General features: G+C 38.3%; 1 protein-coding gene and 1 pseudogene across 1 annotated transcript; both read right to left on the bottom strand.

The window, feature by feature from the left end:
• Positions 1 to 12,902: 12,902 nt before the first annotated feature.
• On the bottom strand, positions 12,903 to 20,364 carry LOC110754403 (tropinone reductase homolog At2g29170-like; annotated as a pseudogene).
• Positions 20,365 to 24,920: 4,556 nt separating this feature from the next.
• LOC110754406 (tropinone reductase homolog At1g07440-like) lies at positions 24,921 to 27,347 on the bottom strand. The gene is made up of 5 exons (XM_021955465.2): positions 27,253 to 27,347; positions 26,608 to 26,818; positions 25,503 to 25,722; positions 25,273 to 25,379; positions 24,921 to 25,106 (listed from the first exon to the last, which is right to left on the bottom strand). The coding sequence occupies exons 1-5, from the start codon at positions 27,330 to 27,332 to the stop codon at positions 24,921 to 24,923; spliced, it is 804 nt and encodes a 267-aa protein (XP_021811157.2). The 5' UTR covers positions 27,333 to 27,347.
• Positions 27,348 to 72,089: the final 44,742 nt, after the last annotated feature.

Genomic DNA, 72,089 nt, shown 5'->3' with positions numbered 1-72,089 from the left:
TCGAACCCAGTATGTTTCTCGGGGAGCAATTACTCCAAACCACTACACTAGTGGATCCTTTCTCCGCCCCCAAAGTGCTTATTTAACCAAGTTTGCAGCGTAAATCCCATTGACCAGGCGAACTTTTTCGAAACGGCCAAGTTAGGAACGGATGTAGGAGCCTCAGAAGACAAACCAAAACTCGGAGAGGGAGAAATCTCAACAGAGCCAACAGGGGAAGATGAGGGAGGAGAAGGCGGAGAGTCAGCTTCGAGTGCAGTAGGAGCAGCCTTTGGTGGAGCGCTCGATGGAGAAGGGGAAGGTGAAGCCGTAGATGGAGCGCTCAATTGAGAAGGTGCATGAGACTTGGCAGGTGATGATGCATGGGATTTTTCCATTGTTGAGGCCAGCAAGAGGGAAGCCATTAGCACCAAAATGACATTACTGAATCGACCCATTGGAGAGAGAGAGAGAGAGAGAGAGAGAGAGAGAGAGAGAGAGTTATGGGGTTTTAGGGGTGTTTAAGAGGCAAATGAAGAAGCCAGGGATGGGTTTATTGAGAGAAGATGTTGGGTTTTATAGAGGGACGCTGAGGAGGCTTGGCTTGTAGAACACTGGTCCGTTGGATTGTGAGAAACTAGTTTGAACGGTGGAGATTTCTCCAGGGTGGATTTGGTTGGAGCCAAACGCAGTTTGTTTGTATATTGGCCTGCTTTTCCTAGCTGTTGTATGTAAAGTTGAAGTTGATAATGTAACAGTTAGTTTCCATAAGTCCTAACAAGTTCCTCCTAATTTATTTGTCATTCTTGTTCATCGTTTCTAAATTTAAAATCATTCATCATTTACGAAAACAAGATCCATTACTGACAATAAAAAACAATTCATTATTGTTACACCATCTAAAATAGAGTGATGCTATTTTCACCCCTTATCCTATTTCTCCACTCACCTTATCTTCAAACTTTTAAAGACAAATTTATCCCTTTATAAAATGACTTCTAAAAATTTAGGAAAAAAACATAACTCACCTATTATTTAAAAATAATTTAACTTTGAAATTTTTAAAACCAAAAATAAAAACCTCGTAGCCCCTCTCTCCCTCTGTCGACGCAATAGCCATATGTAGATGCAATAAAGCAAATCCTACGTGCTTACGTGGGAATTACACTACTACCTCAAAGCACAGGAGCAGGAGGTAAAGAAATTTTCTCAAATACATTGGAACACTGCAGAATCCATACATCCATCCATTCATAGTTATTTAGTTATTGTATTCATCATCTGTGGTGTAGTGTAAATTCATGGACTAAACGACCACAACCAGAGCAGCATTACCCAACAATCATTCCCAACATCAAGATTATTCATCATAACCTCAACGCCTTTGTGGAAGCATATATTTTGATAATCAATGGGTGGGTGACATGTGGAAATGGGAAATTCCTTTGGTCAATTAATTATCCTAATTAAATTCTATTTAATTAAGGGAATTATAATTGATTTAAGATAAGAATATTGCCCTAAATCAAGGATGAGATTTCCATCGAATCTCCTTGATTAATTTCAATCTCCTATTTTTGGGTAAGAATAATCCTAATTTAATAAGGATTATTCTTCAAACCTTAGTTGATAAGGAGCACTATAAATACATGGTTACATCACACCTATGAGGTAATCCTAAATCCTTAGCCGAAACTCTCTCTCTCTCACGCCACCACCACACACAGATCTGGCCACCCGGTTCTCTCGTACCATAGAAAAAACTCCGACCACTTTAGCTATTGTCGTATCTTTTTCAAGGTTCAATTGAACTAACTTAGGCATTAAAGGGCCTTTGGCCAACATCACTCAAGTGTGGTCTATTTACTCCAACCTTTTTCACAAGGATCGAGAGAGAAAAAAGAGAAGGAAGAATGAATTTGCTCAAACATTTTGGTCAAGTGTGGTCTATTTACTCCAATCCTCGGATTTACGTAACCTTGGGTTAAGACATCATTCACACCTTAATTATAAAATTTAATAAAAACTATAACTAAAATGTGAAGAAACATTTAAATAAATATTTTACATAGAATATTCAGTGGAAACGACAACATCTGAAATCTTAAAAAAAATTCATTATTTTACAAGTTAGAACTACTCGAGAATTCACTAAAAGAGTAGCTCATTATTCATCCACAAGCTATGTACACAATACACTCTATAGATATGCCAAAATCATCACAAGCTCTAGATTTCAGGTTCGGTACCTGCAAAATCTATTAAGGGGTGTGCGAAATCATAGCTCAGTAGGGACATAAACCTTTTTACAGGAAATTGATATAACTAAATTAAGTGACATACAATCACACAGCCAAATATCACATTATTCATAATAATACATGAATGCTCTTCATCTAATCTCGTTAATTCATATAACTAGACAAGCATACCTGCACGTCCCATACCATGCTTATACCACTTGTTCCTGAATGCCCATTTATATGGACTAACCCCCATCTAAATCGTCCCATAAATCCCCTTTTGTTAGTCATCTTGTCTAACTCCCTGTCGCCAGTCCCGTATCACCCAATAAAAACCATGTGCACTGTGGGATCCCTGAGATCTAGTACCTGCCAAGAGTTAGACTCAACTACACAAAAGATTATTTCCATTACCCTCTTTTCCACCATTATTTTCTCAAACCAAGAATTCTAGCCAGATTCCATGACATGATATAATTATGCCATTCACAATAATGTAGCCATTTAAAACATCACCAATGCATATATATAATTATGCCAACAATTTTCAGATAATTCAGAGTATGTAAACATCCAATACAAGGAACGTTAATCAAACAGTACCACGCATAATATAATGCTCATGAAATTTAATTAAATCAATCTCTGTATAAGGCCCCCAAGAAACCCCTACCTTGACACCAAAGCTTTTGCCATAAATGTAATGTGTTTTCCAATTTTCTACTGCATTCACAAACTCAGTCTCCCACTCTATCTTCTTTTCTCTCTCACTTTCTCCTCTTTCGTTTTCTTTCTCTCTTCTCATGCACAACTATGCATGAAATCAAGTAATGAAGGTCCTATTTATAGTAAGAAGAGGCAGCAACTATCCTATGCTTTCATTAGTTGCATGTTGATTTACTTCAAGTATGGATAACTATTTCTACAATTACCATAGCTCATGGTAATATTGCTTAGTCACAATGATGCATGTGAGCCTTAGTGTGCTGCAAGTAAGTGTAAATATCTTCCACGTTGATTATTTAGTATGCAAGGAAATGTAACGTTGCCAACTACAACAATTAAAGTCAAGAGGTGTTGCATGCAAGAGATGAAGTGATTAAATTTCCTAGTGCCCTGATCGGTGCATATTTACATATCATTTTGTACCCTTCTAGCTTATGATTTGGTTATGTTTTTGAGTTAAACTTGTGCTTTTAATCCTTTTTGTGTTTATCTTTCAGTTCATTGAGCTTTAGGTAATAATGAGGGCTTTGGATAGTAAATGATGCAATCCATGCATGTTAAAGCCTGATTTGGATAAAGGGAAGAAGTGCTTAAAGACAAACTCATTTTGGCTACAGCCCCCTGCCAGTCCAGTTTCGTAGGTCATATTGCAAGCTTTGTTTCAGCAATCTACATAGCTCGGATGAGGCCACATTCTTCATGAAAGTTGTTCCAATGGGTGTGTAATATAACATATCCAAAATTCAGCCCCATTGGATAAATATGGAGTCTGTTACCTAGCAAACACAGAGCCATACTCAGGATGGATTTTATCAGCGCGCAAAATGAGTTAGCAATTTGTTTTGGCCTTAACTTCCTCCTCCGACCTTGGATTGGCCCAAATGATATATGGCTGGAAAGAAGACATTCTGAACTTCAAGTTTGAGTGCTTAAAGTCTTAATTTGCTTAAGGGAAGCCCAATTCGTAAGCCCTTGAAGTTGCTGGTCATGCTGACCTCAGGATGAGCTATTGTTTCTGGTTGGAAGCTTGGTCATGGTGAGCTAGGCATGAGCTATTGTAGCTGGTTGGAAGCTTGGTCATGGTGACATGAAGATGAGCTAGGGCTGCTGGTGGGATTTATTGGTCAAGTGCATCAACCAATTCATATTTTCTAATACAAGTGTTGTATGCATTAGCCATATCAAATTCAGATTTTCACTTCCCCTAGGCCTATAAATAGAGAAGTTCTCTAAGCTTGTAAACACACCCCAAGGGGGGGAGCTCTCAAACACTTCTCTAGAGCTCCCTTCCCTTCTCTTCCTCAAATTCTCTTAGTTTCTCTTTCTAGTTTTCAATTGTTATAATGAGATCTTTGTGCTGAAATTTTCCTTTAAGTCTTTCCAAGTTCTACTTTAATTTTCATTTTTATGTAAATTCTTTTCTTTAGTTTCAAGTTTGATTAGTTTCCAAGTTTCAATTATGATTTTTGTTCTTATTCATTATGCTTATAAGTTAATATGCTAGTTTGAATGATTGATCACCATTTAGGCTTGCATGTTAGCTATCTTGGTTTGAATTAAGAGTAGACACCATACTTTAATTCGAATTGAACTATGAATAGGAAGAGTATGTATGGACATTCGACAACAGGGATTAGATACATGCTTGGTTGTTTAAATTGTTCTTCTATGCTTAATGGGTTCCTAATGCTTAATTTTAGGTTAGACAACAAATGATCAAATTAGGGAATTAGGAACACAAGGTTATGACCACACACCATGGCTTAATCATACATTAGCTAGAATCAATCCGTTAATCTAATTGAACTTGGGAACTTATCTACTTGAGTTAGTTATTTTCTTTCTTCCTTGTTTTATTTATTTCCTTTCTTTTTCATTTCTGTTTTGTGTAGGAGAAATGAATTGGATCATTCAATCACCAATCCTCGTGGGATCGACCTCGCACTTACATACGCTATACTACCGAACGGCTCGTGCACTTGCGAGTATCACAAGTTGAGGATGCAACTGAATCCATTTTGGTGCAGCTGTATCTACACAACAAGTTTTTGGCGCCGTTGCCGGGGATCGGTAACATTGTTTGATTCTATTTGGTTTTCCTACTTTATTTTTTTTTTCTTAACTGGACAAGTTCAAGTTTTAAAGTTAATGACGTTAATGGACAAGTTGTGTTTGTAGTCCAACAGAAAAGGACAATTGCCCAACAAGCAAGAGAACTGGGTTTAAGTCCCAGCTTACACAACCCATTGGTGCTTGTTGCTTTGAAGCATGAAATTGGACGTGTGTTGATTTTCCTTTTCATTTTAGTTTTTATTTCCTAATCCTTTAATTTTGTTTCAAAGTTTTCTGTGCTTGTTTTAGCAATTTATGATAGCTTAATAAAAATGGAAAGAGATGGCAACCTCAATCATAAGAATGGGAAGTGTGGAGTAGTGGGAGAAGTCGCGACCTCCAAATGCATCACGCTCGACCTAATCGCTTCAAGGGGGAACTTTTCAATCCTTTCTCTTCTTTGAATTCTGTTTATTTCCGTAGTTGTTTTTGCCTTTTGGTTCGCGCTGAGTTCTTTGTTTTTCTATGCTGAATCCAACCATATAAAGAACGTAAAATTTGGACTTACGGTTGGAAAGTTATAGCCTAAAAACTGAACAGAGGTCGAAGCTGAAAAACATAGAAACGAATCTGTCCAAATGGTGATAAAAGGGTGATAGAAAGTGCTGTTTGTTTTTTTTCTTTGGTTTCTTGGTTTGTTTCTTTTAGTGCAACAATTTATGTTGTTTGTTTGAATTTGTTTACAGTACTTAGTTCATTTTCGTGTATGGTTTGTTGTTTCATTTTATCTTAATTTGTTTTTGTTTCTTATCTTAAAATTTTTAAAATAAAATAAAATAAAATTTTCATATGAGCCGACTTATGGTAACCCCAGTGAGCACTTCCGTTAATACAGTGTCTAGGAGTTCTTTAGGCGACACCTTCGGTGTCTAAGAAGTTTGGGTTCTAAGCGGGACCATTGTGACCCCTCAAACCTTCCCGGATCCCCTGGCTGTGTTTTCTGAGGCCCTTAACTGGTCATCCGTGAGTTGCTTGTATATTATGTGTTTTTAAATTAAGTTTTTTTTATTTTATTTTATTTTCTTTGTTTTCTTTTCTGTTGAGTCTTTGTTTTTGTTTTGTTTCTGTTTTTGTGTTGTTATGTTAGTTTATTTATTTATTTACGTGGTATGGTTAGTTAGTTTATTTCTGAGTGTTAAAACACATTTTTATTTCAAACATTGCATAAAAACAAAAAACAAAAAACAAAACAAAAAAAAAAAAACAAAAACAAAAATAAAAACATTAAAAAAAAAAAAAAAAAAAACATCATCATCATCATCTTCATCATCATCTTCTTCATCATCTTCTTCATCTTCTTCATCTCCATCATCATCATGGCTTGCCTCTATTTTCTCACACTTGTAGAATCTGCAGCAGCTCCACATGGTCCTCATTTTTTCTCTGCAGTGCTTCCACGTGCTGATTGGCACAGTAGAGCCGCTTCTGCAAGTCCGCCACCATAGCCTTCAAGGAAGCTATTTCCTCGCTTATCGCGGCACACTCTCTTGTCCTCGCCAGTAATCGCATGCCCAAATTGGTAGCGGAGACCGCGTGGAGCACAGTTAAATTGTGGGACTCCTCTACCGCTGCCTTATCAGACCTCTGTGCCACATGCAGATGATCTGTCGGAGTGAGCTTGTTGCTAATCATGCCTCCTAGCAGCACTGCTCTGTTCGACAGTGCCTCAGAAAAGTTCGGTATTGCCTCAGCAAAGTTTGAGGCCGTGCCGTGATGATATGAAGAGTTTGGAAAGACAGTGTTTGGAGGAGCCCTTGTCTGGGCATTCGGTGGTGCAAGTGAGAGCTCAAGGTTGAGATCATCAAGGTGAGTGCATGAGGATGCCATTTGTTTTGCTTCTGAATTTTTTGATGTTTTTCCTTGAGTTTGCAGGAAGAAATGCTGGGTATCATCCGCTTGCAGAAGTGTGGTTTAAATAGACATATGCTGATGAGAGAGAGCCAACACCATTTCGGATTTCCCGGGCATGCTCGACCTAATCGCTTCAAGGGGGAGCACCTTTACTTTACTTTTCTTTTTTTCCTCCGTGTTTTCTGGTGTTTAATATTTTTGCCCGTTACTTTCATTTTCTAGAGCTTTGTGTTTTTGCTTTTCCCTTTCGGCTATCATCTTTAGTTTATTTTAGTTAGGGAAATGTGTTTTCTTTTCCGTTTGTCGTCTTTGTTTTATTTTAGTTGGGAAGTGTGTTTTCTTTTTCTTTTTCTTTTTCTTTCTGCAACCTTACTCTTTTATTTCCGAAACAAAATAACGAAAATACAAAAACAACAAAATAAAATAAAAACAACAATAATGCAGTAGGAAATCATTTCTTCTCGGTGCTTGGTGTCTCGACCATTGGAGCTTTGAGTTTGGCCCTCTGGCTGTCCTCTTCCGGGGCTTCACGCACAGCTTCTTGGGGCTCATCACTTGAGCTCCCAAAGATCGCAATCTTAGCTTGAGCGTAACTACTCTCGCGATCTGCTTGTTTGCGTTTACCCGGTCTGTCTAGGTCTTCCAGCTGTTTTCGCATGTCGCGAGAGTACAACTCTACCATCTTTGATAGGTTTCTATTCTCGTCCCGCAATACTTCTAGCTGGTGTCGATTCACCTCCACTATCCTTGACCTTTCCCTTTTCAAGCTTTTTATAGCACTCTGACAATCTTCAACCATACTTCGCTCCGCCGCCAACTGAGCTTTGAGCACCTCCACCTCATGGGACTTCGCAAGTAGGCGATGACCCAAACTTGCGACTGTTGCTGTACTCTGCACGCTCAGTGCCAGGGCATCGCTCACGACCCGGTTGTCATCCCTTGTCCCCAGCACACGTATATCTTTAGGAGTCACTAAATTTCTAGCCACTCCAATGGCAACATCGTTGTCCAGGAGTATTGAGTCAGTTACTGTCACAGGCCCCCGTGCGGAAGCAAAGTAGGGCATCCATACTGGTGCCGCTGCTTGGCCTCGTGTCTGAGTCGGTGGAGCTAGGTTGAGATCCAACGAAAATGGGTAGTTAGAGGCCATTTGATTTCTCACTCTCTTTTCTTCTTTCTTTCTTTTCTCTTTTGTGTGTTTCTGAGTTTGCATTTTTTTTCACCCTTTCTTATAGACTTAGTCTTTGACAAACCCTAGCCATTACAGCATCTGAGCATTTTCTGAATCTCCAGCATTCCTTGAGTCCCACAACCTTCTCGCCTTCCAACCATACCCAACTCATTTATAACGACGTGTCTTTTCTGAACGAACGCGTTCAGTAAAGTCTTCGCGCCTTTCCATGAGCTCGTAAATTTTGCTTGTGGAGTCTGCGGCGCCTTTCCATGACACGTGTCTCGCCCTGTCTGTTGGTCCCTTACACTGAACCGAGACATCATGACCCATGTTAAAATCCCGCTCTTTGTGTTGCTAATCACGGTTCGATAGTTTGTTTTTACAAAACTAAATAATAATAAAAAGCCGGAAATGAAAACAAATTGTGGGTCGGGTTTCACTTTAGTTTGGGTTTCAAAGTGGGTTAAATTCACCGTGGTTTGTGTTTCGAAATTGTGGGCTTTGGGCTTCAAAATTTTTTTTTGGGTTTCAGAATTGTGTGATTAGGGTTTACTGTTTCTTTTTTTTGTTTGTTTGTGTTGTAATTTTTATTTTATAATTATTTTGTTTTTGTTTTCTTTTGTGATTTTGTGATTTTTTTATATTTTATTTGCTTTAATACCTTTCATTTGTTGTTATGACATTGTTTGTGGCTAATTTTTAAACATTGAGGACAATGCTCATTTCTAGGTTTGGGGGTATTGGAGTTTAGCAAGTAAACTTGGTTTTTCTTAAAATTTAAAAAAAAAAAAAATTTAAATTTCTTTCTTGTTTTGAATCTTGTTTTGTTTAGTCACTTTCCGAACACATTTGATGAGATTGTGATAAATGTTGCATGACTTAAATAAAAAATTGAATTTTATTTATTATTTATTTTTGCCTTGTAAATTTTTATTGTAAAAAATATTAATTAATTAATTAATTAATTTGGCATCGTTCTAGCATGACATGTTCGAAACCTTCTTTGCACTTGCCATTTGTTTCATAATTTTCCAATTAAAGGATTTGCATGATCTAAAGAATTGTATGAATCATAAATTAGACTTATTTAACCAACTATATAAAGTGAGCTTTTGAGCCTTGTACTTCAATTCATGAGTGTTATATACATACTCTTATTTTCTTGTCATCAAAGTTGTTGTTTGATCTCATTATTCATTGATTTGGTTGAACATTTAAAAGTCATTCATTCTTATGCAATTTGATTTCATGACATTTAAGAAGTGATATTAAGGCCCTCTTTGGATCGTTTGTGCCTTTCAAGCTAACCTTATGCATGCTTAGGCATGATTTTCCATTGTTAACCATTTTGAGCCTACATGTAAACCTTTTCTTTCATTTTACCAATTATATTTCCTCGCCTTAGCCCGAAAAACAAGAATTTACCTTTCTAAGGAACTCATGAGCTCTAATTCGGATGTGTTTTTCATGCTAAGTTTGGGAAGGGATATTACATAAAAAAAAAAAAAAAAAAATCACTCAATTGGTGAAAGAAAAGAAAAGAAAAGAGAAAAATTGTGATTAAATGGTGGTTGAATGAAATTTCATTTTTGGGTTTCATTTTTGGGCCTTCTAAATAAATTGGTGTTTGTTCAATTCAAGGAAAGGAGTATGAATAATTGTAAATGAAGGTATAAGGAGTTTTGATCATGTAAAAGAAAAATAAATTCTCATTGTGATGATTCGAAGTCTTGTAAACAATTGTTTTATGCTCTTATATTTTGAGTTCCTTGGACTTTGTTTTATCCATACCTTTCATTTCTTACTCACCTTACACCCTTGGCCCCATTACAACCTATGTTAAAGACCTAAATTGATCTTAAATGTCATGTGGTTGAATTGCATTCATTTTTCTACTTTTAAGTGTTTGGCATCCTTCTTGAGATCATATTAATGCAAGTTCTTCATCTTTCTATTGCGAGTTAAGTCCCTTATGGTTTAACTCTAATCTCATGTTTATAACTGAGTGTTGCATTGTAGCCCTCTTCCGAGTGATTCATTTGTGAGAGGACAATTTTGGTGAGATTTGAAGTTGAATTTGTGCTTTGTATGATTTTTGAAATTGTGTGAAAACTAAGATTGGGGAATTTGTTGCATTTGGCTATCACACTACCACACTTTGAGCATATTATGTTTTGAACTTTGCCGCTTTGTGAATAATGTCCAAAATTGAGCTTTTATTGTTAAAAACTTTTGAGTCATGTGCATGAGTCATTTCTCTTCAGAAAATGTTCGGAAAGATTGTTTTGAGTTCTTTTTATTTTTTTAATTGTTTTTCTTTTTGTTTTATTTTTTTGTTTTTGTTAATGTATTTATGTTTGTTTTTATTTTTGGTTTTGCTTAAGGACTAACAAATCTTTTAAGTTTTCTAATTACCTTGTTTTACAGAGTCAGTAAAACGTTTGTGGGTATCGTATCTGTTAAACCCTCAGGAGACACAACTCCTCCTACTAGGGATGCCTAGAGGTTTAAAGGCTTGTTGCATATGCTCAATGCAATCGAGTTACCTACGAAAGTGGTCTAGTTAATTAACCATGTGAGCATATTAGGATTCCCTTCCATCTAGAAAACCCACAACCCAAAATCACTTTCCAAATCTCTCGAAGATTTCTTCAGTTCATATTTAAGTGTTGATGGGTTAGTCTTGAAGATATATTTTATGAGGTAATATTTCTTGTGGCTTTTACAGGTTATTATTTCTCACTTTTATTTATCATTATTATTTCTCACTTTTATATTTTGGGATTTCTTATTCTACTTAGATGAATAAGTATGTATATTTAATTACATTATACTGATTATTATGCGTCAATAATAATTAGTAAATTTATAAAAAAAATTCTAGTCTTTTAGTCTTTTAAATATTGCCCATTCTCTGAAAAATTTCTGAGTCCGTCATTGACTACAACTAGGGGTGGGCATCTAAAACCGAAATACCAAAACCGTACACTAACCATATCGTACCATACCGATTTCATACCGTTTCATTTAGGATGGGAAGATATTCGGTACCGTACCATACCATACCAATAGAGTATGGTATGGTAGCAGTATCAAGTATTTGGTACCGGTCAATACCGTACCGTACCGAATACTGAAATATAATTTTTTTTTCATATTGAAATATAAGTATTTGTGTTGTGTTGTTGATTCTGGATTAGGCCATTTGTGATGTCTTGTTGATTTCTTGCTTTTTCTATATTTTGATAGCCTTTGTGTGTATGTTCATAGAGCCTTTTTCTTTGATTCATTTGATAATTAAAAGTTGTTTCAAATAGAAACATATCAATGCCTTTCTGTAACCAGGACCTGAATTCCATTAACTTTTTTCTGTGGGATACAAACAAGAACCTCCTGTATTAAATTTCAAAACAGTATTATTCTCCCCTAGAATAGTTTTCAGAGTGGCCTCTGGGTTCTGTTAGTTTGAAGATCAATATCTTCATTATTTTATTTTTAAATTTCCATGTATGCATCATCTATATGGTTTCTTTCATTGACTAGTCATACGTGACGGTTTTGGCACCATCACTGTATTAGCATATAAAAAACAATAATAATATAGAGAATCTTTTGTTAAAAATTGACTGAGCTTTGTTATTGGGTATGTAAGGCATAATTTTAACTGTTTTGGTGTGTAAGCCATAAGGCATGAGTTTTAACCATTTGGATTTGATGAATCTGTTGATGGATATTGATTTGGTTGATTTGGATATTGAATATGTTGATTAGGATTTGGATATTGAGTATATTGAATCTTTGAATCTGTAACTTAGGCATCACTTATTTTGGTGAATGAATATATTGAATATTGAATTGGTTCATTTTTTAGTTGTGTCATTTTGGTACCGATACCCATTTGGCACGGTATGGTACAGTACCAACTTTGGCAAACGATAATCTCATACCGTACCATACCGATTTTAATTTCCGGTATAGGTAGCGGTACAAGCTCAATACCGTACCGTGCCCACCCCTAACTACAACTGCGTGAAGACAAATGGCCAGGGAATGGTTGGGTTGGGGAAGATCTTACTGGGAGATGGTCGAGAGTTAGGGATTGTTCTTGAGAGCGAGAGAGAGAGAAGGGTAAGGGTGGGGTGGGTGGATAGTTCAGAGGTGGCTGTGGCTTGGGGCTTTTGGGTGTGGGTGGGGAAAGTAGCTGGGAAGAAAAGGGAGAAGAGAGGGGTGTTGCGGTTGACATATCCCTTGGTTTTTAATTTCTTTTAGCTTTTAAATTTTATTATTATTTCTTTTTGCAATTGAATTCAAATATTTATAATTTTTTTTATTAATATCTTAATAATAGTTTAACGAATTGGATTACACTGGCTAACCATGCTGAACACAGGGACTAAACTTGCCAATGAGCTAAAACACAAAACCATTTTAACATTTAAGCCTTATATATATATATATATATATATATTATTATTATTATTATTTTTTTTGTTTCTAATTGTCCATCTTTGCCAAGCAAAATATAGATGAAAAATCGAGTAGAATTTGTCTTCCAGAGTTGACAAAAGATCTATGGCCTCCAATTATGAAAGAAAAGAGAGGCTGCAGGAAACTTTATTATATCTAGTAATTTTACAAGGCTACAACTTCTCTTCTCAATAAGTGAAGAAATAAAAGGTCCTCCATATAAAACCACAAACAAGAGCATATTATTAGATGGATCAGAGGAGCTTCCGAATTCAAAAGACAAGGAAACCAGAGAGATCTCTAGCTTCTCCTACTACTAGCAAGCACACAAATCACATATATAATTTTTTTCATGGTCCTTGGAAGAGGAGGACATTGACAGTGAACCCTCCATCAACGCAAATAGTTTGGCCGGTTATGTAAGACGCTGCAGGGAAGCATATAGAAATGCCACCAAGGCGGACACCTCTTTTGGCTCTCCAATCCGTCCTAAAGGGCATCGAGAGTTGACAGCCTCCAAAAAATTTTGGTTACTCAGAAGCTGCAAGTAATGAAGAGACCATAGAGAAGATGAATGCGCATGTTATGCATGGGGAAAGTTCGAGTTTAAATGTGCAGTTACTGATTAACAGTTTAACAACATAACATAACATGTTAGAAAATTTTAAAGACACGATCATATGGAAATTTTTGAAAGGATCTTACAAGCTCAGTGAGGGGAGTTTTGATGAACCAAGGTGCAACACTGTTGGTCCTTATGTTGTCTTTTGCCCACTCACATGCTAAGTTTTTTGCCAACTGGTCCATTGCTCCTGAAATAGAGGTGTTAAAATGGACCGGGTTAGCCCTAACACAGCATAAGTCCGGCCCGATTAAATAAGGGTGGTATTTGTTTCCCAATTATGAATATAAAACCTTCATTTTATGTTTTAAACTACTCTTGGACTTTGGCTGTAGATAAACGTGGGAACTACCGAACTAAAACCAGCAATCTAGAGCACAACTGAAGATTACTCATCTATTATGAGTACCAATCTTGACTCTGCTTACCATTTTTCCCAACTTGTGAATCCTCTTTTGAAAGCTTCAAGAGCTGGTAACATTATTTTTTTGTCTTATGTTACTCATAATAAATGAGTAATCTTCTGCAGAAAATTTTCAGTTGTGAAAAATGGTAAGCAAATTCAAGATTGGCACTCATAATAAATGAGTAATCTTCAGTTTGTAAGAATACACCTCTAGCGGCATATCAACATCACAAAGGATTACAACATAAGACTTATGCAATATTAATAACAGATTCACTATTGATACATAATTGTCAAGGAATACATAGATGAAACAAGAACGATCTTCTACTCTCTGCAAGTCTCAATATGTTCTAGCTATCAATAGGTCAAGCCCAAAATAGAACTTGGCGACTTGTGAGTGCAGGGATCAGGTCCTTTTATATTGATCAAACCTTAACCATATCTCTCCTATTATAGATAGAGTTAGTGTTTAAACAAACTGATAAATGTAAGCAATTGAGTCCTTATCAATATAATATAGCTACCAAGTCTGTCAAAACTAGGAGTCTTAGTACAACTGATAAATACAAACCCTATTATCTTGTTCTAATATGATAAACACAACATGTGATTATGCCAACTCACATAAGTCATCTTACATTCTCCCACATGAGTGTAGCATAATTACATTTTACCATATCAAAACAAGACAACAGTGATCACTGGGTTCATCAACCATCAGTGTTACTCCCAAAACAGTTGTCGAAACTGATGCATATGCAGAATCTTAGAAAACTTGACACAAATTCAGCTGTACCAGCGCTCCAAGATCACATACACATACACCAGAAACACATTACTGTATAAGTGAAGAGTTAGGTACCAAAATAACTCCCACATTTCTGATCCAAATAATAGAGTTCCCAAGAAACTCCTAACATTGTTTCCAGTATGGAAATTCAAGCTTGAACAACAACATAACTTAAAATAAACTTGCAAAGTTCAATAAAGAAAATAATAATCACGAGGAAAAAGCATTGCATTAAAGAAATAAGCTAGGTATGTAGAAATTACCTTGCTCTTCCACATTTAAATTGAGTCAAAAGACTCATGTAGACCCATGTGCGTCACAAAATTCTTAAGGGAAAAAAAAAAACTTCACAACCAAAACCTCAGTCAAACAATCTTAATACCTTCTTAGCTAAAACCCAGTATGGCTCATCACGATTTGCTTGAAAACTAACAAATAAGCTGAGTGCAAATGACAAGTCTTGATATATATATATATATATATAGAATACAATGAAGTGCTGAAGTGTGGCCATTGAATTCTGTCCAAATTATGGAGAGACAACCAAACACCCTTATTTTTTATTTTTATTTTTTCGTAAAATAAACAGTAAAACCAACGTAGTTTGTCCAAACTACAGAGAAAATTTGAAAAAACAGCAAATTGACAAAATAATATTGAACAAATTTCCTGCAAATTGGGGATGCAAAAAGCAACTGCATTTTCTCTTGTGTATGAAACAAAACTCTGAATATTAACAACTTATTACTTCCTAGCACTCCAATTTAAAATCTTAATCATGAGAACTAGTTAGGTTATTTTATTTTATAAGACAGAAACTTACAAAATGAGTGTCTCTGATGAAATGCTTGATAGTAGGCCTAGTAATGAGGTGAAGCGCTCCTCGTCCTTCACACTTGTGTTGTACTACTCATCTTTGTACCATGCAACCGACTCGCAAAACAAACACATACCATAATATGATATATTCTGAAATCTCATAAAGTAGTGGCTGCATCTTTGGTAACCTTAATTTCCTGTCAAAAAACAGCTATATATTGCACAACCTCTTTAGTTCCCTTCACCTCATCAACCTTTAGATGCTACTGTCTTTAAACCTGTTTAAGACCATGAAGAAACTTATAATTTGCACTCATAACTTTCTTTCCCATTTTCAACAAATCCTGGAGGCTGCTGCTACATATATCTTCCGTGAGATCCCTTTTCCAACTTCTGATATGTTTATGAAATTCAGGAAATTGACGCCAAACACTGAAGACTTATTAGATTTCATAGAACCGTTACAACAGAAAACTATGACATAAGGTTGTCTGTTGTATTCAAAATATAGAATACGGTTTCACCTTTGGGCAAGAAACTATTCTAAGAAGTTTTGCATAGCCTAGCATAAATTCACAAGAACCAAAACTACAAATTCCAACACCTTTAGGCAAGATGAAATTTATACCTTTCAAGGTCTCCATGACTCACTATACATTAGTTTATAGTAGAACCCAGTAGATAATTTCTTTGGAAATCAATCTACTAGTCATATTCCATAAACTACAAATCTGAGTTTTCTAAATAATCCTCTCAGAACAACATCAAATAAGCTACTTTGGTAGATTATTAAGTTGGTCCAAAATAATTTTAAACAGATATCGAGTTTTTGAATAACAAACTAAATTTCTTTTAATACTTTAAAAGAACATAAAGCCACCAGCCAAAACAATTGAATGAGTCAATTGAATCCTGGTGTTTGTTAATGCATTAAAAAACACAGCAATCATCACTTAATTGAATCAAACTCAATAAACAATTTTGTGATGATTTTGACAACAGCTGCTTTTCCAATCATAAACAACATGAAATATATATATATATATATATATATATAATTCAATTTGATACCTATCACCAAAAGGATGCATATATATACACATATATTTTTAAATGAAAAATAAATAAATAAATGAATAACTCTTCGATTTTAATTGTGATACATAATCAAGAGATGGGTTTTCTTTTATATTACAAAAACTATTATAGATTTACTGAAACCAGAAGGTAAATGTTGCTCTATATGTGTCAAAACAAAATGTATAAGGACACACAAAAGTATATAATCACATCACAATTTTGGTTTATGAGAATTATTAAATCACTTTGGCGAGGAACGAAAATCCTGCTATTAAACTTTAGCCAAAACATATCTGCTATTTGAAGGGAATCAAACCCTTTTGATCAAACTTAGGAAAGCTAACAATAATCATGCATTAACCAAACATAATCCAACCAGAAAACATAATTTGGTATTACTTTCTGCATAAAACAAAAAACAAAACAACAACAAAAATTGGTCCTACAATATAAAGAATCGACAGTAAGGCACTCTTGATAATGTGAAAACTTTCAATACATACTGCAACCTTGCAGGTTATTTCCATGTTAATGTCAAAAGTGGAAAAGTTGCAGAAAATACCAAAATAATAATAATAATAATAATAATAATAATCTGATTATTGTTCAGAATTTTCCTGAATGCAGCAATCGAAAAACATGAATAACTATAACTCAATCCAATCTTTATTCAAATTATATAAAATTATTGAATTGAGTGTTCGTAAGGAAGAATCAAATTAGTCCTTTTTCTCCCAATACAGAGCTTCGTGGCTCTGTCTTGCTTGTTGCAATTTATATTAAATAATTTTAGCAACCGTAACTGATGAATTCTAAGAATCTAAACATTAATTTATGAAAAACTTGACTAGGACAAGCAATTGAAAACAACAACATTGCCTTTCGTGCCTCTATGTACCATGATAATTGGACTAGGAGTTCAACAATATGGGGAAGCGAAATATCCAATTCAATCGATTTCAGAACGAGGAGGATAGATAAACCAAATCAATTGAAAAAACCTGTCGTTTGATACTAATTGAAAAAACGACGCAAGCAAGTACAGATAAATTCAGTAGCATCTCAATCACATCAATAGAATGGGCAAAACTCAAACTAAACAAAATTATACCTTATGTCATGCCCTGACAATATTCATCGATGCCGTTAGTCACAAATATAACATAATAGTTGGTTTGATACTTAATAAGCCAACATCAAAAGTTGATTTGTGTCATAGAATGACAGATTCATCATTAGCGTTATTGATGAATATAGTTGATTTTATTCATTAGGAAACCAACATCAAAATGGAAATGTGTCAATACTAGATATATTGACTCAAATCATGAAAAAAGACTCTTGCAAAATTAGTTCATTATAGAAAAGAACTAATGCATACATAGAAACAAAAATGTAAAAGAAGAAAACAATTGAACTATAACATAAGCTTTAAGCAAATACAAAATTTTCAATAACTGCAACTTTTCAGTGCGAATCTTAAAGTGATCCAAATAGAGCACAAGGACAAGGGAGAGTGCCCATGAATTTGGTGAGTCTTTGTACGAGGCTTAAGTACATTAATTGAAAAAACTCATGGTACAAAAATTCTGACTTGTGCCAAGAAACAAATTAACTCAAAAGTAAGCAAAATAGTAACATGTTCATCAAAAGAATCATATATCAAAAGTGTCTATGCTCGTTGATGACAAAAAGAAGTTAAATTGTCAAAATATACAACAGAAAAGATCTAAACAACAAAAACAACAGATTTGAAGTATTAAGTAATCATTTCAAGTCAAATCCACATCCAATAAAATTTTACAAAATGAGCAACCCTAAATTTACAGCCAAAACCCATCAAGATCCAAACTTTTGAATCAGAAAATTGAAACCAAAATTCAAAGTAATCTCAACCCAGAGGTCGAGTTGTGGAAATAGTACTACACGATAAGCCAAAACAAAAAATTGGTGAATGAAATGATAAATAATTTGCGGAAGCAAAACCAGAATCATAAATAAATAAATAAATAAATAAAAAGACGATATGTTAATATCAAAAACAAAACCCATGCCATTTTATCCATCTCATTTGAGTTTCATTGAAGGATATTAAAAATTGAACCCTAAGGATGTTGAGTTGGCTCTGATACCACATGTAAGAATACACCTCTAGCGGCATATCAACATCACAAAGGATTACAACATAAGACTTATGCAATATTAATAACAGATTCACTATTGATACATAATTGTCAAGGAATACATAGATGAAACAAGAACGATCTTCTACTCTCTGCAAGTCTCAATATGTTCTAGCTATCAATAGGTCAAGCCCAAAATAGAACTTGGCGACTTGTGAGTGCAGGGATCAGGTCCTTTTATATTGATCAAACCTTAACCATATCTCTCCTATTATAGATAGAGTTAGTGTTTAAACAAACTGATAAACGTAAGCAATTGAGTCCTTATCAATATAATATAGCTACCAAGTCTGTCAAAACTAGGAGTTTTAGTACAACTGATAAATACAAACCCTATTATCTTGTTCTAATATGATAAACACAACATGTGATTATGCCAACTCACATAAGTCATCTTACACAGTTGTGCTCTCGATTGATGGTTTTAGTTCGGCAGTTCCCACGTTGTTTATCTACAGCCAAAGTCCAAGAGTAGTTTAAAACATAAAATGAAGGTTTTATATTCATAATTGGGAAACAAATACCACCCTTATTTAATTTGGCCGCACTTGTGCCGTGTTATGGCTGACCCGGTCCATTTAACACCTCTACTTCCAACATTAGAAGGACAAATAACACTAAATATTGAGTTAGCTAGTATAGTTAAATATATATAATTATTTCATATCCCTGGAAATTTTTTACAGACAATATATTTTGACCATGCCATAAATTATACAAAAATGCAAGGCTCAATCAGTTTAACGGATTAGTGGAGCTCACTTACAAGGATGTTAAGTTTGCCGTAAAATAGTGATGAGGCCTTGTTTATAAGCTCTTTTGGTTGAGCTTTTGAGACCACATCACATACCGAACCAGTGACCAGGGACGGTCCCATGAACATGTTAACTTGGGCTATAGCCCAGGGAACTTCTCTTTTTTGGGACTAAATTAGTTCTCTAGCCTAGGCAATCAGCCGGCTGACAAGAAGAAAGAACAGAGGAAGAAGAAAGAAAGAAAAAGGAAGAGAGGAAGAAGAAGGGAAAAGAATAAAAAAACAGAGGGGGAGATGATAAACAATCGGAAAGAGAGAGAGAGAGAGAGAGAGAGAGAGAGAAGAAATAGAATAAAAAAAGGGAAAGGAGGAAATATAATATAAAAAAAGGATGTGTGTGTTGGGATGAGATATGTGTTTTTATTTTACTTTTACTTCAATTCCTCCTAAATATTTCCCAGTACATGTGTAGCTTTCCTCTTTTTTTTTTTTTTTTTTTCTTTGTTTCCCTTCAATCCCTTCCAAATATTTCAACAATATTATCAATAATTCCAAGATTTTTGTCTGTTTTAAATGTCAGTAGAATAGAAAAAAAGCTCTAAATATGATAAAGAATATATATATATATATATTGGAAAAAGAGGGCTTATAATTTTTTTTGGTAACAAACAAGAGCTTATAATTTACCCCCAAAAAAAGGTATCCATTAAACACAGTCTAAAAAAATATATCAATCATTGGATTCGTTTCAACATTTAGCCTACTCCTACAAATATTCCTAACTTCGCCCTTGAATTTAGCCCATGTTATTTTCAAATCCTGGATCCGTCCCTGCCAGTGACTTGATCAAAACCCTTCATTTTCCATTGACTCAAGCAGTCGTTAAGCTGAACTTCATTACGAGAACAAGTATGTATAGTTGCACCTAGCCTCGCCAATTCCTCCACAATAGTGTACCTAAAAACAACACATATATGTAGTACTACTTAAAAAAAAAAAACACTTTCAGACTGCAAGCATAAACGAAGAAAGCGCTAACCCAATTCCTTTGGTTCCACCAGTGACAAGAGCAGTCATTCCATGAAGAGACCATCTACTATCTTTGCCAGTGCTATTTGCCTGCGCCATCTATTGAGGCTGCTACTGATATTTCAAATTGGTTATATATATATATATATTTATTTATGCAGAAATTTGAAGAGAATATTGAAGATATACATAGTAGAAACTAGAGGAGACTTATTAGTCTTGCACTGCTTTACACTTTTTTAATAGGTCTGAAGAAGCACACAGCTTCTCTTGTACACATCAAACCTATCAGCCACACGCTCTGATATTTGTGAGAAGTCGTGTGTCGTGTGTCGTGTGTCGTGACTCGTATTGTTTGTGCAAATAATCTCACGGGAGAATATTCGCTTCTGGATCCTTCGACCTTAGATCTTCCTTCTCTCTCCTTCTCGATTCCTGTAAAAAAGATTGGAGTAAATAGACCACACCCAGGGGGGGTGTTGGCCAAAGGCCCTCCGATGCCTAAGTTAGTTCGAGTGTTTGTAGGAAAACAGTAGCTAAGCAAAGGGTACAGAGTTGTATGTATGGTGTGAACCGGGCGGCCGGAGCCGTGTGTGGTGGCCGGAGCCGTGTGGAGAAAATATGGAGAGTGGAGAGTGGAGAGGTTGAGAGAGCTTCGGGTATTTTCTCGGGTTTTAGATGTACCTTGAATGATGACTGAAGTCATCTATTTATAGGAGCCTCGGGGCTAGGGTTTCGTAGAGATCGAGTCGGGCTTAATAATATCTGAATTATCTTGTTAATTATAAGATAATATCCTATAATTAGGATATTATCCCTTTGATAAGATAATACCCGAATTATTGATATTATCTCATTAATTATAAGATAATATCCCTTTATTATGATAATATCCCAATTAATGATATTATCCTTATTAATTATGAGATAATACCATATAATTAAGATATTATCCAGATTAATTAATTATCCCAATAAATGGTTTAATTAATTAATTTAAGGGATAATCTTCTTTTCCACGTGGCGTGCTCTAACTGGAGACGAAAATATTTGCTCCCACACGTATAATTCGAATTCGATTTGATCAAGCCTAGCAGCCAAATGAATACAAAACAAAAGCAATAAGTTTTTTTTTTTAGAATCTTTCCTATCTCTTCCCTATTGAGAAGAATATAATATACTAACTCACAGTCAATACACAAATGCTAGGACTCGAATTCTGGATCTTACCTGAATGAGCAATTACTCTAAATCACTACACTAGTGAGTCCTTTGCAAAATAAAAGCAATAATAAAGAAGAAGAAAGCTAAGCAAAAATAGAGGAACCACTTGTGTACTAGATCTCTTAGTTCTACTTCTATTCAAACTTCTCACTTTACACGTTTTGCACACTTAAGACTTCTATAGAGACTTGCTCTGTTACACAAAACACTACCACAACATGGCTCTCTCTCACCACCAACTCCACTTCGATAGATTAAGAGGCTAACTTGTTTTCATTTCTCTAGGTAGTGTGTTACCTTACCATGTATACGAGTAATGCTAGATAGATCACATTTATATACCATCTCTCTAACAGAATCTTATCTTATCTTTATCAAGAGACGAATTATGAGTCTGTATATTGGGCCACATGAAACTCACAAATAATGGATGCCCCAATCGTCCAACCAATTATTTATATATGTAAGCGACGAGATTTAGTTTTTCTAAATCAAATGGCCTCCTCTGAAAGATGGTAATAATGGCTGGTCTTTACTGACCAGCCGTCACCAGCCATTGTCATAACAGCTGGTTAAGATTGGACAATGGACCTGACAGCAGCTAATGGGATTTGGAAATTGGGCTGTGAAATTGCAATTTGTATATCACGAGATAGCATTGTTTTACTATCCTCTATTAATGGGAGCATTTTTGCTCACTATTTTAACCTAAGGTATACTCTCATTACCCTTTTAAAAACTTGACACATGTCCATAATATAACTATGGTTAATTATTTATTTTTAAATGTTTTAATGTATTCAAAACCAAAAAATAAAATAAAATAAAAACTAAAAAATATCTCTCCCCTTCTCTCTGTCCTTTCCCGACCCCACCCCACCCCAGACTCCATGCTCTCTACAGCCACCACCCACCCAACACGATGAATCTTTCTTAAACCTATCATAAGTGTTTTTGTAAGATCACCTCAAATCCCCTACAATAATACACTAGTACTATTCTTGAGTTGAAATTCATTAGTTAAAGTTGAGACTCTTGAAAATAAGATCTCAATGAAAGCAAGTTTTTGGAAAATCCCAGCCTCCAGTGAGAAATGAGTAGAAAAAGCAGCGCTAAGTGGAGACTTTACAAATTCCAAGCACTTCAACGGCTCAAATATAAATGAGATTCCATATCCGAAGTCGGAAAGGCAACGAATAGAGGCGAAGATGAAGCCACAACGTCTGACGGCAACACTAGGGTTAGGGTTTCTGGGGACGGAGAGATCATAGACGACTTGTTGCATAATAGCCACAATGGCGGCAACACCTTCGAATGGTGGATGGGGTTGTGATGGGTATATTTTATATTATATATTTAACCCCATTCTTGGTACATTTTGGTTCATATTTTGGAAGAATTTTGATACTTTGAATTGTTTTCTCAATATAGGACTTTCGACTTTCTCTGGAGCAAAACATAATCAAATGGACGAATTTTGGAGTAATTCCAGTTGGAGGATGTTCGTGAGTCACTTGGCTTGATCGTATCAAAATTTCAGACTTTTCTACCAAGCGGTTTTTTTCTGGCGATAAAATAAAGGAGCAGTGTGCAGTGCTGGAAAGTGACGTGTTGGGCTTTTATGGCGTTTTTGGAGCCCGAGATGACCTCTGATGGATTCGTGGCCTTCTGGAGAAGTGTTCAGAACGTTTTTATCTTTAAAATGAGCTGTATTGGGCCAGATTTGGATCAGATTTGAGGTCAAAACGTGGCTGGGCAGATTGGGGGCAGATTCTCCTAGTCCAATTTGGATTTTATGTCATGTCATTATTTTATTTTATTTAGTTTCCTTGTGGGGATAGAAAAGCAGGTTCTTGGCAGCTAGGTTTTAGGGAGTATTTAAGTTCTATTTCACAGAATTTTGGGACTTCTCTTTTGGCTTTTGAACGCTACTTTGCTAGGATTTGTGAAGAATTTCTACTTCAAGGTGTTTTCGATCTTTATTATTGGAATGAAGAACTTGATTATTTTTATTATGAACATGCGTAACTAACTCTCTTTTGCTAGGGTGAGGCCACGAGCCTTAGCAAGAATATGTAGTTTCTATCCAATTTTCTTATGATTATATGCATGCAGGTTTTCGAATTATTCATCACTGGGTTAAACTATCTAAGTGTCTTGATGCTTGATCACCATTAGGATGTTTAGAAAAGTAATTTGATGCAGTTTTGGTCGGAGGTCGGTCCCTGAAATTGACGAAGGCTTCTTGTGATTAATATGTGCAAGTTCACTTAGGATGAATACCACGTCTTAAGGGTTGCATGGTTTTTCAAAAGGTTTCACAGAACTTAATGAGTCATGTATGTTTAGATTTGATCTGAATACCACAGACGGATTGCATGTGTGATATACGCTCTATGTTGGGGGTCCAAGTAGGCATATATTAGGAATACCGAACCTTCGAAATATGCATGTATAGGTTCATAAGTAATTGGGAGAACTATATAGAATTGTTAAGGTGACGGCGGATCCCTAGTGCTTTCTTAATTTGATTTCTAAAAACACAACTGTTTCTCTTGCTCTTAGCTTTAATTTTGCATATTGCCTTATTTTTATTAGTTAAATTCGTTTTAATTTAAGGTTTTCAAATCAAACATCTCAATTTTCTCTTTTACAATAATTAATTAGAATTTGGTTGCTACGAGTTATTTAATAATCCCTGCGGAGAACGACCTTGCGAGAATCATTTATACTACAATAACCTTGTCATTCTTGCAAGTTTTATAGGAGTTTTAACCTTGTTTGCGCAGGTACAAAAAAGCCTATCAGGTTGCTAAGGGGGTGGCTGTAGAGAATAGGGATTTTCGGGTGGGGTGGGAAAGGAGAGAGAGAAGGAGAGAGATTTTTTTTAGTTTTTATTTTGTTTTTTGTTTTTGAATACTTTAAAAGATTTAAAAGTAAATAATTAACCATAGTTATACCATGGACATGTGTCAAGTTTTTAAAAGGTGAGGGTACATCTTAGGTTAAAGTGGTGAGAAAAAATGCTCCCCTAATCAATTACATTCCACTAGTGTTCCACATGACGGCACGACATGACAATGACATGCAAGTTTTTCTCCGGAAATTGATGTCTTGGGGCCACAAAGAAAATAAAATAATTTACTGGGAAGAAAATCATGTCTAGATAATGTGAGAAAAATATGTTTACTAGAATAATACGAGCACCAAACTCAGCAAGAAACATGGGAACAACCATTAACACACTCTTAAGCAATTGGGATACTCCCCAAGAATAAGTGAAAAAAAAAAAAAAAAACCTAACCTCCTATATAATAGGATTTCAACAACTTATTCTGAAGATGTAAAGACAACAATAATTCTTAACATAGAAAGCATTTTGAACACAGTAGCAATAGTGTCTCCCACTAGAAATTGGGAAAGTGACATCGATTTGTGCTCAACTTTAATTGCAATCATTATCCTTGGAAGAGGAAGCCATTGACGGTCATACCCCCGTCAGCGCAAATAGTCTGGCCAGTTATGTAAGAAGCAGCAGGGAGGCATAGAAATGACACCAGGGCTGCCACCTCTTTCGGCTCTCCCGGCCGTCCTAACGGGGTTCGAGAGTTGACAGCATTCGAAAATTGTTCATTACTTAGAAACTGCATGTACAAAGTAGAGAGAATGATAAGTTTTATGTACCTATATACAGACGCATGTACGTCATTAGAAGAATAACAAAAAACAAAAACTAATGTCTAGAGTGGACTCAAATTTGAATAAATAATATATCGATACACGTGAATACTCGAAAACTAAGGATCTTACATTTGCAGAAAGGGGAGTCCTGATGAACCAAGGTGCAACGCTATTGACCCTTATGTTATCTTTTCCCCACTCACAAGCAAAGGATCTTGCCAATTGGTTTACTGCACCTGAAACATAATTAACAAAAGAACAGTCACAATTTTACATAATTAACACAAAAAATTTGAATGGAAAGTTCAAAAGATCATTTGAAAAAAAAAAAAAAAAAGGTAAGGTGTTCAAATTGATACCTTTAGTGGCAGCATATATACTTCCAATCCCTACAACTGAGACCGATCCAGCAACAGAAGAGATAAAAACAATGTTACCAGCTCCTGAAGCTTTCAAAAGAGGATGTGCGAGTTGGGACAAATGGTAAGAGGATTCAAGATTGGTACTCGTAACAAATGCGAAATCTTCTGCTGTGCAATCGAGTGTTGCTTTTGCTTCTGCTGTTCCCACATTGTTTATCTACAGCCACATATTTTTGGAAGAGGGTGTTCATTTTAGAACAACTCTAGAATATCATGAGTTTCCATTTTAGGTGTAGTTTCTAATAAAAATATATTTAAGAAAATTATTAAAAAAAAGCCTTTTATAATAATATATTTTTCCTTACTCGCATTTTTTCTTAAAGTAATGGTATACTTGCCACATTTTTATCCCACATTTCTATACCACATGATGTGGCATGCTCATATCATATGCCACATCAATTAAATTAATTAAGTATATTTTAACAAAATAAATAAAAAGGTCTTAGTTGAGGTTCTATCCCAAAATCAATTGGCAATGGTGGGAGCAGCCAAACTCCTTATAAGTCCCCCCACATGTGTGGTGACATTTCAAGTCTAACATATGGTCAACACATATTGGGAGACGCGGAGCACATGTGGCTGTTGGGCTTTCACACCTGGGCAACCCGCTTTGATACCAGGAAGGAAGTTGAGGTTTCACCCCAAAATCAATTGGCAATGGGGGGAGTAGACCAACTCCGTATAAACCCAGGCTAGATCTCTTAACTTTTCAATGTGGGACAAACACTCTCAACATGCCCTACATGTGCGTTAAACTTTCTAGCTAGCACTTGGCCATAAATGCTTCCTAAAAAAGCAGTTTCAAATGAGTGTATATATATATATATATATATATATATATATATATATATATATACACTAAATTACATTTTTGGTTTGAAAAATTAAAAGATTTGTAGATACACTTTATGGTCTCCCACAAATATTAGCAGTACACAATCAATTAAGTACTTTTGAACATCAGAACATGCTATATATATAGTCTATAAATTGTTTGTTGGCTCAACAAATACAACTTATATATAAATGGAGTACTTACAAGGATATTAAGTTTCCCGTTAAACTGTGATGAGACTTCGTTTATTAGCTCCTGTCGTTGGGCTCTTGATGACAGATCACAAACGGAACCAGTGACTTGATGAAAACCCTTGGTCTTCCATTGATTCAAGCAGTCATTGAGCTGGTTTTGGTTCCGAGCACAAGTATGTACAGATGCACCTAGCCCCGACAATTCCTCCATAATAGCATACCTAATTAGAACAACATATGGAACTAGTAAATTGCCAAACATCAGTGAATATACAAAAACTATATCATATATATCAATACATTTTATAATATAAAAAAGGTGAGCAAGAGAAAAATTAGTGTTCCCTTAGATTGTCGGACAACATTAGATGCTTATGTTTAAAAAAAGTCAAACTTTAACGTCTTAGTACGTTATGTTTAAAAAAAGTCAAACTTTAACGTCTTAATACGTAAGAAATTAGTGTTCGTTTAATACTGTTCAACAGCATTAGATGCTTATGCTTAACATAAACCCGAGCCTTAACCTCTTAGTACTACATAATATGCATTAGATGCATCATTCATGCATGTTACAAAATTGTCTTTTTGATGAGAAAACACTCACGGATTAGATTAAAAACATAAGTTAGCTAAGAAATTGAAAGAGAAGACTAACCCTATTCCTTTGGTTCCTCCAGTGACAAGAGCAGTCATTCCTTGAAGAGACCATCTACGACTGATATCTGCCCTAGCCATCTCTCTCTCTCACTCTTTCACTCACTCCCATCCATCCATCCATCCACTTCTTATATAACAAACAAAGTCTGCATTCAATATTTTATTTTGATCTGCGTGACAATATTGACTGCTTCGATGTGCACATGTATTGACAGAAATAAGATAAAATAAAATAATATTAGTACAGGTTAAAAAAACAAACCAAAATATAAAAAGCATGGACATTTAATTGAAATAATTAGGTTTGAATATACAATTTAGAATGATTACAGCGCAAATTGTCGACGCTACATTCTGACATCTAGGGCACCGGCTAGTATTTTAAATTATAATAATGCAATAGATTATTGAGATTAAAGGACACAAGAAAAGAAAATACGGTTCCGCTCCACCGCAGGCAATGCATCAGTTCAGTGTCAGGCGTAAAGACCATTGGGACAATAAACACATTTCAAAAGTATTAATTTAGAGATGGAGAGATATTTTTGGTTACTCTGTACAAAATAGTGTGATTTGTGAGGTGTACAAAATCAATGTGATTCATGCCTTAACAGGTGCTTTTGGCATGACAATAGTTTGGTACCTTCTTGAGCATGATTAATTTAAAAATAATAATACTTTGTGTTAGTTCCCACATTGTTTATCTACATCCACAATATATTGATAGACATAACATTAACTTTAATAAATAAGAACATAATAGTTTTTTCGGTGTGACTATCATATTGCTACGTGTTTCTAACAATAAAAAGATTACTTACAAATTACAATGATGTTAAGTTTTTCCATTAAATATTGATGAGACCTTATATATAAGCTCTTTTCTTTGGTTTTTTTTAACACCAAATCACAGATTGAATTGAATCAGTGACTTGGAGAAACCTGTTCTTCTCCCATTGGCTCAAGTAGTTATTAAGTTAATGTGTTCCTTAAAAAAAAAAAAATTAAGGTTAAGGACAACAATGAACACTCCCAGTTGATAGTGCTTGCTTCAATTATAAAAGTAGGGATATTGGGATCAACTTCACTATCATCCAAATGACTGGAATTCGGATCTTCTGCTTGAATTTAATTTTCTCGGTTATGATCTGCTTGACTTTTGCTTTCCACGTGCCACCTCATTTAAATTTCATCCAAGGGACTTGAGAGTTAACACATCACTAATTTTTTAGTAGAAGAAAAAAAAAACAATTTGGTTAAAACTTAAAATAAAAAAGTAATTAAAAATAAAACTAAAACCCTAAACCAGGTAACATTACCTATCTTCTGCAAACTCTCTTATGTTTTCTTCTTCATATTTTTTTCTTTTCATTTTTGGCTTTTCAACGTCTTCTTTCTGTCCAATAACTTATTCTACCCCATCGATTATATATATATATTTTTCTTTTTTATATTAAACTAACTCCAAGTAGTTGTAACATTGGATATTGGCAAGAATTGATTATGATAATGAATGAAAAGAGACAGTGAGGTGGTGCTTACATAGAGACGATTCCCTCTGGTTGTAAGATTGGATTTTTCTTCTTCTTTTAACTGAGAGACTTGGTTGTTCTCTCTGGTTATTCTTATCTCGTCTTGTGGTTTGCTTGATGCGTTTGTTCTTGTTGGTGGTTTTATTATCTTTGTCTTTCAATCAAGTTTCACTTATTAACAAACAAAAAAACTAGATTTTGTGGAGATGGGAGATGATTCTTGTGGAGCCCTGAAAAGAAAGGGAAGTTTCAGGCTTGACATCGAACTCTTTAGAGTTAGTAATTATTGTTGATTATTAAGGAGTGTCAACTATTGTTGAGACAATTATTTTTGTTCTTTTTTTCAATGTGATGCGTCAACTTTTAAGCATTTGGATAAAATTTAAATGAGGTGGCGTGTATAGAGTGCAGATCATAACAGAGAAAATCCAAACAGGGGATCCAGATCCAAATGACTGAGTGTGAAAAATGAATGTTGACAAAACTGTTAAATATAGCGGGAAAACCAAGTGAAGTAGCCACATGCCACATGCCACATACTTGGTTGCAAAAAGAATTATGCTACTTTGATTTCACTTGATTTGGCCCTCCCAGAGTCCAAGGCCAATTAATTTCTTCCACGTGCTGAGGGCATATGAGTGTCTGAATTATTTGCCAAGAGATCCAATATATATCACAGCAAACTAGATCCCATTTGTCTTAAATTTGATTTAGTGAGCATTTCATTTCATTAATTATGTCATCAAAAAACTTAATACAAAAGTACCACATATAGCTATGAAATTGATACTTAGGTGATGAGGGGTAAATTTAACTAAACAAACAAGACACAACAACTCAACAATCAAGAGGACACACAGAGCATGCCACAAAGTACCTGCAGTCCTAGAAGATTACTAGTGACAACCTAGGCACTCAGAAGGACCCATCAATCTAGGCATCCCCTGTGCTAGCAACAACTATGGTGAAAGTGTGTGAAGTCATCATTATCAAGTAAACAGCAAACAACATATATAGATGACTAGTCAACCACCAAGAACACAAACCCAGAAAAATTTACAGATATGCAAAACAGATTTTGTTTACCCAGAAACCCACCATTGGGAAAAACTGGGAGTCATCAACCGACTAGGCAATCCACTAAGTAGAAAAAGATTCTTACAAAGGAATACAAGCAAGCTCAAGCAAAACCTAGATCTATTTAGGAAGATGAGCTTTACCTCCTTTGTGCATTCTTCTTCTCCAACTTAGCAAAGCTTGAAGCTTAGTTCTTCATGGCAATGGCAGCTCCTTCTCCAGCTCGATTATCCCATGGCACTAGCTTGCAAGCTCCAACTCAAACCGAAACCAAACTTTGGATTCAAGGGAGAATGACCAATTTCTTCAAGAAACCATACTCTTGAAGAAATTAGTCTTGAATCTGACATAGATCTATATGAGAGAATGATTTAAATAGCTAGATGCAGATTCATATTTCAAAAGCAGTTTTTCAAAAAGAAATCAATTAGAAAAACTCATAGATGAAATATGTGGTTCACTCTTTAGGAAGAAGAAGAGAAAGATGGCAAGCCAATCTTTCCAAAACTTCCACACAAAAGAGACGGCTTCCAAAATGAGGAATTCACTTGCCTTTACAGACAAAAGAATCCCTTAGGTCAGACTGACACATGGCAGCAGAGAGAGAAAAGAGAACAGGACAAAACAGATGGTTAACCAGCTGGAAATCCTACAGAGCAAGGATGACTAGTCATCATTTATGAAAACAGTTTTAATGCATAATATGCAATGCATGATTTACCTTTGTCAAATTGCTTGAACCTCCATAGGATAGATGAGAGTTAAGAACACTTAGAGATGCTATTCTTAATCTTACCTTGAGCTTGATAAATACATATAAAAGTCCTATTACAAAATTGTCAAGGGAAGCCAAAAGAATTAATCAAAATTCATACATTAACAATTGTTCGGTTCATTTTTACACATGATTTTTCATGTTATTCACCCACTATTTTGAGTTAGTTCTTGACATTTTATAGCTTTTTACTTCTTTTTTGTGTTTTAATAGGTTTTACCTTGGTTTGTATGAAAATGAGCTAAAAGTGCATTATTTGATATAAATTCTGTTTTTGTTCATTTTCGTAGGTCAACTTCGTGGCCTTGGATCAGCATGTTCCGGTCCTTGGATGAGGTGATGATCTTCATAAGACTTGTTCCAATGGATGTTAACTACAACATATCCAAATTTGAGCTCCATTGGGCAAGTGTAGCCTATCCAGCTGATCGGACAATTGACGCTGGCTCTGGATGTTTGTTTTGGCCCAGTTTTCACCCCCACTTAATAGCATTTTATTTCTACTTGTTACCACACCTTTTGGTAACAATGGATTGCATTTGAGTGGCATTTCCTGAGTCAATTGGAGCCTTGGATTATACCTTAAAACAAGGTTTCATCATTTGCAAGGGGACAATGGGCAATAGCTTTAGAGAAAGAATAAGTTTTATACTAAAAGAAAAGCTGGAAAGGAGGAGAGAGAGAAGTCAAAAGGGATTGCAATCAGATTTGGGGGAGTTTTTGCAACGGGAGAGAGGGTATTCCACCATTCTACACAATTGAGAGCAGATTTTGGAGCTTGGAGCTAGGAGAAAGACAAGGTGCAGTCAAGAAAAGTGGAGAAGAAGACTTCCACCATTGATGATCTTGAAGCTTTCATCATTTTCTGAAAATCTGTAAACTCTTTCTAATTTCATTTTGAATTTGTGTTTGAAATGATTATGAGGAACTAAACTCCATAGCTAGGGCTTAGGTTGAAGCCCTAAACATGATTACCTTATTGTTTTGATGCTTGAGTGTATGAATTTCTAGATGTTGTTGATGAACCCCATTCACTAATTGAATTTTATGATATGTGTTTGCTTCCTTTGCTTAATCACCTTAGGTTGTATGCATGTAGCTAAAGTTGAGAAGTTGTGTAAGATAACCAAGAACACAATTTCTAATTAGCAACAAATGATTGAACTTGTTTAAGTGAGCATCATGTGAATTGGTTTCTTGACAACAATTGATGAATTCCAATTCACCAAATTAATCTATCCTTGATGTGTGTTTTCCTTGATTGATTACCTTTGAAAGCATGCTTCTTGAGGTTGTTGGGATTATGTGTATCTTCATGTTTTCCTAAGCAATAGATGGATGGAGTAAGAACCATCCATGTGAATTGGTTTCTTGAATACCTAATGTAAACACCATGCTATTAGGGTTCTTGTGATGTTCATATTCTCTTTGAACTTAATGGGTTTTCCTTGCAATCGAATCGAAGTACGAACCATACCTAGGTTCGGTTATGAGGAGGGCACAAGTATTGTAGCACGAACCATGCACTTTACGTATATTAGAGAGAATCAATGCGTCTTGAGCCACGACCCATGGTCTTGATTGCGAACATCTTCATCAATACATTTAGAGTTCATCACTTGAGTATCCATGAACATGGGTAGAATTGTTTAGGGTGGATTCCGAAACCCTAGTGTTTGTTACATTTTAATTTCACATTTTGATAATTCATCTCTGCCATTCACATTTAAATTCAAAGTCCATTTACTTTCATGCAATAGAAATAGGTCACTTGAACCAAATCAAAAAACCCCCCCAATGTGTGTGTGAGTTGCGTGTTTGACACGTTTTGTGTCTTTGTCACTGAATTTTGTTTGTTTCGTAATTGTTTTGGACTTTTGGTCCGCGTTGTGTTCTTGCATTTTCTGTGCTGATTCCAACCGTATAAAGAACGTGAATTTTGGATAAACGGTTGGAAAGTTATAGGTCAAAAACTGGACAGAGGTCGAAACTGAAAAACAGAGAAACGAATCTGTCCAAATGGTGATAAACGGGTGATAGAAAGTGCTGTTTGTGTTTTTCTTTATTTTCTTGTGTTGTTTCATTTCTTTTATCTTCCTTACTTCATTTTTAGTTTCCAATTTGTATTGTGTTTGTGTGTTGTGTAAAATTAGTGTTCTTTACGTACTCAAATTAGAACTTATAGGAAACCGACAAGTTCTTCGTGGGATCGACCCCGTACTTACATAATCTATACTTCATTAGATTCGTGCACTTGCGGGTATTTTTAATTGGTTGTTTGCACATTAATTTGTGTCCTTTTAGGAATGCAACAATTTTTGGCGCCGTTGCCGGGGAACTGGCACGGTTGCTTATTTGTTTTGTTTGAGTATGTTTAGAGTACTTAGTTTTATTTTTGTTTATTGATTGTTGTTTCATTTTATCTTGATTTATTTTTGTTTCTTTTTCTTACAGGAACATCCGAGGAGTCACCTCCACCATCTCCAATGGCAGCCGCAACTGAAATTGTGGAACTTACTATGTAAGAATACTCCAATAAATTTGTGATGGAAGAAGCAAATGTTTTTGGCTCATTTCATAATGAATTGCCTATGAATGAATATTTCCGACAAACATACAATTCGGAGTGGAGAAATAATTCAAACTTCTGGTGGACCGACAATCCAAATTTTCAACAAGGGTCATATCAACCATATCAAGGCCAACATAATACTTGTCCACCTTATGGTCAACCCCAATATTATAATCCACCACCACTTAGTCAATCTCACCAACCACCTCAAGGACCAACTTTGGAAGAAATTGTTGCTTCAATGGTTAGACACACAGATAGTTTCATCATGCAGAGGAATGACACCCATATGCAGAGGAATGATACCCACATGCAGAAAATGGTTAAGGCCATTGCCAATCTAGAAAATCAAGTGGGGCAAATTGTCACATCTTTGAGTCAAAGGGAAGCTAGGATAATGTCTAGCCAAACAGTGATACAAAATGGGCGTGAGCATGTTCAAGCAGTTACCTTGAGAACTGGTAAGGTAATTGGTGAAATTGATGGTTCTAAAAATTTGATTCACAATGTTGATGAAATGCAGGTTGAGCAAGTGATTGGGCCTAAGGAAAATGATGAAATCAACAAGGGGGAAGATAAACAAGCAGCATCTTCACCTGAGTGGATCCCAAAGCATGAACTTGCAAGAAGGGCAAGAAAGGAGAAGGTAAGTCGTGAACCTACTGATGAAGATATCTTACATGCTCCTTTTCCTCACAGGTTGATGAGTTCTAGGAAAAATCAACATGCCAAGGACATATTGGAAACTTTCAAGCAAGTGCAAGTCAATATTCCTTCCTTGGATGCAAACAAGCTCAAGGAATGCGAAACTGTTGCATTAACGGAAGAGGTTTCTGCTGTTTTGCAAAGGAAGCTTCCTCCCAATTTGCAAGATCCAGGAAGTTTCACAATTCCTTGTATAGTTGGTGATAAATTATTTGAGGAACCTTTAATTGATTTCGGTGCTTCAATTAATCTAATGCCATATTCTGTTTTTGAAGTACTAAAGGAAGACAAGCTGAACATCCATGTTCCAAGCACCAATCATATGTTCAATGTCACTCCTTCTACTCAAATGAGAAGGCCACCCGACCCTAAATTTGTGCCTCCTCCATCTAATCCACGTATTGAAGAGCGCTTAAAATTGCTTTTGAAACCTACTCATGTGCATAAAAAGAAAAGAATACGAAATGGGTTGATTAGATGGCAAAGGGATTTGAAGAAACTTCATGTTCGGCACAAGGAGGCGATTGAGCCAAAACCCCCCAAGTGACCCAAGTATGTTGGAAGTCCGGCAAAAGACTTTAAACTTAGCGCTTCTTGGGAGGCAACCCAAGGTGAATAGAAGAAGTTTGTTGTCGTCCTAATCGCTTCAAAGTGGAGTTTCTCTAGACTCAAACTTACTTTTATTTTACTTTATTTATTTATTTTCCTTTTGAGTTAGGATTTTAATCTCCAACCAAGGTAATTTCGATTTTCTTGTTGTTTCTCTTTGTTTTTCTTACTTTTACTTTCCTTTACTTGTTTGTGTTTCTATTTTGTTGTTAAGTTTGGGAAGTAAATTGCTTCATGATTGCACACACTGAACTTTGGCTCAAATGTTTATTTCATTCCATACATGTGATTCCAAACACAAACTTGAAAAAAAAAAAAAAAAAAAAAAAAAAAACATAAATTTCTCAATCACATGTTCATTGTTGCATTTTGCACCACCTGAGGCTTCTGCTAATTGCCTCTGTCTGTTCTTGCTTGTAGAACCTGCAAAAGCTCTACATGATCTTCATTCCTCTTTTGCAGCATCTCTACATGCTGGCTGGCACTGTAGAGCCGCTTCTGCAGGTCCGCCACCAGAGCTTTCAGGGCCGCCACCTCCTCACTCAGTGCCCCGCACTCTCGTGTTCTCGCCAGTAGGCGCATGCCCAAATTTGTGGCCGAGACCGCGTTGAGCACGGTTAGATTGTGGGACTCGTCCACTGCCATCTGGTCAGACCTCTGCGCCACATGCAGGTGATCTGCAACTGTCAGTCTGCTGACAGTCATGCCCTCCGGCATTACTGCCCTTCGCGGCACCACCTCAGAGAAGTTTGAGGCCGAGCCATGGTGGTATGAGGAGTTTGGGAAGATAGGGTTTGAAGGAGCCCTTATCTGGGAATTTGGTGGTGCTAGTGACAGCTCAAGGTTGAGATCATCAAGGTGAGTACATGTGGATGCCATTGTTTTGTTTTTGGATGTTTTTGATGGTTTTCCTTGAGTTTGCAGAAAGAATTGCAGGGTACTCTTCCGCTTGCAGAGGCATGGCTTAAATAGACATATGCAGATGAGAGGGAGAGCCAACGCCATTTCGGATTTCCCGGGCATGCTCGACCTAATCGCTTCAAGGGGGAGCACATTAACTTTCACTTTACTTTTCTTTTTTCCGTGTTTTTCTAGTGTTTTGTGTTTTTGCCTTTCCCTTTCGGCTATCACCTTTGTCTTATTTTAGTTAGGGAAGTGTGTTTTTCCTTTCGGCTGTCGTCTTTGTTTTGTTTGGGAAGTGTGCTTCTTTTTCTTTTGCAACTTCATTTTCTTTTATTTCTGAAAAAAAAAAAAAACAAAAAAACAAAAAAACAACAACAACAAACAAATACACGGAAAGGGCAAAGACAACCAGGCACACCACTAATACATTAGAAATTATTCTTTCACAGTGCTCGGTGTCTCGGCCATTGGACCTTTGAGTTTAGCCCTATGGCTATCCTCTTCCGGGGCTTCACGCACAGCCTCTTGGGGCTCATCACTCGAGCTCCCAAAGATCGCACTCTTAGCTTGAGCATACCTACTCTCGCGATCGGTTTTCTTGCGTTTACCCGGTTGGTCCAGGTCCTCCAGCTGCTTTCTCATGTCATGGGCGTAAACATTTACCATCTTTGAGAGATTTTGGTTCTCTTCCCGCAACGCCTCTAGCTGGTGTCGATTCACCTCCACTATCCTTGCCCTTTCCCTTTTTAAACTTTTAATAATACTCTGGCACTCTTCCACCATACTTCGCTCCGCCGCCAACTGACCTCTTAGCACCTCCACTTCATGGGACTTCGCAAGTAGGCGATGACCCACACTTGCGACTGTTGCGGTGCTTTGCACGCTTAGTGCCAGAGCATCGCTCACGACTCGGTTGTCATCCCTTGATCCCAGCACCCGTATATCCTTGGGAGTTACTAGATTTCTAGCAACTCCAAGGGCAACATCGTTGTCCAGCAGTATCGAGTCATTCACTGTCACGTGCCCCCGTGCAGAGGCAAAGTAGGGCATCCACACTGGTGCCACTGCTTGGCCCCGAGTCTGAGTCGGTGGAGCTAGGTTGAGATCCAGCGAGAATGGGTAGGAAGAAGCCATTTGAACTTTCTTTTCTTTTGTTCTTTCTTTTCTCTGTTGTGTGTTTCTGCGTTTGTGTGTTTTTCCCCAACTCTTTCTCTTCTTCTTTTATAGAGTTAGTTTCTACGTAACCCTAGACACGGCGCTTCTGCGTTTTGCGCGGCCCTTACGGCCTATCCCCTTAGGTCACCTCACCTGGTCCCCAACCCCTTTAATTACAGTTCTGCCTTTCAGCACTTTTGAGAAACAAAAGTCGTCACACCTTCCTATGAAGCCAATAATTCTGGCTTGGGACCGAGAGAGAGACCGCTGCTTGTCGACACGTCTCTCACTTTGTTTCCCGTGACTCACAGGTGCCGAGACTTCAGGGCCCACTTTTTTCTATTTTACTGAGTCCTCGCTCTTTGTGCTTCTGACTTGGTTTCTCTGTTTTTTATTTTTTTTATTATTTTTTTATTTACTTTCTTCGCTTTTGGGCTTTCGTTTGGGTTGGGCTTTCATTTGGTTTGTGCATTTCATTGGGCTGGATTTCTGCATGTGTAAGATTGTTGTTAGGGCTTACTGTTTGGTTTTGTTTGGTGTTGTTTTGTTTTGTTTTGTTTTGCAACCGTGTTGTAGTTGTTTTTCTTTTTTGTTTTTGTATTTACTTGCTCTTTCCCTTTATTTCTTGTTATAACGTTGTTAATGCCTGAATTCTTTAACATTGAGGACAATGTTTATTTCTAAGTTTGGGAAGGGATAGCAAGTCTTTTTCGTTTCGCTTAAATTTTTGCTTTAATTTGTTCTGTTTTCTTTTCAGTTTTGAGTCTTTTTTGTTTTCAAGTCACTTTCCGGACATATATGATGAGATTGTGATGAATGTTTACATGACTTGATTGAAGATGTTAAAATAAAAAAAATAATAATAATAATAATAATTTGTTATTCACTAAATGGCATCGTTCTAGCATGATATGTTTGAAACCCTCTATGCACTTGCCATTTGTTTCATAATTCTCCAGTTGAGGGACTTGCATGATCCAAAGAATTGTATCAAGCATGAATTAGACTTGTATAACCATATAATGTGAGCTTTGAGCCTTGTGCTTCAATTCATGAGTGTTATACACATATTCTTACTTTTCTTGTCATCTGAGTTGTTGTCTGATCTCATTATTCATTGATTTGGTTGAGCACTTAAAAGTTACTCATTCTTGTGCAATTTGATTACATGACATTTGAGAAATGATATTAAGGCCCTCTTTGGACCGTTTGTGCCTTTCAAGCTAACCCTATGCATGCTTAAGCATGATTTTCCATTGTTAACCACCTTGAGCCTATATGTATGCCTTTTCTTTCAAGTAACCAATTATTACTTCTAGCCTTAGCCTGAAAAACAAGAATTCACCTTTCTAAGGAACTCGTGAGCTTTAATTTAGATGTGTTTTTCATGCTAAGTTTGGGAAGGGTTATTACATTCTTTAAAAAAAAAAAAAAAAAAAAAAAAAGTACTTCACTCAAAGGGTGAAAGAAAAGAGAAAAGTCGTGGTTAAGTGGCAATGGTTTCAATTTCAATTCCATGTTTCTTGGTTGTTCAAATGGAAGGAAGGAGTGTGAATCATAATTAGTGGAGGTATAAGGCTTTGTGGTCTATTTGATCACCAAAAACTGAGTGAAAATCTCAAGCGTGATGTTTCAAAGTCTTTTAGTCAACGATTATATGCTCTTACATTGTGAGTTCCTTGGACTTTGTTGTATCCATATCCTTCATTTCTTACTCACCTTACACCCTTAGCCCCATTACAACCTATAATAAAGACCTAAATTGATCCTAAATGTCATGTGGTTGATTTGCACACATTTTTCAGCTTTTAAGTGTTTAGCATCCTTCTTGAGATCATATTCATGCATGTTTTTCATCTTGCTAATTTTGAGTTAAGTCCCGTATGGTTTAACTCTATTCTCATATTTATTATTGAGTGATGCATTGTAACCCTCTTCCGAGTGATTCATTTGTGAGAGGACAACTTTGGTGAGATTTGAAGTTACATTTGTGCTTGGTATGATTTTTGAAGTTGTGTGAAAACTGAAATTGGAGAATGAGTTCCATTTGGCCATCACACTACTACACTTGAGCATGTTGTGTTATGAATTTTGCCGCCTTGTGAATAATGTGTAAACTGAGTTTTTCTTGTGAAAACTTTTGAGTCGTTTGCATGAGTTGCTCTCTCCTTAGAAAGTGTTCGGAAAGTTTTGTTTCGAGTCTTGTTTTAATTTCTGTTTTGCTCGAGGACTAGCAAAAGATAAGTTTGGGAAGTTTGTTCGGTTCATTTTTACACATGATTTTTCATGTTATTCACCCACTATTTTGAGTTAGTTCTTGACATTTTATAGCTTTTTACTTCTTTTTTGTGTTTTAATAGGTTTTACCTTGGTTTGTATGAAAATGAGCTAAAAGTGCATTATTTGATATAAATTCTGTTTTTGTTCATTTTCGTAGGTCAACTTCGTGGCCTTGGATCAGCATGTTCCGGTCCTTGGATGAGGTGATGATCTTCATAAGACTTGTTCCAATGGATGTTAACTACAACATATCCAAATTTGAGCTCCATTGGGCAAGTGTAGCCTATCCAGCTGATCGGACAATTGACGCTGGCTCTGGATGTTTGTTTTGGCCCAGTTTTCACCCCCACTTAATAGCATTTTATTTCTACTTGTTACCACACCTTTTGGTAACAATGGATTGCATTTGAGTGGCATTTCCTGAGTCAATTGGAGCCTTGGATTATACCTTAAAACAAGGTTTCATCATTTGCAAGGGGACAATGGGCAATAGCTTTAGAGAAAGAATAAGTTTTATACTAAAAGAAAAGCTGGAAAGGAGGAGAGAGAGAAGTCAAAAGGGATTGCAATCAGATTTGGGGGAGTTTTTGCAACGGGAGAGAGGGTATTCCACCATTCTACACAATTGAGAGCAGATTTTGGAGCTTGGAGCTAGGAGAAAGACAAGGTGCAGTCAAGAAAAGTGGAGAAGAAGACTTCCACCATTGATGATCTTGAAGCTTTCATCATTTTCTGAAAATCTGTAAACTCTTTCTAATTTCATTTTGAATTTGTGTTTGAAATGATTATGAGGAACTAAACTCCATAGCTAGGGCTTAGGTTGAAGCCCTAAACATGATTACCTTATTGTTTTGATGCTTGAGTGTATGAATTTCTAGATGTTGTTGATGAACCCCATTCACTAATTGAATTTTATGATATGTGTTTGCTTCCTTTGCTTAATCACCTTAGGTTGTATGCATGTAGCTAAAGTTGAGAAGTTGTGTAAGATAACCAAGAACACAATTTCTAATTAGCAACAAATGATTGAACTTGTTTAAGTGAGCATCATGTGAATTGGTTTCTTGACAACAATTGATGAATTCCAATTCACCAAATTAATCTATCCTTGATGTGTGTTTTCCTTGATTGATTACCTTTGAAAGCATGCTTCTTGAGGTTGTTGGGATTATGTGTATCTTCATGTTTTCCTAAGCAATAGATGGATGGAGTAAGAACCATCCATGTGAATTGGTTTCTTGAATACCTAATGTAAACACCATGCTATTAGGGTTCTTGTGATGTTCATATTCTCTTTGAACTTAATGGGTTTTCCTTGCAATCGAATCGAAGTACGAACCATACCTAGGTTCGGTTATGAGGAGGGCACAAGTATTGTAGCACGAACCATGCACTTTACGTATATTAGAGAGAATCAATGCGTCTTGAGCCACGACCCATGGTCTTGATTGCGAACATCTTCATCAATACATTTAGAGTTCATCACTTGAGTATCCATGAACATGGGTAGAATTGTTTAGGGTGGATTCCGAAACCCTAGTGTTTGTTACATTTTAATTTCACATTTTGATAATTCATCTCTGCCATTCACATTTAAATTCAAAGTCCATTTACTTTCATGCAATAGAAATAGGTCACTTGAACCAAATCAAAAAACCCCCCCAATGTGTGTGTGAGTTGCGTGTTTGACACGTTTTGTGTCTTTGTCACTGAATTTTGTTTGTTTCGTAATTGTTTTGGACTTTTGGTCCGCGTCGTGTTCTTGCATTTTCTGTGCTGATTCCAACCGTATAAAGAACGTGAATTTTGGATAAACGGTTGGAAAGTTATAGGTCAAAAACTGGACAGAGGTCGAAACTGAAAAACAGAGAAACGAATCTGTCCAAATGGTGATAAACGGGTGATAGAAAGTGCTGTTTGTGTTTTTCTTTATTTTCTTGTGTTGTTTCATTTCTTTTATCTTCCTTACTTCATTTTTAGTTTCCAATTTGTATTGTGTTTGTGTGTTGTGTAAAATTAGTGTTCTTTACGTACTCAAATTAGAACTTATAGGAAACCGACAAGTTCTTCGTGGGATCGACCCCGTACTTACATAATCTATACTTCATTAGATTCGTGCACTTGCGGGTATTTTTAATTGGTTGTTTGCACATTAATTTGTGTCCTTTTAGGAATGCAACAACAATCTCCCCCTTTTTGGCTTTCCTTGCTTGTCTATCCTTATGCTTAGTGTTCGCTGTAAGTCTAAATAGATATAACATGCAATACACTAACTAACCTGTTTCAGACATGATGAACAAGATGAAGAACGAACTGAACTTCAGAAATCAGAGACTTTCTCCTAGAACCCGAGAACTTCTTCCAGCAGTAATTCCAATGGGGTGAATATCTGTATGCTTATTTTGTGTGTGTCTCGGCTCTAGAAGGAGCCTCCTATTTATACGCATGTCTCTAGGAGTTTTACCTATCAAGAAACTCCTAGAGATAACCTTAATGCTTATAGGATTAGGTAATCGTAATCCTTATCAAAGTAGGAATCCTTAAGCCTGTGAGTATATCTCGAACACTTAATTAGGCTACCATATCTGATAGGAATAGACTTTCTGATAAACAATGAGTTCTTAGGAAACCTTATTCGATTAGAAGATCACTTAAGTGGTTTAAGACGGTAAACCATCTTACATTCTCCCACTTGATCAAATAATCGATCGAAGCTCATTGTCATCACTTAATGGCCATGTGAAACTCCATTCCTATCTTTTATTCCTTTAACAAGCCACTGTCATGATTGATAGTTCACAAGGGACTGTCGAAGCTCCTTAGATATATAACATCTAAAACTTTTACAACCACACATATGAACTAGCAAAAACACATAAGGCTCCCAACTGGATTAAGATTGAAAACAGTTATGATTATACTGTCGAGTGTGATAAATCATAACTGGTTTAGCTCACCCTTAATGACTTCCAAGGTCTTTAAAAACAAAATCAATCAATGACTCATTCATAGATTCAAACTGTGAACAATTGCTAGCACAGTTACAGTTTGGCCTTAATCTATTTGTCATTTAATGAAACAGTATATGCAAGTAATAGAAAACTTCAAAACTTTTAACATAACTGAATCAAAATTGTCTAGATAAACTAGTTAACAAAAACAAAACAAAACTTTAATCAATTTAACTCCCACTAACTCCCACTGACTTTAAGCATCAAAACTTATCAACACCCCCATACTTGCAATGTGCCCTATGAAAAACATGATTAGGCAAGCCTTTGTTTAAGGGATATGCTATCATCAATTATGTTCCTATATGACTTAAAGCAGTCTCACCATCTCAAATCTTCTCCTTTGCTGATAAGAACTTTAAATGTAGATGCCTCGTACCAGATGACCTTTTATTCCCATTTGCAAAGTATACTGCTGCACTGTTATCATTCCACAATTGAATAGGTTTCTGTATTGACTCCACTATATTTAGCATTGACATAAAATTCTTGAGCCATATTGCCATGGAAGTGGCTTCATAAACTGCTAAGAACTCAGCTTGCGTTGTAGAGGTTGACACATATTGTTGTTTTACACTCTTCCATGCGACTGCACCGCTTGCAAAAATAAAAACAACACCTGATGTGCATTTCTGAGTATCCAAGCAGCTTGCAAAGTCAGCATCTGCATAACCTTCAAGCTTTAGTTCTTCAACTCTTCTATAATCCAGTTTATACTCCTTAGTCCTCTGTAGGTACCTTAACACCTTTTTCCCTGCAACCCAATGTGCCTGGCCTGGATTGGACTGAAATCTGCCAAGAACACTTATACAAAATGCAAGGTCAGGTCGAGTACGAACTTGAGCATACATGAGACTTCCTACCAATGAGGCATAAGGCTTGTCCTGCATCTCTATCCTTTCTTGTTTAGTCTTGGGAGACTGCTCAGTGCTAAGCTTGTCACCCTTTGAGAATGGAACATCACAGCCTGTGCAATTTTCCATATTAAATCTCTTAAGTATCTTCTCAATATAAGCCTTCTGAGACAAACCTATCAACTTTCTGTCTCTATCTCTGCTGATTTCTATTCCCAGTACATAGTTGGCTTCTCCCAGATCACTTATATCAAAATGAGTAGACAACATTCTCTTGGTATCATGTAACAAAGACAAATTACTGCTTGCTAAGAGGATGTCGTCTACATATAAGAGTAGAATGATAAAGTCCTTTCCATTGAACCTCATGTATATGCATTCATCCACTGGATTGTCTATGAAACCTTGAGATTTTATCACCTCATCAAATTTTAGATACCACTGTCTTGAAGCCTGTTTTAAACCATGAATTGATTTCTGCAGTCTGCATACTAAATTCTCTCCCCCTTTTAAGACGAAACCATCTGGTTGTTTCATGTAAATCTCTTCAACTAGATTTCCATTTAGAAAAGCTGTCTTGACATCCATTTGATGCAAGTGTAGATCAAAATGTGCAACCAAAGCCATGATGACTCTGAATGAGTCTTTTGTTGACACAGGGGAAAAGGTTTCATTATAATCCACTCCTTCTTGTTGTGTGAACCCTTTTTCCACTAATCTGGCTTTGTATCTGTCTATTTTCCCTTGTGCATTCCTCTTGGTTTTGTAGACCCACTTGCAGCCAATAGGTTTAGAACTTGATGGTAATTCAACTAAAACCCATACACCATTCTTGCTCATCGATTCAAGTTTAGACTCCATGGCTGCAAACCAAATGTTGATTTTCCTCACTTTCCATAGCTTGTTTATAAGTGGCAGGATCTTCTATGGTGTTGATGTCAAACTCAGATTCTTGCAAATAGACAAAATAGTCATTTGGTAGAGCTGGTCCTCTAGTTCTTTGGGATCTCCTTAATTTCATGGTCTGAGGTTGTTCTGGCAGATTTAACTACATTTCAACTTCTGCATTTTGTTGTGTTTCATCTTCTAGATTTTGATGATTGTTTAAGTCTTCATGTGCAGGTGAGATCTCTTTATTCAAGTTGTCAAAAGTCAAGATAGTCACTGCCTTTTCTTTATTTCCAGCTGCTGCAGTTTCTTTGCTTTCTATAATTTCTTCAAACTCAAAATCTGCTGTATCTATTTCTTCCTTCTCTTCTTCAATGAAAACAGCCCTTTGTGTCTCTACAAATCTGGTGTTGTGATTAGGACAATAAAATCTGTAGCCTTTTGTCTTGTCTGGATATCCCACAAATAACAACTAACTGTCTTTGAGTCAAGCTTCTTTTGCATTGGATTGTATATTTTTGCTTCTGCTCTACATCGCCAAGTTCTCAAGTGATTGAAACTTGGTTTTCTATTGCATCATATTTCAAAGGGGGTTCTGTCAACACTTTTAGTAGGTGTTCTATTAAGCAAGTAATTTGCTGTCTTCAAAGCTTCTCCCCATAAGAAATTTAGTAGTGCAAAGCAACACATCATGCTTCTCACCATCTCTATCAAGGATCTGTTTCTTCTCTCTGAAACACCATTTTGCTGTGGTGTTCCAGGATTTGTATACTGTGCCACAATACCTTCTTGTTGCAAGAAAATGGCAAAAGGTCCTGGATTTCTTCCTCTCCACCTCTATCAGACCTCACTACCTTTATTTTCGAATCTAGTTGGTTCTCAACCTCTGCTTTGTAAATTTTAAACATGTCCAATGCCTTCGATTTTTCTGCTATTAGATACACATAACCATATCTGGAAAAATCATCAGTAAAGGTTATAAAATATATGTAGCCATCATGAGTGTTGACTGGAAAAGGGCCACAAATATCAGTGTGTATCAACTCAAGTAATTTTTCACTTCTTACAGCTCCTTTCTTTCTGAGGTTTGTCGTCTTCCCTTTTGCACATTCAATACATGTTTTATCCCTTTCATAGTGGACAAGTGGTGGCAACATGGATTAAGCAACATCCTTTCTTTTGAGATATGTCCTAGTCTCTTGTGCCAAAGAGTATATGATTTTGAATTGCTTAAATGTTTTGTGCTTATTACATTTAACATTTCAGTGCCTTGTTTTGGTAGTTTGCAATTCAAACGAAACATTCCATCAACAATCATGCCATTACCAACAACTCTTTTATTTCTTGAAATGGAGAAACCAAAATCATCAAACTCAAACTGCAAGTTTGATTTTACAAGCCTACTAACTGATCAAAGATTCCTTGTCATAGTAGGAACATAAACAACATCAACTAATTCCAAACAAAAACCAAATTGCAACTCTAGATTAACTAAACCAATAAAATCTACTTTAACTCTTTCTCCATTTCCCATGAACACCTTCAAGTCATCCTTGTTTGGCACTCTCTTTGTTTTGAACCCCTGCAAGGAATTTGTTACATGAATTGTTGCACCACTGTCTAACCACCATGTATTGGATAAAATTTCAAGTGAATTTGATTCATAAACCACATAAATTGAGTTTTTCTTACCTTTAGCCTTTTGCTTGTCCAACCAACGTTTGTACCTTCTACAATCTCTCTTCATGTGACCAAACTTTTTGCAGAAAAAACATTTCAGACCTTCTGGACCTGTCCCTTTGGCAATTTCATCCTTTTTCAGCTTCTTGTCTGCATATTTGGATTTATATCCTTCCTTTGGCTTGCCTTTTAAATCCTGCACCAGATTCACATGTTTCTTCGCATTATCATTTCTAATGCTTTGCTCTTCCTGCACACATTTTCCTATTAGATTAGCCACTGTCCATGTTTCCTTTTGAGCAATGTAAGTAGTTTTCAAATGCCTATAAATGCTAGGTAGGGAGTTAAGAGCAAAGTGCACCATCATGGCTTCATCTACTGTAACTTGCAGAGCTTTCAGTTTGTTTCCAATTTCGACCATGTTCAGAATGTGAGTCCTTATGCATCCTTCTCCATTATACTTCAAATCTGTGAGTTTGCTCATTAGTGTACCTATCTCAGCCTTTTTGGAGCCTTGGAAATTCTTTGCTATTGCCTCAATAAATGCCTTTGCATTTTCAGACTCTGTGATGCTGCCCTTTACATCCTCTGAAATTGATCTCCTCATGATTAAGATTGCCTTTTTGTTAGCCTTAGTCCATTTTGCAAACTTGGTCCTAGTTTCGACAGATGCATCAGCTGCTGGTGTGGCTGGTGCTTCCTTAGTTAGAACCATTTCATAGTCCAATAAGCCAAGAGCTATCTCAAGATCTTCTCTACATTTCTTGTAGTTGGAGCCAATGAGGGTCTGGATTGAATTGTGATTGACTCTCCAAGTTTTAAAACATTAATATCTTAAATAATTTCCCCAAAAACTTTAGCTTAAACATACTGAAATACAAACAGTTATATAATTCCTTAAAAAAAAAGTTGTCCACATCTTTGGATAGAGGAGAACTTCTGCTATTTTATAACTGTGCATATTCCATGTTGATCCATCATAGTCAAAGCTATATCAAACTGCTCACATCTTTGGACGGAGAGCCTTTCAATATGTTCTGAACTATGATGCCAATTTGGATCAATGGCTTTGAATGCAGTTATCATGGAATGATTGAGCTGCTTTAGCTTGCTCAATTATCCCATGGCAACTGCAAACTTGATAAAAAAAACTGTCAAGAACATGATAAAGTCAATTCTTTATGCTGTTATCATGTTCTTGTCTGTATAACTTGCAGCTTTCAGTTTAAAATTTCATAGATTTCCTGTTTCAGATTGGTTAGGTAAAACACGATATAACTAAAGCTCTGATACCACATGTAAGTCTAAATAGAAATAACATGCAATACACTAACTAACCTGTTATAGACATGATGAACAAGATGAAGAACGAACTGAACTTCAGAAATCAGAGCCTTTCTCCTAGAACCCGAGAACTTCTTCCAGCAGTAATTCCAATGGGGTGAATATCTGTATGCTTATTTTGTGCGTGTCTCGGCTCTAGAAGGAGCCTCCTATTTATATGCATGTCTCTAGGAGTTTTACCCATCAAGAAACTCCTAGAGATAACCTTAATGATTATAGGATTAGGTAATCTTAATCCTTATCAAAGTAGGAATCCTTAAGCCTGTGAGTATATCTAGAACACTTATATTAGGCTGCCATATCTGATAGGAATAGACTTTTTGATAAACAATGAGTTCTTAGGAAACCTTATTCAATTATAAGATCACTTCAGTGGTTTAAGACAGTAAACCATCTTACATTCACATGTACTCTTGATTTTTTTTGGCATGAAAGAAGGAGGAGTCTTGGGTTCTTATTAAGCATAGTAGTTGGTGATTCTATATGTTTTGATTGATGTCTTTGTGGTGTCGTTATCTTTTCTAAGCGTTGTTTATGTTCTTTTTTATTGTTTAGTTTTGTTTGTAGCATTATCTTTTATTTATAAAAATAAAATAAAAAATTGAATATATATATATATATATATATATATATATAAAAATATATTTTTTCAAATATAGTGTCGTTTTATGCTTCTTGTTTAGTTGTGCAGCTAGGCTCAGCTTCATGTTACTAAGATGAACACATGATAAACTGAATCTGAGGATTGCAGTGTCATTATAAATCCTGTCCGTTGCAAAGCTATGGCACAGCAACATGTATGACACAATGAAGTGCATAAGACATGCAACCAAAGAGGTAAGTATCATATATTGTTTATATGATTGAACCTAATTGTGTATGTTGTTCTTGTAGGTGATTAATGGATCTTGGCTATAAAAGATGAGACTTTTGCACCCATTGCACATCTGGAATCGGTGAGGCTATTGCTCGTTGTCACTCGACAAGATAAAGCCCCTTACATGCTTCATTAGTTAATCTCTATGCCTTTCTATGTTGGGATTGCAAATTGATTTTTTCCTCTTATTTTTGCTATTATATATGCTCACTTATGCTCTTTCCTTGCCCTTTGGATTTCCTGACAAAAAGGGGGAGAGATGATTGTGTGAAATTATATGATAAAAAAGGGGAGATTGTGTTGTATTATTAAGGGGGAGTTGTGTTGTAGAATTAAGGGGGAGCTGTGTTGTAATATTGCTTTGAATTACATTTCTTCTCCCACATGCTTCACTGGTTTTGTTGTTTCATAATGTGCAGGGATTCAGAGCTTCGAACTTAGAGTAGGATTTCATTTGTTAAATCCCATGCAATTTCTTTTGAGTTGTAATAGGTGTTTTGTCTAGGAAATGCCAAAGGAGGAGACTGTTAGTATGAAAATTGTGTTGTCATTTCCTAGACTCTAGCATAGATTGAAAACTAGTGTGTGAATTGTGACGTAGAAAATAAAGACGACAGTTCACCAAAAAACCTACCATATTAACTCCTAACTAAACACGACGACCAACTGTTCTTATTTCGCGTCATATAATATAGTGGAATCCACGTCAGTATATTACAAAAGAACGACGTGTTAAATCAATGTACCATGACGCGAGAGATTAATTTATCGACTTATTATTTTGGATTGTACTACAACGGTACCTACAACACTATTGTCGTATTTATTTACCACGTCCTAAGTTCAAATGACCGTCGTATTTTTTCTATTTATACGTTTGCCTTCTCTGTAAACCGCCGTCTTATTTTAAAATTAATTTTTTTATTTATTTTGGTAATATCTTTCTTAATATCCACGTCGGTATATTACAAAACAACGCCGTGTTAAATCAATGTACCATGACGCGAAAGATAAATTTATCGACTTATTATTTGGGAGTGTACTACGACGGTGCCTTCTCTGTAAACCGCCGTCTTAATTTTTATTTCTTTTTAAGATTTATTTATTTTTTAATTTTGGTAGCCTACAAAAATTAAAATGAGATCCCAAGAGGTATGATATCTTACCATTGAGATCTTTGGATCCTGATCATAATCGAACCACCAAAGTGAGAAAGACAATATTTTAAATACACAAAATCCAAAAAGAAACCAGAACATCCAAATGAACTGAAATGAATATCATAAAGTGTCCATATTTGTCATTCAGATACCCTAATTGAAAACTGAGAGTTTAAAAAATCGTGAAAAAAATCATATTTAAACAAATTTTCGTAAATATCCACGTCGGTTCTATTACAAATAGAGATGTCATATTTAACCAATCGACGTCATTTTTTAACAATTGAAGATGTATAAATATAATTAACCACGTCATCCGGTAAACTAAGGCCAACGACTTTTAAAATCAACAACGTCGGTTATGCATAAGGGGTAACATGTAATTCCACTTCTGAAAGTAAACTTTTGTCATGTATTAACAAGAGAACGACGTCGTTTTCAGAAACCCAAAGTAACCACGTCGGTTTCTTAAAATAAATAGTCGTTGAATGTTGAAGGACAACATCAGTTTAGATAAACAAGCGCCGTCATTACCATGTCGGAATTCCAAAAGTCGTTTGGCTGTAGTGATAACCACGTCGGTTCCTACTTATTTACCGTCGTTATAACTAAATACTAGGGCGGTTTTTAATATATCAACTTTTCGTCGTTGTATTGAACTCTGGGAAAATATATAAACTTTTTGTCACCTGACCTAATGTTCTACGTTCTCTCTCACCGATAAAATATCTCAGTTTCCCTCTTATTTCCCAAAAGCAGCTTCGTAAGCATCATCGTCTGAATCTCGTCTTTGTCTTCGTCTTCGTCTCCAAATCATCATTTTCTTACGTCGGAAGGAAACTTTCTTTGCACGCCAAAGGTTTTTTCTCAATCTCTTCCCTTTTTTTACATTTCATTTGAAAGAACGAGTCTGGAAACAAGATTTTGTTAAATTGAGGAAATCTTTCACTGGTTTTGATTAAATTCATAAGTCCATCACTCTCACGACCTCAAAAGATGACAGTTCTATCTTGTTTGCAACGATAGAATAGACACACCACGACGGTCATTAAATCCAACCTAATGCAAACTGCACGACGGTGGTTAATAACCGTCATGGTGTGACAATTAATACGTCGGAAACAAGATAAAACCGTCGTGTGGGAAAAAGAACTATCGTTTTTCCTGTATCTCATCTTAGTAAGACGACAGTTGTATTTTTTATTTGACGTTGTAATTTTAAACCACGTCGGTTCTTAGGCTGAATAACCGACGTGGTGTATACACATTTACGTCATGAACGAGATAAAATCGTCGTCTTATTTCCATACATGGTCTGAGAGACTGTTTTATAGGACGTCACTGTTTTCGTGTTACCGTCGTGGTGTTGTATTTACGACGACGGTGTTGTTTTACAACCGTCGTCCTAAATTAAATATCACGGCTGTATTTTTTCGGACGTGGTTTCTTTACTATGACGTCGTTCTTTTTTAATAATCGACGTTGTTTTCCTTGCAGATTAATTAAAAATGGTTTCGAAATCTCAAAACAAGGAAGCTCAAGTGTCAGAGGCCAAATCAGTTTCAAAGGCTCAAAGGGACGAAGCCAAATCAATTTCAATGGCTGAAATGGATGAAGGCAAATCAGTTCAAAGCAAATCCTCGAAGAGGATGAGATTTTCTTCTACTTCCGATAAAGACCCCAGCACAGCCACATTTGTTGAGGAGCCAAAATCCACCCGCGGTATCAACACAATGAGCCGTGTTGTGAAGAGGAAAATTCAGAAGATTAAGCCTGTGGTTGAGTTCAATAAAAGGGGCAGACCACATGGCAAGGCTGCTATTGAGATGCAGTCTTACATTGGTGTTTTGGCACGCACCAGAGTCTCTCTTGTGGACAAGAAATGGACTCAATTGCCTAAGGACGTGAAGGAGCAGATTTGGGAAGTTGTTGAAATGGCATATGTTATTGTTGATGGGGTGCAAGAAGATAGTCATGTCGTCTACCGCTAAAAAATGGAAGGATTTCAAGTATAACGTAACTAGGCAGTATATCCTTCCATTCGCATATGACAAGGAGAAGTTAAAAGAACCCCCTGAGCTTTATAAGTTCATAGAGAAATAGCAATGGGATGCCTTTGTAGCTTCAATGTTATCCCCAGATTTTGAGGCTGTGCATTCTGGCCAGAAACAGAGGAGGGAGAAATTGGAGTACAACCATAGGTTGTCTAGAAAAGAGTATGTTGGTTTGGAGGACCAATTGGAAGAAACCATGCCCTGTGAAGAAATCGATCGAGCTCTTCTATGGAAGAAGGCAAGAGAAGATAAAACAGGAAACATCCCTGATCCAAAGGTTGCAGAGAAGGCAAAATTAATCGTAAGTCTCACTAACTCTGTTCTAAATTTGAAAAACAGAGTGTTTTATTTTGGTATAAACGTCGCACGTTTAAATAGCCGGCGTTATAAAATAAACACCACGACGGTTTTTATTTACGGCCATTTAAAAATGAATAGAACGTCAGTTTTTGAATAAATCAGACGTCTAGATAGAATTAATACGACGGCTTAAATTCCGGAGAAGGCCGTTTTGTTTTAAGTTTACTCACGCACACACTCTCCCTCTCTCTGTCTATTTCACTGAAATTTGTGGTGCACAATTTCTGGAAAAGAATGCATATTTCAATCGAGTTTTTTCACTTCTTCATTAAAATTTACGATGATTTTATCTCATCTAGACGTTAGAATATGTTTACAACGACGGTACTTTTATGCAGCCGTATGAAATTAAGAAAATCATCGTTGTAAATGATATATTACGTCGGTTTATTTATCTTTTTTACACTCCGCTCAGTTTCTAACAATCTTTCTTTCTCTCTTTTAGGATGATTTGCAAAAACAAATCTCCGAAGGCACTCTGATTGTCTCCGGGAGCAATGATATCCTGACTCTTGCTTTGGGAACCCCCGAGCATGGTGGGAGAGTCAGAGGAGTTGGTGCTGGCGTTTCCCCAACTCAGTTCTTCAATTTGGTGACAAATTGAAGGAAAGTCTGATGGAGGCAATCAGAGAAGAAACCTTGAGGATTGAGGCGAGGTCAAGGGAATGTATAATGGAAGCAGTCAAAGCAGAGAGGGAGGTTTTGTTGGCACAATTCCGTCAACTAGTTCCTAATTTTGATCCCAACATGATCAAAACCCCAATTTCTCCAATTCCTTAACCCCCTCAAGATCAGAGCCCAAAAAAATCCAATGTCTGATAAGGCAAGCTGCTCTGGGGCCACTAATATCAGAACCCTAGCTTTGGGGGTAGAAGATCCAAAGCCTGATGCTGATACTGCTGGAAAACAGCAAGATGACACGGTAAAATCTCTGATATTTTCTTCTTCTGCCTTTTAAATTTTAAATAGACGTCGCTCTTTTAAATATCCGACGTTAACATTTCAAACAACGACGGTATATATTTACCGACATTGGAAAACAATAATACGTCTGTTTCTTCCAAGAACCGTCGTGTTGAGTTAAATACCACGACGCTTTTACTTGTTTTGCAAATTATTGGGCATTAAAAATAACAACTGTCTTTTTTGCCGTCGTCTAATTCTTTTATAAACCGTCGTCTATTTCATGATAACATTAATTGCATTTTAATTAGACAACCTTTCTTTAGTGTAGCGACGTTATAAAGTTTACACAACGATGGTTATGTATTTACCGACGTCTATAACCTTTCCTTCGTCAGTATTTACTAGAAACCGTCATTTATATTTTATACCACGTCTGTTTTTTGGGTTTAGTTAGAGTCGTTTATTTTATTTCACACACAAATTAACTTATATTTCTTTATTTATTTCTTGTAACATGATCTCTCAAAGCTAGACATGCCACCTCCTCTGTTAGCCTTATGCCAACATGTCTAGACCAAGTTGTTGCCTGCTAACGAGGCTCTGACAATTCACATGCCCAAGAAAGTGTTTGGCTTTGAGCATGATACCTTCCTCTTCACTAAAGATATTTTGTAGTTTGGTTCCATGGTTGAGATTGGAACCACAGTGATATCAGTATACATGAGGTAATTCTAGAAATCCAATTTTGTTTTACATTTCCCTTTCTTTTAAATTAAAATCTCATTTAATTGACTTTCATATATTTAGGTACCTATTTGACTATTTAAAAATGGCAAATATGGTAAACCTTATTGGCCTCATGGACCCTAGGCTAGTCAGCTCTCAATCTGGATCTCTATTAGACTGAACAAAAAACCTATCAAACCGCCTGAAAACAGCAGATGGGAATCAATTTTTCTTGGTCCCTTATAATCCAAGGTTAGTACCCTTAACTATTTAAAGTATTTTCCTTGTAATATTTTTCTTTGTAGTACTATTTAACTTATATGGATCATTATGTGTAGGGATCATTGGGTGATGGTAATTGTGAGACCAGCAACGAAGACTGCCTATTACATGAATTCACTGCCAAAACGCTCCGTTGACGACGACATGAAAAGTATAGTGAATACGTAAGTTGATTTCTTCTTATCTAAGATTTTTTTTTCTTTAAAGCATTTGAAGTATACGACGGGTTTTTATAATACTGACATTATAATGACAATATAACGACGGTAAGTTATTACCGACGTTTTAAATAATTTATTACGTCAGTATTGTCTTAAAAACGTCCTGTTAATTTAACTACCACGTCGTTTGGGTTTTATTTAAGAACGTTTTAATTTTTTCTATTCAATTTTTTTGTTATACGACGTTTTCCTCTTACCGACGTTATAATGTTACACAACGACGGTAGTTTTTTACCGCCGTTTGAAACTAAATACCACGTCAATTGTTTTAAAACTCCGTCATTTTGACTGATTTACCACGACGGTTACTATTTGTATTTAAATTTTTCGTTTTGTCATTAACACTCTTTGTTTTCTTGTAACATGTCAATTAAAATGTTTAACATTCATATAAACAAAAATTCATAACGTAAACAAGCCATTTGGAAAAATCTACACGGCACTCCTGAACAACCAACAAGTGTAGAGTGTGGCTATTATGTGATGCGATTCATGAGAGACATAATTCATGATCCAGACCTAGATTTCGAGAAGAAGGTAAAAGGCAAAATTTTAGATATACTTTCTATAACATCCCGACCCAAAATAAGTTCATGATTTAATTAATTAAATTTAATTAAATTGAATTTCCAATTTTGCCCTCGAGTAGGGGGAAAATGGTCTTTTTATACGAAAAGGATTTTGGGACAGCGAGTGGTGTTTTTAGAAAGGTCGTACTGAGACGAGTTCGTAGACACGTAGTGGACTCGATTTGGAGTTGAAACGAAGAAGATACGATTGAAAAATCATCGAGGGCATATTTGAAATTATTTCAAAAATAATTTTGGATAAAAATCAGAAAATCTCTCATTTCTCTCTCTCTCTTCCGTGCGCAGCCAAACCCCCCCTTCGCGGTTACTGTTCACCAGCGGCTTCTTTGAGCCGCCGCCGCCACCACGGTCCACCACCGGAGCTGAGATCGGTCCCAAACTGACCGGCTGGTCTTCCTCTTCCAATCCCAGCCAAGCCCAGCCGCCACCACCGCCGGAAGCCACCGGAAAATGCAGAAAATCGCGGCTGGTTTTTGACAGATTTTCCAATCGCTGGTTCTCCCTCAATTCTCCACCAAATCGGACGAATGAGGTATGGAATTTCGACTATTTTTCATGATCTAGCTGCTGGTTGGGTATGATTGCTTCAATTTTTAGTGTAGGCAAGTCGATTTTCGAATTGAAAAATCTGCCAGTTTCGGCCTCTGTTTTCAGCCACTTCCGTCGACTTTTTGGGGTATTACCTAGGGTAGGAGTCTTGGCCCGAGATTCTAAGATTTTCTGGCGATGCGATATCGCTTTGGACACCCATGCGCTGCCAGCGCGTGTGGCGGCACGTGGGCGCTGTATCAGAGGGGCATTTTGTCCCAGTGCGATCCCCTGGTTGTCACGAGCGCGTAGGATTTTACGGATCTCATTTCGGATAACGTTTGAACCCCGAACGGATTTTACATATTGTGGGATTTCCGGGTTCGATATGTTAGAACCGTTGGATTGCTTCCAATTTATTATATGTTGATTTAGGCATTCCTAGGAGTGTGTAGGATTTCACGGATCGTGAATCGGAGCCCCGGATGTTCCGATTCAATAAGTTAAGTTTGTATTTTTATGATAACCGTCTAATAGTGCGATCGCAAGAGATCCGACCATCCGATCTGAACCAAACTTGTAGGATGTATTTCCTAAACCTTGTGGAACCCAAAGGAACTTTCAGATCGTAAAACAAAGGTCGTGGGCCCTGCGGGCCCGATTGACCAAGATTGAGCTGTTTGACCCTCAGTTGACCGTGAGTCTTCCGAGGTAGTTTCACTCTTCGAGGAGTACTAGAACGTCCCTTTTTGGACGAGTCTTGACCGTCATTTGATTATGTGGGTCTGAGATTATTTTTGTGGTTTTGTGATGGAAATCTTATGCTTTTGAATTTAATAGTTTATTTAAATTCTGTTTATATTTAATAGTTGAATTCTTATTTTTTGTAAAGTAATTGTGATACATGTGGGTTTGACATATTCGAGTATCTTGAGTGATATATATAATATTTGAGAAAGTACTATCTTTGTTGATTATGTGTGGGGTACTTAGAATGTTAAATTTTAGTGTTATTAGCACTACCTTGGGTACCTCCCCGGTTATGGATTTTATGTTTGAGAATTTATTTTGCCCAGGCCCGTCGGAATTTGTCCAGGCCCTTCGGAGATTTATTTTAAGGTTTATTTTGCCCAGGCCCGTCGGAGTTTGTCCAGACCCGTCGGAGTTTGTCCAGACCCTTCGGAGATTGATTTATTTTGCCCAGGCCCGTCGGAGTTTGTCCAGGCCCTTCGGATGTCTTCTTAATGCGATGCCTTGGGAAAATTGAATTAAGGAAGGGAATATTATTTTTATAATATTTATATAAGGATTACGAACTCCATCATCATACGTACCTCCCCCTTGGATGATGATACTTGGAATCAGTGGATATGGGCACTGGGATACATGGAAATGGATATGTGGAAATTATGGATATGACGGAACCCGGGGCATCCTTGATGGGATGTTGCTGTAGACTCTTGATTGGGTAGTCTGCACGCGTAGGACGGTTTTCAGACGTACGGGTCTTGATTCTTCGTCCGTACGGGCTGGTTAGAGTATCAGTCCCTCAGTTGGACTACTCATCCCTAGCCACATGGACGTTTGAGGGCTGGATAATTGTGAGCTAGTCAACAATCCCCTGTTGGATTGTTTCCCCCCAGTACATGACGTGCATCAGCATATGTACCTCCCCTTGGATACTGATATATGAAAATTGTGATATGGTCTGGATATGACGGAACCCGGGGCATCCTTGACGGGATGTTTCTGTAGACCCTTCATTGGGTAGTCTGCGCACGTAGGACGGTTTTCAGACGTACGGGTCTTGATTCTTCGTTCGTACGGGCTGGTTAGAGTATCAGTCCCCCAGTTAGACGACTCTTCCCTAGCCACATGGACGTTTGAGGGCCGGATAATTGTGAGCTAGTCAACAATCCCCTGTTGGATTGTTTCCCCCAGTACATGATGATGGTGAGAGGTGGGTGTTATTATATATACACATATATATATATACTCATTTATAGGCATACATATTACGTATATGTGTATGTGGTTTTGATTTGGGTTAAGATCAATGAGATTGTGCTTTGTGAGCACTCTATACATGCATGAATGTGTAAGCCCTGATATAAAGGGATGAAATCGATAATGTGTTCTTTGTGTTTTGTCGGAATGGGAGTAGTGATAAATCTAAAATGTATTGTTGGTTCTGCTTTAAATAAATGTATATTATCGGAGTTGTGACTGGTGAGATGAGAACTACGTGTGGCTTGATCCCTTGTCCAAGGGTACATAGGCAGCCTGGGGTCTCACCAGGTGCAGCCGCAAATTATATTATGTTTTAAAGGTTTGATTGATTCTGAGTATTTGATTGGATGCTGTTGTGATTATTGGGTTGGAATCCAGTTTGATGTTTTCGGTGGTATTTGTAAAGTTGTTTGAGATCATTTACTGCATGGTTTATGTATTGTTTGACTTAGGAGCATTGTTGGTTTGGTTTCGAATTATCTGAAGGCCGGAGGCCTATTATGTGTTTGCATGTTGATAACTTGTGCATGCTGCCAGTTGGGATTAAATTGTGAAGTTTTTTAACAGGTTGAAATTTGGGGAAAGTCAAATTTTCAGGGGAGACTCTACCGAAATTTCGCAGACAGTCTTGGTTCTTAGTAAGTGGGCCCGGCATCGTTGTGATGTCGAAAAATTTTCCACAGGATTCGTTTCGGGTTCCGAGGAATTCGGGGCGGGTCCTGTCACTTTCTTTATTTTACTACGTCAAATTTTTCTTTAAAACCATCGTTTGTATCTTTATAACACGTCGATTTTTTGGTTTATTTTGTAGTTTGAAAAGAAAAAAGATCGAGTTCAATATACACAAGAACATATTGACGAAGTTAGGATTTAGGGTTTAGGGGGCATGAATGGGCAGAATTTGTTAACAGGCAAATACAGAATGATAATTGATGTGCATAAATATTTATTAACAATGTTTAGGTTTATTTTAGTTTATTAAAATGTACATAAATATTTTTGTTGTAATCAATCGAACAACCATCAAAAAAATTAATTTTTTTTTAAAATTTGTTTAGTTCCCAAAAAATTCATGAAAACTTAATATAATTCATAAAAATTAATTTAATTCCCCAAAACTGACGTCTGATTCTAATTTACACGTCTCATATGTGTATACAATGGTCGTCTTGCTATAACTGGAAATATAACATCGACGGCAATTCTTAAAAACGACATGTAACAGTCATAAACACGACGGTTTATAATTAATTCATCTTGTACAGATGAATTTTGTACCGATATACTACGTTTGTTAGTACAACCATATCGACGTCTTAATAATATACAAAGGCGGTTATTATAAAAAATTTGACGTCGTATAGTTAAACAACGTCGGTGATCTAAAATAAGATGACGTGGTAATACAATAACCCACGTCGGTTCTCCAAACAATTGACGTCGTTTTCTATTCGTTTCGACGTCTAAAAAAATATATGACGTTAGTTTGTGATGCTTAACGTTGTTGTAAAAGGATACAACGTCGGCTAGGTCATTTGGCATTTAATTTTAAATGACTTTTATATTTTATTTAATTCCATATTAAATTAAAAATAATTCCAAAAATTAAACTGACAACTACCAAGCACTCATTGAAATATTGTCTCTCCCCTAAAGCTTTAAAAAATATTTTTTTAGAAATATTTTTTTATTGTATTTAATTACTAGTATTAATAATATATTCAAAACAAAATCCGAAAAATATACCGACAAATTCTATGCACTCATTGAGACAATATCTTGGCCGTTAAGGCCTGAAAAATGTCATTTTAGTTTTCAAAGTTCAAATGATATCAAAATTCAAACAAATTTAGAGACAAAGCACGGTACTCCTTATACTTTACATAACATAACCCTAAAGTTTATGTGATCCATAGGTGCCCATAAATTCAAAATGATGAAATCCATATTTAGCCTACTATTATAGAAGGCATTGTTGGAAGGAGTCCGTAGCAATTTTCGGTTCATTTTTCTCATACTTGTGTATTTTTTTATAATTATTGTAAAATTTAGGGTTTAGGGTTTATTGAAACGACGCCGGTTTTCTCCCGCTGTTTTTGGTCAACTACGTAAACCCAGACTAATTGTATCATATTTACGACGTCGGTTATTAAGTGGTGACGTATGTTCTGTTTACAACGTCGGTTTTGTGGGGAAACCGCCGTCATAAGTGCATATTAGACGTCCATATATAAGTATTTACCGTCGTCGTTGAAAAACGCGGTACTTTAAAATTTTTGACCGCAATCTAAAATTTTCAGAATTTCCCTTTAACCCTAAAATAGTTCATTCTCTCTCTTCAACATAAATTTGTCTTAAAGTTTTCGCTCTCTCTCAAAGCATTGGGTATATTCTCTCACCTCTCTCTCAAGCTTTTGTTATATTCTCTCAGCTCTCTCTAAAGCATTGGTTATCTTATCCATGTAAGTGCAAACCCTAATCTCTTTATTTAATGATATTGCACGGCTTCTTAAATCCATAAGTGTTTTCGTTCGTAGCTATATTTGGGTTATTTTATGTTTTAAGCAGTTTTTTTTTTTTAAACCACGACAATTGTTGATGGATCAAATCGTCGTCTTAATGTTTATTATACGTCGGTTGTTCATTTACTCCCGTCGTCTGAGTTTTAATCCGCAATTGGTAGCCTAAAGACGATTCTTTCTCCATTAAACATCGTCTTTAGGCTACCAAAACCCCGTACAAATCTCTGGGTTTGGGTATCTTAATGACGACGGTAACTGTAGATGCATATGAGTTAGGGGTGGAAGGATTTTTGAATCTTGCTGTAGAAAATCTTGGAAATACAACTCATATTCGTTGTCCATGTGTTAAATGTGGGAATATTCGATTGTTTGGGGTTGGAATTATAAGGGAACACTTATACTTTAATGGAATTGGCCAAAGCTATAAGATTTGGACATGGCACGGAGAACCTTGGGAATGGACTACCAATGCTAGTAGAAATGTGGAAGAAGATGAGCAAAGTAGGTTCAGTTACGTTTCTGAAGAATTAGGGATGGATGATAATGATTTTGCCAATATAGGATCTGATCCTTATAAGTTTGCCAATGTGATTGGGGATGGCGATGAACCCTTGTACCCTGGTTGCAGTAAGTTCACGAAGTTGTCGGCTTTGGTGAAGTTATATAATTTGAAAGCAAAACATGGGATGAGTGATGTTTGCTTTATAGAATTATTGATACTTCAAGGAGAATTTCTTCCAGAAGGAAATACACTACCTTCCTCTATGTACGAGGCAAAAAAGACTTTGTCTGCTTTAGGGATGAGTTATGAGAAAATCCACGCATGTCCCAATGACTGCATTTTGTATAGGAAGGAGTATGAGGATTCAACTAATTGTCCTACTTGTGGTATCTCAAGGTGGAAGGAAACCAAAGATGGGTTCTTGAAAGAGGGTGTGGCAGGGAAGGTGGTGTGGTATTTTCCTCCAATTCCAAGGTTTAAAAGGATGTTTCAATCACATAAGACAGCTAAGAGTTTGACTTGGCATGCTGTAAGAAAATCAGTTGACGGTCATATGTCTCATCCAGCAGATTCCCCGTCTTGGAAACTTGTTGATGATAAATGGCCCGACTTTGGTAATGAGCCAAGAAACTTGAGATTGGCTCTCTCATCTGATGGATTCAATCCCCACAATTCTTTAAGTAGCAGATACAGTTGTTGGCTAGTTATCTTAGTTACATATAATCTCCCACCATGGCTATGCATGAAGCGGAAGTTCATGATGTTGACCTTATTGATTTCCGGTTCTAAAAGCCCGAAAATGATATAGACGTCTCCTTAGAGCCTTTGATTGATGATTTAAAATCTATGTGGGATGGGATTAGGGGAGTGTATGATGCCTACATAGGAGAATACTTTACACTCAGAGGTGTATTACTGTGGACAATTAATGATTTTCCTACCTATGAAAACTTATCTGGTTGTGTCGTTAAAGGATATAAAGCTTGTCCAATATGCGACGATGATACACCTAGTCACAGGTTGAAAAATGGCCACAAAATTTGTTACATTGGGCATAGAAAATGGTTACCAATCAATCATCCATATAGGAGGCAACGTGCAGCTTTTAATGGGAAACCTGAATATGGCATGCCTCCTGAGCCATTAACCGAAGAAGAAGTGATGCATATGGTTGAAGATATTAATTACATATGAGGCTTGAAAAATGGGGAAAGTGTTGGTGAGAATGATGGTGATAAAGTTTGTTGGAAGAAGAAATCAAAATTCTTTGATCTCGAGTATTGGAAATACCTCCCTGTGAGGCATGCCCTAGATGTTATGCACATTGAAAAGAATGTTCACGATAGTATCATTGGTACATTGCTAGAGATCCATGGAAAAAATAAAGATGGGATTGTTGCTCGGTTAGACTTATTGAACATGGGGATCAAAACTGATTTGCAACCAAGTATGGAGAAAGACGTACTCGCTTGCCTCCACGGCCTTGGAATTTGTCAAGAGTAGAGAAGAGAGCGGTTTGCAATTCTTTCTATAGTATGAAGGTCCCTAAAGGTTATTCTTCAAATATAAAAAATCTTGTATCTTTAAAACATTCAAGACTTCTTGGCCTTAAATATCATGATTGTCATATCTTGATGCAACAATTGCTCCCTGTGGCAATTCGTTCTGTTTTGGAGAAGCCTGCAAGGTATGCAATAACTCGATTGTGCTTCTTCTTCAATGCTATATGTGCAAAGACGGTAGATGTTTCCAAGCTAGATAGGTTGGAAGAAGATGTAGTAGTTACTTTGTGTTTGCTTGAGAAGTACTTTCCCCCTTCATTCTTTGATATCATGGTTCATCTAGTAGTACATCTTGTTAGAGAAGTTCATCTATGTGGGCCAGTATATTTTAGATGGACGTATCCATTTGAAAGATATATGAAAGTGCTAAAGGGATATGTTTAGAATCGTACTCGTCCCGAAGGTTGCATTGCTGAGCGGTATATAGCTGAAGAAGCTATAGAGTTTTGTACCGAGCATTTATATGATGTTACTACAGTTGGAGTGCCTTCAAGCCAGAAGATGGGAGTTTCAAAGCCATTATCAGGTTGCACATGAGCTTAGTTGATCTGGTCTTGTTGAACCAGGCACATCTATTTGTCTTGGAGAATACGGAGGAAGTCCTACCTTATATCGAGTACATATGAGTTTAATTTTTCATATGTAGCCATTTTAAATATTATTACTCCTTATGTTTATCTTATATACAAGGGACCGTAATGTGTGATTTTTTCGTGTCAATTGTAGTGAACATATGATCCACATCAAGACCACTTATCCAAAATTTAGAAAGAGAACAAAGTGGCTACAAGATAAGCACAATAGCACTTTCATTCAATGGCTACGCTTTAAGGTATATATGTTATTGAATGACATATTGAACTTTTAATTTTCTTTCTTTCTATATGTTAGATTTAATTAAGATATATGTTTAATTTGCAGGTTCAAAGTGAACTTAATGGGGAAGACAATAATGGCGTATCAGAAAATTTGAGGTGGTTAGCAGCTGGTCCATGCATGGCAGTGCCATCATATAGGAGCTATCTTATTAATGGTGTCAAATTTAACACCAAGGCACAAGATGATGTGCGAACTGTCCAAAATAGTGGAGTTTATTTACTTGCACATACTATGCAAGTTGTTAGTGCCAAGGATAAAAACCCTATTGTCTCCAAGATGGGTTTTTATGGGGTTATTCAAGAAATTTGGAACCTTAACTATCAAAAGTTAAGAATACCAGTCTTGAGGTGTGATTGGATAGATAACACTTCGGGTCTTGTAGTCGACGAACTTGGATTTACCCTTGTAGATCTGAGTAAAATTGGACATAGGAATGACCAATTTATTATGGCTTCTCAAGTCAAACAAGTATTTTAAGTTGACGACCCAATGCATCATGGTTGGTCGGTAGTGTTATCAATGCCTAATAGAGAATATAATGATGTTATTGGTGATGATGTGCTAGGTGATATTAGAATTGAGTGTGAGCCATTTACTAGAGGGATACCAAATGTTGACACATTGTTTGTGCCTGATAAATCTCGGCCATGAGCTGGCCGAAGGAGCCCTTTCTCTCGGCCTTGGCACTTGCTTGCAGAAGCTGAAACGCAGCGTTTCGCCAGGGTATTTCGCCTTCCTAAAAATAAAAGAAGGAATGCTAAGGCATGATCATCTCGGCCTCAAGCATAGGCCGAGGCCGAGGCCGAACAAATTTGCGGCCAAGGCATTAAAGGCAAATCATCACGTGACAGCAGGGTCCCAGGCTTCATTTAATGAAGTAGTGCCTGTTTAATGCAGCAAACCCATTGGCCACAAAGTAGCATTTAATGCATGAGGAAAGGTGGGAAGTGACTGAAGTCAGGATTTGGTGATGAAGATCAGAGTGATTAGACGTGGACATTCTCACAAGAATTCTGACAGCTTGAGATGTTGGTTCACCAGCTATCCAGGCCATAAATGTGTCTCCACGGCCAGAGGTTCAGAACCCAAGATCGAGAGCGGCGGCCGAGATTCACCGGGATTTCTGGAGTCTCACCACCATACTTCACGATCCCAAATGTTGATTGGACTGCCCACTTGCGCTAATCAGACTCCACTATGCGTAAATTCAGCCTCGATTACTCATCCAGGGACTCTTCCTATAAATACAAGACTCGAGCTACATTCAAAGGGTTCAAAAACACCAAAACAAGCCTCCCACGGAGCAACTTATTTTTTCCTGTAATGCACTTTCAATATCTTTACTTGCTTTCCTAGGAGTAGTGTTAGGTTGTAAGCAGAATCCATTCATCAATATATCATACGACCCTTGATTTTCAAGGCGCTGGAGCACAATCCTTGTTTGTTCGTTCATTCACCCCATATATCACACGACCGTCGCTCCCTGAGCAGCGCGTCGGAGCACCGCCCAAAATCCACCACCAACACCATCACTCAACGGCCTTGTAGTTCAGGCTGTGAACCTAACAGCCGAGACCAGTTCCTCTCTCGGCTACAATCGTTTGACCAGGAAGACAGATCAAACAGGCGCACCATTCATCCATCCAACACTCATCGAAACATCAACGCACGGTAAACCGTGCTGGCACGCCCGCGCACAACCGCACCGCACCTAAAAGCAGGAAACCCCGTGTTAACGCACATCCCCTCGGCCCGGAACTCCAGGCCGTGAGATTTGCGAGGCAGACACTTTTGGCACGCCCAGTGGCCGTTTGCAGCCCAACAGGAGGCACCACCTCAAGGGATCCGGCTCGAAGATGTCCGGCGAATGATCGAAGACGGCTTAGCTCAGAGGCGGCCGAACATGCCAAGATACACGAGGCTGTATCCGCCAGAAATTGACCGAACCCTCCTCCCCCGGAACTATCGATTGCCAGAGTTCATGCTTTTCTCTGGGTATGGGCAGACCTCGTCCATTGAACACATCGGCCGTTTCATGGCCCAGTGTGGAGAGGCCGATTCGGACGCTCAGAGACTCCGACTTTTTGTTCATTCGTTGACCGGGGCGGCGTTTTCATGGTTTATAAACCTTCCGCCGAACTCAATAAGGGATTGGTCTGATATGGAAAGGGTGTTCCACGAACATTTCTACCAGACCAACCGAGAAATTACGGTCGCCGAGTTGGCAAGAATGAGCCAAGCATCGGACGAATCACCTCGCGATTACCTACAGCGGTTCAAAACATGTAGGAATTGGTGCCGCACGAACCTACCAGAAAGGGAGTTCGTCAAGATGGCCGAGGAAGGATTGGAATTCGAATACCGGAAGAAATTCCAGGGGATCGAATTTCGGGACATGCATGACCTGACCAACAAGGTGGACAGATATGCGTCCTTGTTGAAAGAGGAGATGCAGAAGAAGACGGCCTCAAAGGGAACCTACTATAGGAATCCTATCGTCAGCTACGCCGAAGCAGACGGCTCCGCAGAGGCCGAGGGCGATGAGATCGAGATGAGCTCGGCCGAAGTCAGCATAGACAAACCCTTCGTTTGCAGAGGGCTCGTTAAAACTGACAACAGCCGCACAAAGATCCCCGACGCCAAGTTCGCGACCCGGGAAACGAAGGCGTACACTTTTGACTTAACAAGGGCCGAAGCTATCTTTGACCTGCTGGTGGCTGAGAAGAAGGTAAAATTGTCCTTTGGCCATAAGACTCCGAAGCCCGAAGAGCTCAAAGGAAAAACGTTTTGCAAGTACCACAGTTCTTGGTCTCATAACACCAACAACTGCGTTGTCTTGCGAGACGTTATCCAGAAATTGATAGACGAGAAGAAGCTCCAGTTTCCGGAGAAGGCGGCCATGCAGGTCGACTCCAAGCCATTCCCTCCACCTGTCGTGAACATGGTCGATGCTCAACTCCCGGCCGAGGATAGAGGAGTTCGCAGTTTGGCAAAAGGAAAGGAGCCTTTGGCAGAACTCGAGCCGGCCCTTTGCGAACGATGCAGGTGTAAGATTGGCCAGCCCGGGCCGTAGGAGAACAAGAGGAAGGCCGCCGAGCCATCTCGAACGGCCGCAAGAAGATTCGGTGGTCAGTACGGTCGACAGCCGACCAACAGAGCTGTTTTCAGCCGACTAGGGCCACAAAACCCCAGCGCCTCGGCCAGTCACGAAGAAGAGGCTCCCCCAAGATCGGTAAAAACGTTCAAACCCCCAGTCATAAAGGATGACCGTTGGTATCATGCACGACCTGGGGGCAGGGCCGCACCACTGACAAAAACCCAGCTGAGGAGAATGCAGAGGCAGGTTCATCAGGCCAGGATGCAGACAAACGAGGTCGAGGGCTTCAAACGCCAAAAGAAAGTGGCGACTGTTGACGGGTTGTCATCCGAACCGGTTGTCTCCCCAACCGTAAGAGCAGCCAGCACCAGGCCTTTGAGGGCGTGGCGCCCTAGGCAAGACGGAAGTCCCCGTGGTTCGTCGACCATTTCAGCCCAGCCAAAGGCTGCGATCGCGGAAGGAACGGACGAGGGTGTCGTCGACATCTACCACGGGAGGGATCCCCCTTTTTCGGCCAACGGTCTCTCCTTCCTCAAAGAATTCCATAAAGACCATTCGGCCGTGGATCTGTACGGTATGACCCCTGAGAGCCGAGAAATCGTGGAGTTGGCCCTCAAGAACACAAAGGCAGAAGCACTCCTCATCACCAGTGGTTCTAACTCGGCCATTAAGGCCGTATACCAGGCAAACAGGGAGTCCAGGGCAAGAGGCCTGCCGAGTTACCAGCCCAACCTCGACGGATTAGAGGCCAAAGTTCCCTTCAGCAGGGATGATTTGGATTATCTCCGCCGGTACTTCGCTGTGACGCCGACGGACATGTTCTTTGGTTTGACGACCGAGGAAAAGGGCCGAGTGAGCCGCCTAGACGATTACCTAGCCGCCAGGGACGTATTGGCAGAGGCCAGACGGACCCTCAAAATGGAGGTCGAAACCTCAGAACCCCCCGTGGTCAAAGCATCCATAACCAATAGTGCGGGGGCCGTGAAGCTGATAGACGAGGGTTTCGGAGATCCTCTCTTCGGACACGAGACCGAGGACGACCCCACAATAGGAATCTCCGATGAAGAATATGAAGGAATCCTCGGGATGGTCGAGGAAACTGCTCTCACTAAAAACAGCTCTGAGACCGAAGAGGAAGCCGGTAGAGGAAACCCGCAGGAGCCGGAGGAAGTCGGCATCAACATGGTCCTGGTGCTGCCATTCGAGTTTTCAGCCCCGGGAGGGCAGACCAGCGGTTTAGAGGATGACGTGCCCGAGGAGCAATTTGATCAGAGGCCAAAAACTAAGGAGGAATTGCTGGCCGTAGCATTTAACGAGGTAATACCAAGAGACGAGCCGAACAAATACTGGCACTTGAAGCCGTTGTATATCTCGGCTCACATAGAGGGCGTGCCCATATCCAAGGTCTTCGTTGACTGTGGGGCGACGGTCAACATCCTTCCCTTTTCCTTAATGAGAAAGCTGGACAAGTCGAAGGAGGACCTCATCCCCAGCGACGTGGTCATGAGTAGTTTTGTCGGCGATAAGTCAAAAACCATTGGCGTATTGCCCCTGAAGATTACCGTGGCCGATCAGACGAGGGTCGCGGCCTTCTACATGGTCGAATCAAGTGTCGACTACAACGTATTACTCGGCCGTGATTGGATCCATCAATCCGGGTGTATACCGTCTTCCCTTTTCCAACTGTTATTTTTCTGGGACGGCCAAAAGGTGTTCATACACCCGGCCGACGAAAAACCATTCGAGGCCAACGCCGTGCAAGCTCGGATTTACGACGACGATGTTGGATGGGTTGTCCTCACCGGCCACGATGCAAACGGCCGACCAACCAGGACGACGGCCCAGAAAGTGCTGGAGTTAGGCGCCGAGAATATCCGACAGGATTCGGCGCGCGAAGTGTTGATCGACCTCACCAGTCTTTAAATGATAGATAAGGACACTAAAGAAGAGGGGGCAGCGGCCGTGAGGGATTTGGTAGAGCGTCTGCTGGAACACTGGGCGGCGGAATCCTTACGGCCAAATTCACCAATCAACCTGATCGAATTCCTCCACGAAGCGGACGAAACGGACGGATTGACGTTGGACGACCTAGAAACGGCGCCCGCCGAGATGGAGGACGACTACCCTGAAGTCCAGGACCCTTTGTTAGAAATTAATGTAGGGACCGAGGCTGAACCACGGCCTCTTTTTGTAAGCCATCTTTTGGATCCTGAGTTAGCGGCCGAGGTTATCGGCTTGCTCCATGAATATAAGGACTGTTTTGCTTGGGATTATCATGAGATGCCTGGTTTGCCAAGAAGTTTGGTCGAGCATGAATTAAGAATCAAGGAGGGGTTCAAGCCTTTCCAACAGCCGGCAAGGCGTTTCTCGACCGAGGTACAACTTAGGGTAAAGGAGGAGATTGAACGGCTCCTTAAAGCCGGCTTCATACGAACGGCCCGGTACGTTGAATGGCTGGCCAACATTGTACCAGTTTTGAAAAGGTTTGGGGCTTTGAGGGTTTGCACCGATTACCGAAATCTGAACCTCGCGATCCCCAAAGACGAATATCCCATGCCTATGTCGGATCTCCTGGTGGACGGAGCCGCAAAGCATGAACTCCTGTCTTTCATTGACGGCCATGCGGGTTACAACCAGATTTTTGTGGCCGAGGAAGATGTTCATAAAACGGCGTTCAGGTGTCCAAGAGCAATCGGAACCTACGAGTGGGTGGTCATGCCATTCGGCCTGAAAAATGCCGGCGCAACATATCAGAGAGCCATGAACCTTATTTTCCACGACCTTATAGGCCGAACCGTTGAAGTCTACATCGACGATGTGGTTGTAAAGTCCCCGTCCAGAGCTGACCACGTAGGACATCTTCGACAGGCTTTTGACCGGATGCGAGCACACGGCCTAAAAATGAACCCGAAGAAATGTGCTTTTGGTGTCACCGCCGGGAATTTCCTCGGTTTCTTGGTTCACCAACGAGGAATCGAGGTCGATAAAAATAAGGCTACGGCCATTATGGCGGCCCCTCCGCCGAGGACTAAGAAGGAGCTGCAGTCCTTCCTTGGTAAGGTGAACTTTTTACGACGCTTCATATCTAACCTGGCGGGAAAAATTCGGCCGTTGTCTCCCTTGCTCAAACTCAAAGACACCGAGCGGTTCGTATGGGGAGCAGAGCATCAGGCGGCCCTCGACGATATCAAGAAATATTTGTCCCAACCGCCGGTCCTGATGCCGCCGAAAAGGGGGAAACCATTGAGGCTTTACATTTCGGCTTCAGAGGGTTCTATCGGCTGTCTGCTGGCTCAGAACAACGAGTCTGGGCGAGAACAAGCAGTGCACTATCTGAGCCGCACCCTCAACACGGCCGAATTGAACTATTCGCCGATCGAAAAACTATGCCTAGCCCTCTATTTCGCGGCCACCAAGTTGCGGCATTATATGCTTCCTTCGGTTGTTCAGATCATTTCTAAAACCGATCTCATCAAATATATGCTTACCCGGCCGATCATCCGCGGCCGAATTGGGAAATGGACGATGGCATTGTCCGAATTTACCTTTCCAGCCTTGACCGAGCGAGGAATGACATCGCAAGTGTTTTCGGCCGACATCACCGACGAGATCGACACGGCCGAAGCCGATTGGCGCTACCCCATAGTAAAGTATCTACGTAACCCTTCTGGTAGCCATGAAAGGACTATGCGGTTCCAAGCTCGGTGTTATTTGATTTATCAGAATGAGCTGTACCGAAAGGGATCAGACGGTTTGTTAATCCTATGTCCTAGCGCCGAGGACATCAAGGTCATCATGAATGAGTCTCACGAGGGGATTTGTGGTGCTCACCAGTCTGGGGTCAAGATGAGGTGGTTGGTCCGGAGGCACGGCTATTACTGGCCGACTATTTTGAAAGATTGCATAGAGTATGCGAGGGGATGTATCAAGTGTCAAATCTACGGCCCCTTACAAAGGGTACCGGCCGAAGCCTTCCACCCATTTACCAAACCATGGCCATTCAGAGGGTGGGCTGTGGATATCATCGGAAAAATCCATCCGGCCGCGTCCAACCAACACGCTTGGATTTTAGTGGCGACCGACTATTTCACCAAATGGGTCGAGGCCGAGTCCTATCGGTCAATATCCAGCGCACAGGTGGTCAAATTCTTTGACAATCATATCGTTCATCGGTTCGGTATTCCAGAAACTATCACGGCCGACAACGGCCCGGTATTCGCATCGGCCGAGACACGGGAGTACACTGAAAAGATAGGGATCAAATTGATCCACTCAACACCTTACTACCCTCAATCTAACGGACAGGCCGAAGCAAGTAACAAAGTAATCAAGGGCATCCTAGAGAAGATGATCGAGGAAAAGCCTAGGGCGTGGCACGACTTACTCCCCGAAGCTCTTTGGGCTTATCGAACCTCAAAGCGGTCGGCCACGGGCACATCTCCTTACGCCTTAACCTACGGTCACGACGCCATCGTCCCGATGGAGTTAAAGGTTCGGTCTCTCCGTGTGGCCGAGCAGCCTGGGCATGAGAAGGAGCGTTATGCGCAAGCCATGGCTCAGGAGTTGGAAGATTTGGAGCAATCTAGACTCGATGCCTATAACTTGATGCAGGCGCAAAAGCAAATCGCGACGAGGGCTTACAACAAAAGGGTTAAGCAAAAGGCCTTCGCCGAAGGCGACCTAGTTTGGCGAGCCGTACTTCCTATTGGGACAAAGGACCCTCGGTTCGGCAAATTCTCGCCCAATTGGAAGGACCGTTCATCATCGAGCGAATTCTTGGCCGAGGTGCATTTCAGCTGAAAGATAGAGATGGGGAACGGCACAACTTGCCGATCAACGGCCAATATCTGTAGAAATATATCCCGTCATTATGGGAGACGGCCGCGGAAGGGTTGTGAGATTTGCAAATGACGAAGTGGAGTATACAATGTAACCAAGACAAATTAAAAGAAATCATACTTCATTTCATTCATTTATGATGAAAAGGGGGTGCGTTTACAAAAAGACGGCCAGGTCCTGGCCGAGTAAAAACACATAAGAAAAATCACACCCTAAATCTACGCGCTTCGGCTCCTCGGTCCTTTCTGCAAGACGATCAGACGTTTCCCCCGAGGCAGGACCTTCGCTACCTATGTCGTCATCATCCACGGCCAGCCTACACCCAGGGCCTCACTCCAGGCCATGGGAGGCGCATGGGCCGTCACTCCGGACACGGATGGCCACTGCCATTCTAGCAGTGGTAAGAAGTCGCCATTCCTGCAGTGGCAGCGGCCGTCGTTCAGACCGTGACAGCGGCCATCACTCCGGACACGGTAAGCGGTCGTCATTCTGGTTATAGTAGAAACCATCACTTCAGCCTTGATAAAGGCCGTCGCTCCGGCCATGGGTGTGATCCGAGTATTCGGCCGCACAGATTCGGCCACGTCGAGGTCATCATCCCAGATCTTCTCGCCCTCATCAAACTGCCAAGTCATCTGGACCAGGCCAAATTGCCCAGTCATGCGACTCAGCAGGTTTGGCTCCCTGGTTTGGAGGAAGCTGCAATAAGGATCATTAGGACAATTGGTAATAAGGGAGGGCGAAGCCCAGGAGTCAAAAAAGGGTTCCAGAGCGATTGAAGCAAGAAAGAGGCTCGCTGGATAATAATTTTAAGTTTGGGGAACGAGGGTGAAGAAACTGGGGAAGGACAGTATGAACCTTCAAAGAAAAAATGAACTCAGGAAGCCTGGGAGTGTGAAGGAAAATACGAAGGAGTTTGGGTTTTTATACCGGCACTGGAGCTCAAAATGGAGGTTTGGTCTCGAACGATGAAACGGCCTGACAGCGCACTCAGAGCACGCGAAGTTATGACAGTGACCGTCGTTTCATTTGACGAGGCGACGCGACGCCCTTGTCAATGATGGCCTGCGCGACGTGTGATCGGTTCATAATTGTATATCATTTTGTACCCTTCTAGCTTATGATTTGGTTATGTTTTTTAGTTAAACTTGTGCTTTTAATCCTTTTTGTGTTTATCTTTCAGTTCATTGAGCTTTAGGTAATAATGATGGCTTTAGAGAGCATAATTCATGCAATTCAAGCATGTTAAGGCCTAATTTGGATGAATGGATGAAGAGCTTAAAGACAAACTCATTTTGGCTACAGCCCCCTGCCAGTCCAGTTCCGTAGGTCATATTGCAAGCTTTGTTTCAACAACCTACATAGCTCGAATGAGGCCAAATTCTTCATGAACGTTGTTCCAATTGGTGTGTACTATAACATATCCAAAATTCAGCCCCATTGGATAAATCTGGAGTCCGTTACCTAGCAAACACAGAACCATGCTCAGGATGGATCTTATCAGCGCGGAAAATGAGTTAGCAATTTGTTTCGGCCTTAACTTCTTCCTCCGACCTTGAATTGGCCCAAATAACATATGGCTGGAAAGAAGACATTCTGAACTTCAATTTCGAGTGCTTAAAGTCCTAATTTGATTCAGAGAAGCCCAAGTTGTAAGCCCTTGAAGTTGCTGGTCATGCTGACCTTAGCATGTGCTGGTTGGATGCTTGGTCATGGTGAGCTAGGTATGAGCTATCATTTCTGGTTGGAAGCTTGGTCATGGTGACATGAAGATGAGCTAGGGCTGCTGGTGGGATCTATTGGTGAAGTGCATCAACCAATTCAAGATTTTCTAATACAAGTGCATCACCCAATTTAGATTTTCTAATACAAGTGCATCAACCATTTCAGATTTTATAAAACAAGTGTTGTATGCATTAGCCATATTGAATTCAGATTTTCACTTCCCCTAGGCCTATAAATAGGGAAGTTCTCTAAGCTTGTAAACACACCCCAAGGGGGGGAGCTCTCAAACACTTCTCTACAGCTCCCTTCCCTTCTCTCCCTCAAATTCTCTTAGTTTTCCTTTCTAGTTCTCAATTGATTGTAACAAAAATCCTTTTACTAAATTTTCCTTTAAGTCCTTCCAAGTTCCACTTTAATTTTCTTTGTAATGTAAATTCTTTTCTTAAGTTTTCAAGTTGAATTAGTTTCCAAGTTTCAATTATGGTTTTTGTTCTTATTCATTATGCTTATAAGTTAATATGCTAGTTTGAATGATTGATCACCATTTAGGCTTGCATGTTAGCTATCTTGGTTTGAATTAAGAGTATACACCATGCTTTAATTCGAATTG

The sequence above is a fragment of the Prunus avium genome, chromosome 8, assembly GCF_965620075.1.
Source record: "Prunus avium chromosome 8, drPruAviu1.hap1.1, whole genome shotgun sequence".
Taxonomy (NCBI): domain Eukaryota; kingdom Viridiplantae; phylum Streptophyta; class Magnoliopsida; order Rosales; family Rosaceae; genus Prunus; species Prunus avium.
This window is presented reverse-complemented; position numbering and strand designations above follow the sequence as displayed.

Coding starts and splice junctions, on each gene's coding strand:
- LOC110754406 (XM_021955465.2), bottom strand. CDS start 27,332: ATGGCTAGGGCAGATATCAGTCGTAGATGGTCTCTTCAAGGAATGACT. Junction 25,723..26,607: donor ACGGGAAACTTAATATCCTT/GTAAGTACTCCA, acceptor ATGTGGCTGTAG/ATAAACAATGTGGGAACAGC. Junction 25,107..25,272: donor GGACTCCCCTTTCTGCAAAT/GTAAGATCCTTA, acceptor TTGTACATGCAG/TTTCTAAGTAATGAACAATT.